Genomic DNA, 60948 nt, shown 5'->3' with positions numbered 1-60948 from the left:
TCTTCCTCTCTCCCCACCCCTGCCCACATATTCTAACCTCTCCTCTGTTTTGAAAAAGAACAACAAAAATACAGTTAACGATCAAGGTCATGGGATGTTTGTTTCGCACACCTGCCGTTTGATACGCTGTTTGTTAGTGGTTCTCACAGATGTAAATACTCTTGTTTGTTAATTATAAATATATGCAAATGCTCAGCTGTCGATCTGTTCCTGTTGTTCATTCAGTATGCGATATGGCTGGTGATGGAAAGTTTTCGCTTTTTTTAAACATTTGTGTCAAGTCTACATTTAACAACTGATGAGGGCCGCACAGCGTCAGGTACCGCAATGTCATTTTGATGAAAGAACCGCATCACCGTGTCAACCGCCGCTGTCGCTTCACTGTACATGGATGCCCTTAACCAGACAAATCTTTGACTAAATTTTTATATCAACATGTGACTGTAATTATAAAACTTTATTCTGCGTGGTTTTTAATGAAAGTTTCTCAACAAAATGATTTTCAAAGCTGTGCTGCGAAACAGCAGGGGAGACAACCCTTCCTCTCGAAGACATCTGTGAAGAAGGTTGTCTCCCTTATGCCCGTCGCCTTCTGCACAGAACCTTGCGTGAGCTCACGCAGCAAACATTCGCCTGACCTAGTCGTGCTGTGACGTCACATCCTGTGTGTGTGTTGAAACATTTTCCAGTGGCGTAAAGTGTTTCATTTTGTGTTTACATGGGAGACGATCCCCAGATTTTTAAAAAAAATCGTTTCGTGCATTTGGTGCTTATCTCCCTTTTCGAACCCCGTCATAACAAGGTGATTTCCATCTGATATCGAGCTTCCCAGTCGTTTCCGGTAATTGTCAAATGCTTAAGCATGTGGTGGTCATTTAAAAACGAAGTTATAAAATGGAATCTTTTCCTAAAGTTCAGATTGCAGCCAAGTGAGTCAGGCTAAAAATAAAGGGCGGGAACGCACGGTGATGGCAGCCAAACATGTTAATACTACAGCAAGTGTCGGAGAACGTTGAAGTAGTTTCACTTTCTGCTCTCATTGCATGAGTAGCAGGGGCGTTCACTCGTGAACTGTTTCCTGTCTGGTTCTTGTAAACACGAGCATGCAAAGCACAAAAAAAAAACAAAACCACGTGCACAGAAAACCACATGAATACAAGCACGCGCACACACAAACACCTCTCACACCCATGTGGGTCTTACGAACCTGTTAACCCTTGACCTCAACTCACGCCTAGTGACGCCCTGTCAGTCGTGTTGCTGCTACCTACAAATAAGTTGTCAGCACGTGATCTCCCCAGCAAGGTCACCGAGTACAGTCGATGCGAGGGCGCCGAGTATCAGAGCTGAACTTGTAGAAACAACTAGCTAAAGAATTAAGCAAACAATAAATGATTTTCTAACGTATTGATTTTTTATTTTTTTGTTCAAAGCCGGCTTACACCACAGAGGCAAAGAGTGCAAAAGAAAAACAAAAAAGCTCATGAACATCGGCCATCTTAACTGAACTCTTTGCAACAAAAGTTCGATCCATATAAAGCAACGTAGGATGTGGATAAGGATTTGAAAAGAGGAGACATCCGTGTATTATGGATGAGTACATGAGACTGTTGTCACAAGCTCTGCACACAGACGGGATGTACCCATGCACCACCCTACCACTCATTCAATCGTGCTCTCCGACTCAAACATCATCGTATGCATCTTGATGGACAGTCTGTACATGAGAAAACATCTGCACATAGAGAAATATTAAGACGAAATATAAATCAGCTACAGTACACGTTCTTGCTCGCGAAGTCTTGATATCTATCCACACAAACCCACGCATATACACTCAAACACTTTTCCACTCATTTTTTTTTTCTCTCTCTCTCTCTCACCCACAGTTTTCATAGTCTTGTCATGGGTTTCAACTTCTCTCTCTCTCATTTTTTTCTTTCTTAATAATTTACACTACTATTAATACAGTTTGCCCACAAAACAACAAATCAAGCCACGTTTGTCATTATCCCGTCGATGAAAGCGTGAAATGCTAAAATAGAAAACGATGCAGACAAGTCTGATGCACGACTATACAGACGTACAGGTCTTGGACAACGTGTCATCTGATGGCCACACTATACAGGGAGAAACAAAGTAATGTTGTTTCTTCGCTCACAACGTTCACCGAGTGCAGACTTAATCGTTAAATTTTCACCGAGATGAGATTTTTTTAACATCTATCCCAGCTTTACTACTTCTTACACCAATATATCAAATTCTGTCAACAAGCTTAAGGCATGCCCTATGATAGACGTGTCTTGTTTTTGAGGGACAACCTTTGCACTCTAGACATGGTAACTCATCTATTACATAATAAGCAAACACTTTCATGTTTAAAAGAAAATCTCCAAGTTTTCAAAGCCCAGTGGGTGACAAGTCGTCAGTTCGCAAATGTTTTATAGTTTTATCTGATTTCAAACTCTTGACGTTGCTAGCAAACAGTTTGTACAATTATTACTGTTTTACATGTATGCGACCGGCCGAGGACTTCACCTCAACACACAGAAAGTTTTTTTAAGAAAAACATGCATGGTAGCACTTGTATCACAATGTCGCGCGCACACACACACACGCACGTACCCGCACACATACTCTCCTAATGCGCTTGACTGCCTAGTGGGTATGCTTCAGTGAACACCCACCCGTCGTTGCTCTGTGTTTTCCAAGTTCCTTAGCTAAGGGCAGACGTCACTGACATGGCCGAGTTTTCAATACGTCACACACCGCGCACTGTTTTGGCAAACTGGTAACTGGACGCTCACCCATCACGTGACAGAAGCTCTCCCAGCCTCCTCTGCGTGTGGGCGTCGCCATCACTCGCAAGCAACTCTTGTCACTTCAGTAAACTTTATATCGCTCACACTATGCAGGTCATCTTTTTTGAAAGTTCTGCTTCAGCCCTCAGGTGACTCGTCATCTATTTAAGTTTCTCCTAAAGAGTCTTCCGGTTTCGTCAGGATGAAGTTCAGTTCCATTCTGCTTGCTTCTGATGTGCCCGTCTGCACGTCAGCAGGTAATAAACAATCTGACACATCAGGTGTTAAACAGGGGGCGGAAGTTTCGCTTCACTAACTTCGCCCATTTTAACGAGTCTTGCAATTCTGGCTCTAACGGCCCAGACCCCACCCAAACAAAATTAAACCGGATGAAAATACTTACACATGTACAATAATGTGTATTGAGCGACATTTGGTGGTGATGTGAGAAACTGTGAGGAGGATGAGCATCTATACAGTTTACGACTGGAACTGTGTGAACATTTGGTCTACAGGCAAGAAAACTATATTTAGACCCACCAGTGCTTGTACTCGTGCAGGAAGTCATCAGTCATTTTATACGTGGATCGGTTTACGCAAAAGATCTCCGAAAAGGGACTCAATCAATCAGCTTCCACTAGTAAAATAAATACATCTTCGGCGTCAGCGCTTGTAACACAAAATAAAGTTCAGTGTGTGTTGGGGGGAAGAGAGGGGGAGGTCTTTTAAAAAATCCAAGCTCTGCGCTTTAGATTGCACCGTTCTTGCAGAGTTCTAACACCATCCCTAGAGAATGAAACCGGAAAAAGCGCAGCACGTGCACCAGACGCACCCACAAGCAATCTCTGCAGCCCGTTAGTGACGTCACAGGGCATCAAAAGTTAAGAGAAACTTCTGTCCGTGTCGCGCGATGCTGTCTTTCACGGTTCACGTGTCTTCAAACTCTTTGCTGCTGCTGCTGCTGCTGCTGCTGTATGTGCCCAGAGAAGACGTCTGCCTCAGACGTTGTGGCTGCACTATACAACCTGCTGCGGCAGGCAGCTGTTTAACGGCTGCAGATGCTCGTTGCATTCCGCCTGCAAGAACTTGACCACGTCGTGACGTCCTGTGTTACGCAGCGCCTTCAAGAAAGCCCCGATCGTGGCGCCCTCTAGACGACTCCAGTCGTGGATTACGTGACGGAAGGGGGCGCCTGGGTCGCGACTGCCACGTGACTCAAAGCTGCTGATCTTGCCGCTGTTGTAACCTGCAAAACAAAGCAGTGTGAAGTGTGAATTGTGATTGGCTGAGTAATTAGCGGTAATTACACTCAACGTGGACACGAACAGCTCAGTCTGTACTTTAATTCCGCTTTCAACCATGCAAGCTGAATTGTTATGTCTATCTAAATAATTACTATTTCCAATAAGCCAAAATTTCTAGTCGCCAGCATATCAACCGGAACTACTTTGCAGACAAACAAAATAAACCACTAGAATAACATGGAGGCGACTGGCTTAACATCCTAGCATTTCCGTCTCCACTGCTCTCAACTCCAATGACCGTTGCTAGTTTTATCTATCGTTTGCCTTCGAGAATTTTGGATAACAAAAACCTAATGTACGAAGCTTTGCCCAGGAAATATTAAGACCTAATTTTCACGTGCTGCGTTTTTTTAAAAAGTTTGTTTTACTGTCAGTATGTTGAACTTTTTTTTTCGTTTGCATGGCTGCTCTATTTTCTGCTTTTTTCCTCCGCAGGTTTTCAAACGTTTTTGTGTGAGTTGAGTGAATGTTAGTTTTTTCCTGTTTTTCCAAAGTATGCGTGCAGAAAATTTTTAAACAGTGTTCCAAAAATCTTAGAACTCTACTTTTTTATGAACTCGTATGAAAGCTTAAAAATAAACTCTGGTACAGGTGAGTGGGTATGAGATCGCCATACTCCATGTCTGGAGGTTTGTCCAAAAAAAAAAAAAAACGATTTACTGGCTGTTGTGACGTGGAAGTGATTCGGGATTCACAGAGTAGTTGGGCACAGAGTCTTGGGTGACGAGACCAATCCTCCAAGTCGGGTTCGCACGCATAACGGCTGGCGGCATGAAACGCGAAAGATTAACTTCAAGTGATGAAACGGAACAGACATAAAAAGGCCATTAGGAGTCGATTTGCAGAGCTGAGCAAGTTTTGCAGGCGGATGTACAGAAGAGCGCAAGAGAAGGTAGAAAAAGCGGATGCGAAACGCCTGGCACTCGAATGTACTTTTGTACCATCTACTACTCACAGAAGGAAACACCCAACCACACACATGCACGCATGAGAGAGCATGCATGCACGCACGCACACGGCATCACGGGCAAGTCTGTAAAGTCCATTCAGCTTCTTCATCACGTGATCCTTGGCGCCACGAAGAAAGTTGCTTTGGCGTGAACATGGTGTGTATGGTTTCTGTTGGTTAGACAAGTTGCTCCACACGATGGGGTGGTGTAGGAGGTGAGTGGGTGGGACTGAGCTACCCCGGGAATTCATGTTTTAGGGCGAAACCCACCCAGCCGACAACAGTCAAATCAAACTGCGCAAAGTTCTCACCTCTAGAATAATATGGATTATGAAAAAAACATCTGGAGTGATTGCCGCTCACTTAACCTCAAATGCTTGAAATATTACTGACCAATCAAAAAACATGAATTCACTTGCTGCACGATTTGAACAACAGCCGCTGCTGTCGCACACTGAATCGTCCATCTAAATATTTAAGACACTTTCGACATTTTCTGCGAGAACAATTACTAAATTTCAAAAGAAAAGCTTAATAATTAAACAAAGGTCGGATTACCGAAACTTTAGCGTCAAATGTATCAAAAAGGCATCAAGTCAGAGAAAGCAGTAATAGAAGCTGTGCCACACGAAACCGAATACGCAAACTTCTTTTAATTCTTTGTTTGCCAACGAAAACTGAACACATGCGTGTAAGAATAACAGACAGCATAGCGGAAATACAAATACTTAAAAAATGTAGACTTGTTTTTATGCCAGGTAGACCTGCCCTGAAATTTAACTTAAACGCTCAAAGTTTAACCAAGAAAAATAAACAGGAACTGATCAAATGAGAAAAGCTTCCGTGTTGCAACTGTTTTATGAGACTGTTATCCCTCTAGCAACATGCAGCTGGCACATACGGCTGACACACGTATATATATATCACACACATATCACACACACGAACACACACACATATATCACATACATATCACACACACACATACACGAACACACATGCACTGTACTGACCCAACTCGCGTGCGAGGCTTTTCCAGTCGCTGTCGCCCCTGCACCCGGCCAGGTACGTCTTCTCCAACTCCTTCTTCTTTGCCTGGGGCACGTCCCGCAACCGCATATTGCTTGTCATCGGCACTGTGACAGAGTTATCTCGCACTGCACTTCACTTCCTTTGGGCTTCACAAGCCATCGTCATTAACCAGTCACCAAAATAAAATTACAAAAATATAGATATACTATGCCGAGTGTGTATGCACGACGATCCTCATCAACTTTTCCTAAGATCGATCAACTTTAAACTCTCCTGACCGTTTGTTTGTTTGTTTGTCTGTTTTGGTTGGGTCGTTTGTGAGGGAGGTGCTAAAAACCTCAATTTTATTCGACACAGGTTTTGTCAGTAAAGGCAGTGTCTCTCTTCTCTCTCTCACTGCTTTACCTTCCTCAACCCTCGGTGGATTCACTTGCCCATTCCCGACAACTGTGTTGAATACGTGAAAAGTTCGCTGTGCCACAGGGGTTTTGAAGTTTTGAACTGCCTGACCTTTGGGTTCTGATCCCAGTTCTCCTACCTCTGGGTTATCCGTTTTGGCATCTAATGTCATCTGTCATTTAGGATTCGTACACAGGAAAACGTTCTACAATGTGTGAAATTAAATGTGTGAGTAATGTTGTTTATATAGTAGATTTATAGGTGTGTTTATTTGATGTACGCCTACTGTTAATTTACCTCCGCTTACGTCACCAATTAAAGGGTCTGCATTGTGCAATACCATCGTGAGTGAGTTAAGTAAAGGCTGGCTAAATAAGGAGAACGTTTGACGAAGCCTTCACTAAACGTCTGCATATGACCATCAGGGAACCACTTTGCCAGACCTCAGCAAACGTTCGTCTGTATTTGTTTAGTTAATGGGCTTTCATGCTGATAAGCTCACCGGCGTGGACGCTCTTTTTCTGGTGGTGGTGATGGTGGTGATGGTGGTCGCTCTCCACGTAAATGCCGCTGTCCGCGCACGACGCCTTGGAGTACTCCACGTCTTCATGGGGCTCGCGCGCCATCCGCTTGTCGCGCATGCGCCGATAATGCACGAGCGCCACGTAGGCCAGAAGACCCACCACCACCGCCCCTAGCGCCGCGCAATACAACGGGATGACGTCAATGCCCCCGTCGTCGTCGTCGTCGTGATGGGCCGGGGGCTGGTTATCTCCGTCATCGTCCTCGCCGCCGTGCCCTGGGTAGAAGCGGTCCAGCCCTTGGTACTCCTTGCCGTCGATGTCATAGCGATAAGTGGGTGGGATGTCCATGTCTAGAGATGAAAACAAATATTGGCGATAATAATTATCATGTATTGCAGGTGCTTTCTATATATATATACACACACAGGTAGCTCGCGTTTCATTCTCAAAGTATTGTTTAATAACAACCAGCCGTGAACCCACGACATTGGACTTTGATGATGACAAGCATGTAACAATTTCCGCCATCGGACCGCCTACAGAGACAGGCGGACTGATTGAATGCAGACATCCAGCTGCACGAGCAGAACTAGAGAGCTCGCGAAGGTAAAGTTAAAATACCACAGCAAAGATGAAAGACCTCAGTAAAGCTCCATTCGGGAGCAGTTCCGGCCAGCAGACAAAAGGACTGTCATTACCAGTCATTGTTAACTGCATCTCCGGCTTCACAAAACTATCGGGCGAAACATCGCATGAGTCAGCGCGCCGCGGTAATTCCAAGTCCTTTCATGTCTTTGTCATCTTCACCTAGGTCATTAGCGTGGAACCGATCGTTCGGTGTCGATTCAGTGGCTTCAGATTTGTTTGCCAAAACCCTCTGGTCACGCTGCATTAAATCTTCATGATGCAAACGACTGAGCATGTCACGTGTGCACAACATTTCCTTTCAAACAGTTCCTGCGATAACTTGCTTTTTTCTTCAGTCCGTCTTTCCGTCGAAAGGTTCTCGTGTGTTTGTTTGTGGCTTTGCTTGGTCACTCATTCGTTCTTTCGTTCGATCATCCGTACAGCCAGTCTAACAGTCAAATCGAGCAATAGGTGGCCAGACATTAATCAGTATATAAAGTTTTAGAATGATTTTTCATGTACACGCAATTTATAAAAGGTGAGATTGTAGAAATATGGATTTAGTTGCTTTTTGTCTCAGAAGATCAAAAGAGGGCAACGGCCTTTCTGAACACAAATGACCACATCTTCAGGTAGATAAAAACGGTTCTAAACAGAGAGCACGCTCATTACTTGTGTTTGCTTGCATCTAAGTCTTTTTACATTATTCAACTAGCCACGTGCTCGCATCTCAGAGAAAACATAATTACCAGGAAATCTGTCAGTAAACACTCACTCATCTCGATCGCTCTATTCCACATTTTCACGTTTTGTCAATCTTTGCAGGCAATCTCTGGAAAGTACAATCACATATTTCGCTAAATATTTTTTTTTCTTATCATCATCAAACACGTGCAGCAGTCTTTTGAAATGATTCTGGCTGGGGGAGAGAGGGAGAAAGACCATCCAAGCCCTTCCCCCCTCAAACCCCCACATCCCCATCTGAATGCTTGATGATGAGCCACGTTTACCGTTGAACTTTTTTGATAGCCATAATTTGCCAAAAGCAAATAATTAACGTAACGAGAAAAAAACGCAGAAAAACACAAGCAAAAGGAGACTATAAAGCAACTCTTCCCGTACCCACCCAGCAAAAAAGTCGGAGGCATAACATTGGGGCGACCTCGCGCCGCGGCCAACTCCACTTCAACGCGTGCATTTCACAGGCTGCCGCACGTTTGATCTTCGCGTCGGCATAACCGCCGGTGCCCCTGGCGCAGCCACAGTTATCGTTCATAGATGTAATGTGGCCGAAAATGGAGGTGCCGAGCGCCCAGGCTTAATGACGCGGGCGTAATTAATAGGGAGGCCTGGAATGAGAATACGACCTGCTTATACTCCTTGCTCCATGCTGGTGAGCAGGCTGGTCGTGGGGTGCATGCATGTAGGTAGGTAGACGTACACGTGTACATATATGCACAAACTCTTACAAGAGTAAGACACTCCATCTGCATGGGAAAAGTCGCCATTTATGACTTTAGTAAGAAATTACATCAAAAAAAAAAAGAGAGAGAAAATAAATCTTTGGCCACAAAGTGATTCAACGGCGTTGCACTCACTGACTGTTCCGCGGGTCAGCATCACGAATGTAGGCCGCGGGACAGATTTAGAAACGCAGACAGTGATAAAAGCGAAATAGCAGTTATCCTGGTTTAAACCAAAGATAAAAGACAAAGTTTCATCGAGCTGGAAGCCGTTTGAAACAGCCCTATAGGATGTTCCGACCCTACTCCATCTTGTTGTCAGGGTTTTTTCATTGAGGCGGAATAAATCAAAGAAATACTACTTCTATATTCAGTGTCCACTGCGCGTGCGTGCATGTGTGTGTTTGTGAGAGAGAGATGCCGTGAAAAATAAAGAATGGTATCACTGGAACATCTGGAGATAAAGCCAAAAACTGGCCCACTTTTTTGTCAGCAATGAAACTGAAATGAGCCAGAAGAGAAGGGACATGTGTATGGCCAAACAATTGGCAAGGGGAGACGATCGCCAACGCTGTTCTCCGAGGAGCCGTCAGTATAAATCGCAGGAGAAAAAGGGGAGAGAACTTGTAAAGATGTTTTACAAAGACCTGCAGACAAATCAATGGATTTCTTGCGATTTATTCGGCACACTTCAGTCGATATTAGCCTAAAAATTGTGGTGGAGTGGAAAGTGGGGATCGTTCGGATGAAGGGAATAAAAACGGGAAGTTTGACAGGTGGGGAAGTGGTTGGTGAGGTGGGCGGGATGAGTGAGGGAAGGGGTGTGCTGAGACAAAGACATGTTCCCAGTGTTCGATACCCTTGTGATTTAGACAAATGGATGGAGTAGTACGAGGTTTTTCAGTGCAGATGGATGATGGGGAGGATTTAAGTGCAAAAGATTTCGTGTCGAAACATCGAGACACGAATAAACGGGGATGAACGATTCATGTAGGTCCGGTGAACTGTGTTGGTCAAAGCTAGAAAAATGACTTGACCACCGCATGGTCCTCCTTAATGTGTGTTGTTGTTGTTGTTGTTGTCATGTCTGTGACGTCAGTTTGGTGTATCTCTGAAAAATTTAGTTTGTTGGTGTCTCCGTGACAGTTAGTCTGATGAGCGGCTAAAATGTACTTTGTTGATGAGCCGCCTCAGGTTTTTGTGAGTTTAGTGTGATGTACCTCCTTCAAACAGTTTTGCATAAAAGCTCTTTGATAATTTTTTACACTTCAGTAAAACTCTTTTTCCTCTGTTATTATCATCGCCCGTTATCTAGGATACACATTCAACTGGTCTGATATTTACTATGCCCTTGATGTGAAGAATTAGTTGTTATTAATACTAATAATTATTAATAATTTGATATTATTAATAATAATAACTGGCGTTAACACTGTTGTCCTTTACAAATGACGGGAGGCTACCGCGGCTACAACAAACCAAGGGAGGCTACGCACTGGTACTGACGTCACAACCCTGATTCCCTAGCCTGCTAGGGGAGACCATGCACCATGCGCTGGTGTTAAATGCAAAACCCAGAGGCAATAAAGCAGGGCAAGAAGCAACATTGCGCAGGTAAAAAGCTACCTGCATTAGAATCCCTTTGATCTCTCCGCACGGCACGGAAGCAACACACTCGCCTTGCCCCTGTGGAAATCCTCATTTGCATAATGGTTACGGTGCCAGGACGCAAGTTCGCCGGGTCGAGCAGTTGGCTGATGGGGTTCGTTGTACTGCAGACTTCGTAAACTGTTAGGTTGTGATCCTGGTCTTGTTATTCCAAGCTTTTAAATATCATTGTATTACAAACTTGTGGGTTACGATTTTTTATTTTTTTTATTTATTTATTTTTTTTTTTTTTGAAAGGGGGGAACTACTATTTATTTGAAGGAAAATAATCCTTAACAGATTCTAAAACTGAACACTTGAAATATCTAATTACATCTCACTTACTACATGTGACGTATCTTCGTTAAAGTCGAGAGAGAATTTGAATTTGCACGCTTGAGTAGATTCGGTATGAACTTTGAACCTAATGGCAAATTTCTAGTAAAGTTTCTATGAAAACGTTGCCCTCCGTGCGAGGGTTTTTGTGGGGTGGGTGGGTGTGTGGGGTGGATAGGTGGAGGAGTGGGATTGGCGATTAATACGCGGTGGAGAGGGCCTGCCTGCACGTGTGCTGTTGGCGCAGCAGTCGATGACTTTCACAGCTCCCCCCAGTGGACTCGTCACCTTTGCGGCTTTCCTGCCGCGTGCAAAATATATCGCACTTATTTCAAAACTGGTTGGAGGAGAGGGTGGGGAGGAGATATAAAAATCGCTACCCTTTCATCCTGACTGCCGGAGAGCTGTTGTAACCGCTATTCTTTTCCGCTTTGCTACGCCTGCTGATACAACAAAAAAAAAGGGGGGGATGTTATAGTGACTGTTCTTTACATCCCTTTTCCCCACTCCTTCTCATCCTCCTTTAAGTCTACTCGGCTGTTTTTTAAATATTTTTTATATATTTTTTTCACATAATACATAAAACTTCTCCCTCCCAAGCTTTTCGGAACGTACACTTTGTTAGTATTTTTCCCAGTCTCTATCATTATCACACTCCCAACAATCCTCCGCCTGCCGTTCGCCCCGATCCTACACAGCATTTATTTTTCTTTTTGCGTTATCACTGGAGGTAATGCCGTCTCTACAGTCGTCACCAGATTCTAGTTGTGCATGTGGTCCGCTTGTGGGACCTTTGCCCTGAACACACGCACTCCTTTTGTCGGCTCTTCCTACTTGCAAAACATTTGTGACACTAAACATGAGCAGAACAATCACACAAACCTGTGTGCATATAGGATTTCAACTGAAGATACACAAACTGCGGACATTCTACCCGTTTAAGTTCGTTTATTAAAAATCTCGATTACTGCAACGGAGGAAACCGTCATTTCATTCGCAAACTTCAAAACAGGGGACGGGTGGATTTTTTGTGGCAGTTCTATGGATTGTTTCGTTTCAGAATATTCACTGTTCTCTTAAAAAAATATTTCACAAAAAGGAGTAATCGTTTGTTGGGGTCAGAGGTGAACAATAAACAGACACGACTTGTTAGTGCAAATGTTAAGTTTGCGACGCGATAAAGTTGTCTTCATGATTTATGGAAGCGAAGTGATGTCGAGAGCTTTACTTGATACAAAGGGAGAACAAGAAATACATCCAATACAAAATTATAGAAAGTACAAATGGAACATACAAATTTTTTAGTTTTTTTTTTTTTTTTTTTGAAATCTAGATATGATATTGTCCTCAATCACTGCAAAATGGCAACACCAAAGATATGTAACACACACAGACCTGAGCGCCAGAGAGAGAGAAAAAAAACCGAGAAGCGTTTTGGGTTTTTATTTTTTGGGTTTTTTTTTTTTGTTGGCGGGAGGAAAGGTTCCTTTCAGCGAAATGATCCTCACTAAGTTTGAACGACATTCGGCCTTGATCGTCAAACGGTCGAGTCACGGTTGCAAAGGCTAGCTTGCGCTCGCTCAGCCCTTTGAAGGCAGCGAGCCTTTGATGAGGACGCAATCGCAGGGCGCGCTCGCCGCCAGGCGGCGCCTTAGTCATCATGGGAGAGCCGGGGGCTTGCCTGCAGCCCTGAGCAAACGCCGCCACGCCATGCTTTAATGTTGCCACTGCAGCTTCCCCATCTCCGCAGCCTCCCACCGCTGCTTCACAGCTGCGCATCACAGCTGACCATCGTGCGCAGACTGCTTCCGGTGGAAGCCATCCTTCAAAGGGACATGCTGTGGGCAACCGAGAGCCAGGAGCAAACGCGGAGTAAGTGGAAATAATCAGATTGATTCGTTTTTAACTTGTTTAAGAAAGAAAAAGAAAAAATATCAACGAAAAGTGTTCATAAATCGCCGAGGACACCCAGCCAAGCTAGCAACGGCAGAAGGAATCCTCGCTGATCATTAACTCTAATGATCTATTCATAAATGAATCTTGTTCTTCAGGCATTCCCGCTTTGAGCCACGCTGGAACCGCCAGCAGCACTTAAAAGAACTCTCCACGCTCTGTCGCTTCAGTGACGGTGGGTGACCACGCCCCTTTCTCTGGCAGCCGCTTGCGACCGAACGAAGATTTCAATTAGAAGCGTGAAGTCCAATCAAAGGGCGGATCGCTTTGATCGTCTGAGCTTGGAAAATTGGAGCGTTTAGCCGGGCGCGAATTGCCTTTGGCCCCTGCCGCAGCCCTTTCAAGCTGGACGGATCGTTATTGTTTCAAAAGTGGCGTAATTACAAGGAGGGACCACGCCTCAGCGACTGGCTGACCACCAGCAGAATGTTAATCGCGCGCGCGCACACAAGTTTTCTGACAAAAGCTCGTTCTGTGACGGAGCAGCTCGGATCCATCACACCCGAAGCAGAGAATGGTTCCAAGATATTTTTTTAAAATTTTTTTTTTATAAAAGTTTGAAGATGCGAGATTCAAGAAGAGAGATGAATGACATTACCAAGAAGTAGTTAAAAAAAAAAGGATGCGCGAGACTAGAGCAAAGAGGGATGGCAGAACGATCAAGGGACGAGAAATGAGCGGTACAGCAGAAGAGATTAATGACACGTTCTTGGATAACAAGAAGGTCGGCAGACACGACAGTCGCAAGATCATTTTCCGAGGTGTCTTTTTGAGGGAGAGAAAAAAAAACAGGTAGAAGCGATGTGTGAACAGACGGTGCAGTGATAAATGCAACCCAGCAAGAACCAGCGCCATGTCAGGGTGTGACGTCACGACTAAGCTAAGCGTTTGGGATTCTGGGTATACTGTGGACTAACGGCGTACTAACTGCAGTCAGCGGGTTAGGGTTCAAATCTCGCCTCGGGACACTATATTTATATATGACACATGTCCGAATGGCTGGGTGTTGAGATTTTTTCCGGGTACTCCGCTTTCCTCCACTCCATAGTGCGAAATCACCGCAAGGTTTGAAGCACTTTCCTGCTAAATAAACCAACTGTACTGGCTAAGGCGTGTGGCTAAGGGTGTTTGAAAGTGTGAGGATGAGGGCGTTCTTTACACATCAATAATAGCTTTCTCCTCGTTTCGTTTTAACGGAATCAGCATGGGTTCCTTGTGAAGTGCTGCTCTGTTTACTGTCGTCGCGCCGGGAAATAGGTGTGTCAAACTTCTATGTTTTAAAAGGAATTCTTTCAAGTTCTTCGCCTCCTTCCCTCACCCACACACACACACACTCCCCACCTCTCGTGTGCACGACTTCGTCGAGGTTCATTAAATGACGTCAAAGCATGCCTCTATCAGACTTCGTTAGGTTGGATGGTCTGTTGGCAATCTTGGCTGGAACGCCTCCAATCTTCAGCCGTTGTACACTGTACACGTGTACACGTATAGGATGCTTGCTTAGCGGTCGCGCCGGAACAGCAGGTGGGAAGTTGCGAAGGTGGGAGCTGGTGGGGGAAAGGTTGAGGAGATTCGTGTGAAACGAGGATGATGACTATTAGAGCGAAAGTGTGACGAGGAAGGGTGTACGGAGACGCAACAGTGGACTATTGAGTGCGCGTTTCAAGCCACGACCCCAAGGGACTTGTGTTTTCAAAATTCAAAACAAAATTGAAGAATCACTATCTTTAGGATAACAAGACTCCTATATACCTTACTCGGTATTTCCATCCTTCCCAAAACCATCAAAGCTCCTCCTGGACTCCCTTGTCAAATCCCCTCTAATAACTTCACCTCTAATCCCCTCCCCGGCAACCAATCTCCACTCCCCCTTTACGCCCAAATTTCAAAAAAACCCCTCTCCGCCCTCACAGCCCCTGCAGGTTTGTAGGGCCTCTTTCCTCCGCGGCAAACACGGGGCAGAAGGTTCCTGCGGCCAGCGACAGGAACACGTCACCGCGTGCACGTCACGAGCGCCAAACAGATGTGATGTCCTGATGGAAGGAAGGCGCTTTTATTCTTCCGTCATCCACAGTATGATCTCCTCTAGTCTTGACCTTTGTCCGTATTGAGACCTCTTCAAAAAGGTGTTAACTCCACCTTTCTCCCCACTTCAAGCCCTTAATTTTCCCGAACTTTGTTTTTCAGGTCCAAAACAGAGAAGTGTCGGTATGTTTTCGCTTTCCTTCACTCCATCACCACCAACCCCAGAACTATCTCTACCAACGAAGTCTTCTACGTTTACTAAAATCAGCAACCTAGGTAAAGGCCAAAGACCGGATGGCCTGTAGCAAACTGCGAAGTGATTGGTCAGACAGCCTAGCACGTGACAAAGTTTAGGAAGCAAGCCAAAAGTTTCTAGACTGGAAATCGTTGGGCAAGGGTGATACTGAGAAGTTAGAGATCCGACTTACCCGACGATCTTACGAGTGGTTATTGATGATTATTGATTATGAATGAATACCTGGCAAAGGTGTAGCAACAAGGGGCAGAAAGTTACCGCAGAAAGCTTTTAACATAAACAGCAACTGGCATTCAGGTCCAGCCTGCAAAAAATGCGCCAGGTGACCTATGATGGCCCCTACTCCCCCTTCTGGGGGACGGAGATTGTTAATTTTTTTAATTTGATTTTTTCATTCGAAAAGCGCGTAATAGCGCGAAAAGTTGCTCTGATTGGAATTCACATTAAGAATTTACTGTAACATGCTACACAAAGTGTAACAATATTCAGGTTGCTACAACATGGATTTCGTGGGCGGGGCGCACATCAAACCCCGCGCTGACTGGTCACCAACAGTTTGATTGACAGGTTCCATCCGAAACAGCAAGAAAGTCTGGCAGGAGGCGGCTTCTGGCAAAATTTTCTCATCGTCTCGCGCTCTTGGGAGTATTTGTCTGCAAAGGTCACTCGGCCACAACATCTGCAACAGAGGTCAGGAAGGCAGTCGGACGTTTACATTTTACGTTCTCGTTGCCGACGAGACTTCCGCCGCTGACATCGTCATTACGAGGACTTGACGTGAACGCAGGTAATCAACGACGCGCACACCGCCGTCTACTCACGAGACCGGGTGGCCCTCCACCCCAGTAACCATCTCCAGCCAGCACGCCACTGGAATCGCCATAAAGAAGCGGGCTTTGTGTGAGCTCATAAAACCCTGCCTGGGATGTGACTGCAGTGGGAGTCGGGCTGACATCACCGGCAGCGCTAACAAGCCCGTTATCAAACAAGTCATCTCCGGCAACCGTTAGACCTCCTCCATTCTTAGCAGGTCTGTTCGCACGAGTGTGTGACGATTTCGCATCGAGGGTTTAGAAATAGCTCTTAAGATGAAAGAGCTGATGGGGGAAACAATTTTAAAAATAGAATCTATAGTAGCAACATCCATTTCATGCGTTTTCATTTGAATGTAGTGGGTGTGTTAGCGTGTGTGATTCACTCAAGCACACACACACAAGACAGGACGAACATCTGTAGACTAGTAGAGAGTTTCGGAGTACGGGCATCTTCGGGTGCGCAAAATGATGGTGAGCTATGATTTAACTTGCAATAGTCATGAAAAGACATCCAGATTATTAGAAGCATATTCAAGATGTCTGACAATGACGCCGACGATTTAAAATAATCCCTTGATAGCTTATTAAGATATTTTCTTTTATTTTAGTGCATTTTATTAATTCTTTAAAAACTGAGCAACGCATCTTTTTTTTTTTTTTTTTTTTTTTTTTTTTGCAGTGGGTATTATAATGGAAACAAATATACCAGTAACAAAACCTAAAGTAAAACTTTCAGTTATAGCTGCCTCATATTAAAGGCAAACTCTCCACTGATATTTATATATACACAAATATACGCACACTTCCTAAGGCAGATGGTGTCCTGGGTGGCGGTGCAGGTCTGCAGCATCCGCTGGCCCTCGCCGCAGACGGTGCAGCGGCGACACGAAGCCGTGGCGTTGAGGACGTCAGAGTACGTGCCGTTGAGGCACTTGCGGCAAACGGTGTTGGTGCTGCTGCCGCAGGCCGTGCTGGCGCCCCAACCCGCCGGACACAGGTCACACAGCACGCACTGGCCTGTCTCCTCCGACCGGAAAAAGCCCTCCTCGCATGCGCACACGACGTCGTGTGTGGCGTTGCAGGCGGTCACCATGCGTGCGTTCTTGGGGCACGTGCTGCACGTGCGGCACGCCTCCTGGTGGCTGGCGTTGGGCGAAAAGGTTACGCCGCTGACGCATGGCCAGCAACCAGGAGGGGCCGCAACCGCGTCCGGCCTGAGGGTCGTGCTGCTGTCCCTTGGTAATGACGACGACGAGGTGGCTGCTGGCCTGGAGTCCTCGCTTGCGAAGTTTTCGTCATCTTTGTCATCAGGGTCGGAGTCGTAGTCCAAGGGGACAGCGCAAGGCTCCAGGCTCCGGTGCCCCACGGGCACACGGGGCAGCACCTGGCAATCTGTTCTGACCACACGTGGGTGTCCGGACAGACAGTAGACGTCGGGAGGGACAGGTGAGGCCTCCTGTCTGCTGCCTCGCCGGAAGTGCCTTGAAAACCCTGCAAAGACCATCAGCATAGTGGAGTCTTAGTGCTGGAAATTCTTATGAATGTTCCTGATTGTTGTTTGCTCTCCTACACAACATTACTACAACAACGTCAAGAAGATCTCCGAAAGTTGTCCTCCAATAGCACATTTTATTAAACTAGATAAACGCACTGACATGCTCATGTACCATGGTCTAATCTCGACGAATATATAACATTGTAATCGTTAAACATTTTTTAACAATCACTTTCTATGATCTTAGTTTGCGCGACCTCAAGACAGATATCATTATAAAATTTAGGTGCAGGTCGTGAGGATTGGTAGGGTCTGAAGCTAGCCCTTGCCAGTGTGATATCTGTCTTAGTGATACGACAAGTAGTATTTCCATGGATGCAAATAGCTACTATGAAGAAGAGTGAATTAGCATGTCAACAATTACTGCGAATAATCAGCGCCAACGGCCAACTGCAGCTGCACGTACATCTGTAAGTTTGTACCAATCTGTACCTACATATATATAGCTGTACCTATATAAATATATAGCTGTACCTACATATATATATATACCGATGTTCCTACATATATACAGCTATATACACACAGCTGTACCTACATATATACAACTGTTCTTTAATCTATAGATTTGTACAGCTCTTCCCCGCTACCTACTGGTAGTTCTGTACCACCACTACAACTGTGGCCACGTCTGTATTCTGCAACTGTTCATGTGGCAATCTTTGGGAGGTTTTGTGTAGGTTGGGGAAGGGAATATTTTTTTAATTCTAGTTATTTTGTGCTGTAGACCGTACAGCACGGCACAAGTGATCGCGAGCCGTTCAAGACAGATCAAAGCGGCGAAGTACTCGGAGAAGTCGCCTACCCTTTGCTCGCCATTCACGGCAGGCACGCCTCGCCATTAAGAGAGCATTAAATTCTGAATGGTACCTAGTCGCCTTGTTGATGTATCGCAAAGTTGCCGGTCATCAAAAGTAGATGCCTAGAGAAGAGAGGAAGACCCAGGTGAGAGAGAGAGAAGGAAAGTACTGCTACATGGTGGTGAGCGTGGATAGGGTGGATAGGGGAGAACGCAAAGAGGGGATTGAGGGGCACGGGAATAGGACTAATGCCTTTACAAGGAATTCTTTTGTGGAACATTATGTACATGAAACTGAGCCAACGGCGGGAACGGGTGGGTTGGAGAGAAGCACATCAGCGAGTAGAGAGGGACAGAAAGGAACACAGGAACATGAAGCGGGACAGATAGGAATGTAAAAGAGAATAGAGGCATAGGAACATGATATAGTGGGGAATATAAAGAGAATACAGGGACATAGGAATATAGCAAGGACAGAGAGATATACGGACACAGTAACATAAAGGTATATAGGAACAGAGAACAAATAAAACTTAGGAACAGATAGCGGGAGACACGAGAGAGGAAAGTAGGAACACGAGGGAAACATGGGAACGGGATATAGATGGTCATGGAACGACAAAGAACGTGCGACAAGGAAAACATGAGCACATAGGAACAAATGGAACACAGAAAGTGAGAAGAGGGAAAAAAGGTGAACATCAGAAGTCTGTGCCCTAGGTTTCTCATCCATAAAAGACACAGGGTGTTAAGCTGTTACCTCCTGAACCCTGAAGTCAAATGTCAAAGTTCACAACATTCACCCACCCGATACAATATTGAACTTTGACGTAGAGTACCGTCATTTTGTTTTGACGTCACCTTATTTTCACGTCACAACACGACATTTGTAAAGCGCGTTGAGTTTGTCCAACAGGGGAGGTAAGGCGCTATACACGCAAACTTTTATTATTGTTATTGTTACTGGCGGGAGGGAGAGAGGTATTAGTGTTTTCCGCCGAGCCAGCAAACTATGGCTATATCATGGCAAGCCAGCCAACCTGTAAGCAGATGCCACATACAGAAAAAAAAAAAAAAAAACAGCGTGCCGTGACGAGAACTGAACCCACGACAGTCAATCCTCACTGTATCAGTGACACACCAGACCGCCCCAACACACACATACGAACAAGCCCACCCGCCACAAACCCACCGACGATGTTGATGGGCACGCATACCGTCGTGAGGACGCCGCCCACACGTAGCGGGACCAGGATGCGGGTGGGGGTGAGTGTTGCTGGGGGAGGTAAGGGGATGTGAGACTGTATCCCTCCATAAAGCTTTTCAATTCTCCGGGGATTTTCCTTGGAAACCCACCTGCTCGGATTTCAAAGGCTCGCACCGCGTGCTCCAGAGACTTAGCACATTCACGGGAAACATCTTCGCAAACAGTTTTTGAAGCACGGCTTTGGTCATCAAACAGAGAAATCACAGCCTGCAGCTGACGAGCGCACGGCGACATGCAGCTGTCGACATTACAGCCATACTGTGTTTTAACGACACAACACCACAAAATTGCATTGAAAAACATTATTTCAGAGACTACTGGAGACATTTACTGGATTCATAAAGCTGTCTTCACCAAAGATAATATCAGGGATTTTTTACCGCTGCCACTTAGCATCCATGAGACACAATAATGTATTTTTGTAATGTAGTTAGCAACTGAGAAAGATAAAGTAGAATTTCGAAAATATTGTAGATAGTAAGTGGAGCAATGTAGCTACTGATATTTACTTTTATACTAACTAAATCAACAGTATAATCGTGTGTTATGAAGTAGTATCATGGGATTTTTCTTATGTGGAATATTTTCAGTCTCGTGAATATTATGATGTATCTCCGGGATAATGAACTATATCGGGGATATTGCAGTATTTAATATCTCACGGATACTATCTCTGGGATGTTATGCTGTACTTCGTACTTCAGTGATAATAGAATGTCTCGCGGATATTATAACATATTTAATATCACAGAATACTCTCATGCAGTATCTCTGGCATGTTAAAATGTATCTTGTATATCGGAAATAGTATAACTTGTGGACATCATAACATAATGTAATGCAGTATCTCTGAGATCTTAAAAGGACTTTGTATCACAAGGGTAGTATAATGTCTAGAAGAGAATGTAGCTAGTACGTTGGTCACTTCTCGTGAAAGCGTTGTTGTTGTTGTTGTTGTTGTTGTTGTTGTTGTTGTTGTTGTTGTTGTTGTTGTTGTTGTTGTTAGTCTAGTACATTTTTAGCTGTACATTTTTATGAAAACGTATATAATGGAAAATTATTTTTGCAAGAACTTTTTTTTCTTCTTTTTTGTTTTTTTTTTGTTGTTTTTTTTGTTTTTTGTTGTTGTTTTTTGTTTTTGTTGTTTTTTGTTTTTTTGGACACAAGATCAGATAAGGTGATGCTCACGGCCGATACTGAATAATGTAAGTACGTTGACAAGCTCAGGAACCTGCAGCGATCTTGCTTGCTGATATGGGAAGCAGTCGGCGCTACTGATTTCATTCAGCAATAAATGTCGGCTGGGAATGGCAGGATAAAGAAATAAAGAACTGAATAAATAAAAATAAAAAAAAAACTAACAACATACAGCAGGGTTAAAACGCTCAGTTTGTTCTTAATCTTGGAGTATCTCGCATGTGATTGCAGACACAACCATGTAAACCATGTAAACCACAGAGAAGCAAGTTCCAGCCCTACATTAAAGTTCTTGCCTACCTCGAGCATAACATTGGGAACGAGCGACCAGGAAGCTGAGTTGACTCACAATGGTCAAGGAACATGAGTAGATCGACACCTATCTCCTCGTTTTAAAATCAAAGAACTAGAGTCTTTCAAGAGAGATAGCAATGCTGACAGTTTCTAAAACAAAAAAGTGACAATATTCGAAAATACAGTGGCATTCAATCCTGATAGTCCGACCTTAGCAGTGAAAGTCTAAATATTTAGTGATGAAGCTGTTTGACTGTTCACAACCCACTCCAGTAGCCTCACCTCAACGAACCATGAGTCTACGACAAGAACTGACCAGTTGACCACAAATTGTCGCTCATCCACCCATCACATTGTGCACTAAGCCCTGATACACCAAACTGCATTTACTGACACTGTGGCCGGGTATGTTCATTAGGAACTCAAACAAGCAGATAAAACCCTGACGAAGCTGGAAATGCCAGGTAAAAAGAAAAATTACCCACCCGAAATTTACTGTAAGTTCGCACGCAGGTTCACTACCAGGCCGATACTCGATTTATGCGTATACGATCAGAGGTTGTTTTTGTTTTGTTTTAAATATTACCTCGCCTACTACACCACTGCCTACACCTAACACACACCTGATGCTATTCACTGTCACCTGTTCTCTTCCTCTCTCTCATACACACTGTCACTCATTCCCCTTTCACCTTCGCACTCACTACAATCCTTTTACATCCTCATTCTAACTAACCCATTATATTTTTTCTTTCTTCGGTCTTTTTCTCTTTTTTGCTATATTTGTTCAACTAAAAGAAATAGAGTTAAATGCCTGGTAGTGCACGAACGAGGTTTCATCACAATGGCGATGGGGAGAAGTGGGGGTGGGGGAGTATTTATCTCACTTCTTTCCAGTCTGAAGATCAAGCACAACAATGAAACTCGATGCTGTCTGCGACTGTCACGACTGCACCCACTTAGCTGGCAAGCAGCTTCCATGGCGAGAGACGGGGGAGCGAGTGGCCGCCTGCCCACAGGGCTCTAACGTTCAAACACCGGCAGATCGTTTTAACGTTTGTGTCATCTTTCTCTCGGTGCGTGGGAAAACGCTTTGAATGCGTTTTCAAAAGTAAATCTGCAGAGGTCTTAAAGCGAGGCCCGGGACAGGCCGGGGCGGCCAAAGGATTGTAGACCACGTAGGAAGCAAGTGAGTCTCGGCGAGCCCTGACCTAATACGTCAATATTTGATGGAGAGTGCGACGCTCCTCATCGTCGCCACTGCAATCCTTTTCATTTGAGGACCAGGATTAGTGGCCGAATCTTCGGCTGGGAATCGTGTATAGCAACCGTCTAAAAGACTTTCCTCTCTTTGCTCATCCTCATCCCGCTTTTCTTCTCCTTCTACTTGGGGAAAGGATGGGGTAAGGTCTTCGTGCTAACCGTGTATGTCTTCTTGTAATTTCATTCCATTCTGGGTTTTCTGCCTTCCCTTGCACGTACACGTACAAAATATACACTTGTCAGTCATATCTGAACCTATAAACATTCAAGAAATACTTGACAAGACGTTAACTAAAAGATAAAACACTTCAAGGTTCAACAAACCACAGACGGCCCTCGCTGAATGTTCATTCCTCGAAACTATAAAGACACTTGCTGAAAGTAGAGGCTACTTCCGAGGACGGTAACGATACAGATGACAGATCTGAGGTGAATATCGTTCGTAACGATGTTGTTGACAAACTTTCAAACATGTCGACTTCGAGGTAAAGAGGTGGCTGGTGAAAGTCCAGTACATCCACATTACTTTGTTTTTACAGCCCCGTCTTCTCCAAAACATCAGCGGAGTTTGCCGATTAATAACATCCTTATGTGTCATCATATCCTTTCCTGCTGCAAGTCAACATGTGGCCACGTGGTGATAGACCCTAAGTGGTTCAAACCCTACACCGTGACAAAAACAATGTCCAGCCTCCCTTTTGCTTTAACTTAAACGAAGAAACAACAATGAAATTATAAACATCCTCAGACTCGTCATTAGAGTAGAAGATCAGTACTGAAAAAGATGCTGCGCATGCTCCTCCCAACAAGTCACCTCCCACTCGTGGTGTGGGAGGGTAACCGCGGACCTTCTCTCTTCAAAAGCACTTGGCGCATGCCCCGTGAGGTCGTGACCTTCTGACTATTCACGACGATGTGTCGGAGGGCGAGAGAAGTCTACGGAGCAAGAGTTTGGAGAAGTGGATTTGCCTTTGGTTCATCTGTGGACAACTTTCAGTTCAGTTTCCGTTTTGTGAAAAATGCGAGCGAGTCGGCAAGAGAGCTAATTGACGGAAAATACTGTAATTAGCTTCCGAGACTTACGCAGGGAAGAAAAATTAAAGATCGTAACATATTTCCGGGACCTCATTCCCAGTTGCCTTTAAAGTTACCTGTCTTTTTCTGTCTCTTTCTCTCTCCCCTCTTTCCACCGTATATAATAATTTTCATGCGTTATTGTGCTTGTAGGCACCTTTTGTCCTGAATTAATTATTAATTTCCTAGAACTGAATTTGTTTTTGTTCATATCTTATTTAATGCAATTATGAAACTATGATTCAATCTGTCACTATCAGTCACTAAATCCCCACTCTACCTGTCCAATGACACATGTTGATACATCAACATAATCACAAAAATCATTCTCAGCCTGACGAATCACGTGACTTGTTTAGGGCATCGTCTAGACGCCACCTTGTGCGGAGTGCTGAGGTCAGGTCAGGGTTAAACCTACAGCAGCCCACGCAGAGGACAGACACCCCGGTGGGGCTCGGGTACAGGGGGTGTGTGCGCGGGGCTTAGCACCCAGACGGGGTCTCGGGGTACCCGTGGGTGTTTGCAGTACCTCAGGACCCCAAACAGTTGTGACTGACTTCGCTAACGGCCACCCCGCACTGTCTCAGATACAGCCGCAAACCGACCAGTTGCCCCACACGACACTTACTTCAAAATAATGTTTGCACTTTTAAAATGTAGAGTGGATCAAGGCTATTAATGTAATAATAAACCTCAGATTTTTTTCTGTACTCTTTTAATTACTTTTTTTCAGGCGACTCCATCTATGGCTCCACACACACTCCAATGAATGAGAGTCGTGTCTGCGGTTATATTTTTCCCCTCACTTCTGTCATTCACCTGTTCTGCGTGCTCAAACATCCTGACAAACTTCGTCCTCGTAACCCAAACCTAAATCCCAATCCCTACGCACTTATCAGGCTAACAAGTCTCCACACACACACCCTTTCCTAACCCCAAATAATCAAACCAAAAGTACATTAGAAACAAAATATCCTTTGAATCAGCAACCTTCTCACAAAACGTTAGCTTCCCCCACAGCGAGAAAAGAACTCACAACATGAGGTTGTGCACTTTTATTGCAAACTTCGCACGATGACATTAAATCTGATATGTGTGTCCCCTCCATCCAGTCCTCCTACTCCCAGACTATTGCTACCTGTCGACATTCTCCACTGGCGTGATTCTACCTCGAAATTTTTTAGTGGAACTACCCGGAGACTATGAGGGAACATTCTAACAAACAATACATTGCTGTTCTATGACATTTTAACAGTTAGCTGCCCCCTGGTCAAAGGTCATGTCATCTCCAAGCATTTCTCTGACAGTACGAGTACCGTATAGAGTGAAGGTAGTAATGCTGATAGTGGTGGCTGTTCAATCTCATACATATTCTCATGGCGGGTGTCTTTAGATAACAGTTTGATACTCCAGTCTGTCTTCCTTCTGTTTTCTCACGGTGGGTCTTACGGCCCTAGGGCACGATCACAATCTGATGAACACTGTCGGTGGTTAATGCATCATCATCAGTCCAGACAAGATTACAGAAACTCAGGGTGACTTGGACTATTCGATTGTTGGAGGGGAAAAGAGAGAGTAAAAGCAGAAAAAGATGGAGGAAGAAGGATTTGTGTATTCCAGTTCATGACTGATAATGTTTGGACACAGGACCAGATAAACAGTTTTATTTTGACGCTTCCATCCTGTACGACCTACTGGCTAATAAATAATCTCAATCTGAAGACTGTGTCAGGTTTTTTTGGTTCCCGTGATGTATACACATCGCACCTCTACCCTGCCCCGTTCTCTTACCATGAAATAAACAATTCTTTACTCTCTTGAAAACACTTATTCTTGAACTGTTTACCTTAACTCCACTTCCCCGACAAACAAGAAAAGCGAGGGATGACAGAAAAAATGTTGGAGGATATAAAATTTGGACATTCTTGGGGCGTGGGGTGGACCTCGAAAAACGATTTCGGGGTAGGAGGTGGAATGTCAACGTTCGTAATGACTACAACAAAATAAGAACTCAGGGAATAAATATGGATCAGTATTATTTATGTGGGGTGTGCCACATTCAAAGTTTGCAGCACAATGTAGACCCCAGTTCAAACCAATCTCAGAATGAGGATCGTGTATTCTGTTTGGCCATGGAATTGTGACGAGATGAAGGTGGGTCACAATTTAAAAATAAAATCATTTTACCAGAAAGCTTGTTTCTAGTGGAAAAACCAACCACAGAAAGTAGCTTTCAGGTAAACAGGAACCAATTAACTGATGACAGTAATCACAAAACAATAAGAATAATTTCAAATCAAGTGGCCATGTGCTAAATTGTATTGCACATATTCTTACTGTGGTATTGACGGTTAAGAGTCTGCTTACCATTACTATAAACGTCTAAACTCTATGTTTCGCATGCTCGTGGAATGTTACAAGCGAATGTTACAAGGTAGGCGGTCCGGTGGTGCAACGGTTAGCACCTGTCACCGATACAGTAAAGTTGACTGTTTTGGGTTCAGATCTCGTCTTGGGCACGATGTTCTTTTCCTGTATATGGCATCTGTTTACACGGCTGTTGCCTTGCCGTGATGTAGTTGTGGGTCGGCATAAAACACCAAATCACTGAGAGGTGGCGACTACAGTGGAGTAAAACAAATTAAAAGATGATTACCTCCTTCAACTACTCTTTATCTATTGCCTATATTGTCAACAATCATGACCGCAGCCAATCTCCATTCCTCTACCATAAAAGCATGACTTCCACTGCAAGACCCATCCACCACTTTCCGTGTCGAAAAAAACTAATACTTTGAGAATATACTTCATTCAGTACTATAGCATGAGCACATTTTTTTGCCAGCATTACTATCTAGGTTTTGCGTTTGTATACGGCAAGGTGTTGATGCTGCTGTTGAGCCACCCTGCTAGGGTCTGTCCACTTGTTTCATTAGCAACACCCTCGCCATCCAGTCCCACACTTATCAACGCAGACCACCGCACAATGACAACACATTCGTTGAAGTACTTATTTGCCAGGGTCCCTACAGGCTGGAAAACCGTCGCTCGAACTGGGTCGTCAGAAGCCTCTCGAAAGACCCCGGCAAGACGGCGATAAAAAAAAAGCAAAATAGTCGTCTGCAAAGTTTACAGCCTGCGAAAATGCTTCGCAGACGCCGCTCCGTGGAGCTTTTGAATTTGCCTTTTACATGGGCCCATGCGGTTTCCTCGCCGGCTGCAAAGTAGGTAGGCAAGGGGAGCTCTTTTGTCCCTCCTTGTTGCAGCCCACAAAGGAACCGCGGCGTTTGTATCAAACGGACTATTAAAACGATAAACAAACCCCGCCGACTTCAATGAGAGGCTGCCGCGAGCCGCGTCTTACACGTGGAGGCACCGGGATGAATTGCACGGCGTGTTTGCCCCACAGGAAAAAAAAAAAAGAAAAAAACCCAACGCCAGACGAAGAAATAAAAAATATTTTATAATCCCAGTAAAAAGGCGAGGGGAGGGGACATTGTTTAACTGTGGGGTGGGTTGGTACCCGGCCTGCACTTGGGCGCTAGTTGTGTAAGAAAGGAAAATGCAAGCTGGAAGTGGTGGGATTTGAAATATCTACCCGCCCTCAACCCTCCACCCACAGGTCTTTTTTTTTTAAAGTCGAAGGTCAATCCCTTGTTCGCAACTTGAAAAGTGCTGCTGTCGGTTATTTTTTTCTTTTATCATTTTTTGTTTTTTGGAAGAAGTCTCGATCAAACCCTTGTATGAGCAAGGGTAAGCTTTGAAATGTGGATATCGAGTGAAGGGGATCGTCGATGCAGAGTAGTTATCATACCCACATCCCCGTCTGTATGTGTGCTTCTCAGTCAGCTTGTCTCAACCCAACGATAAGTGCTCGGTCACAACAATTTTAGTGGCATCACTAGTAGTTGCTAATATCACAGATTTTTTTCCAAAAAGACTGACAATGAGGGATCTCTCTCTCTCTCTGATTCCTCCCAGTGACAGCTGTTTTTGAAACTGAGACGCACCACTGTTTAGTTTAAAAAGTTTGTTATTGAGTTTGTCACTTAAACAAATTTGCTCCCTCTTCAATATTTTGCAGACGCTAAATCCCATATTTACTGTCTACAAACCAAAATTACTAAATATTTCAAGTAGCTCGCATGTTCTCGGTTATCCCACGTCCTTCACCAATATCTGCATATCTCACACTCGTTTATATGTCGACCTTTATTGGAGTTAATAAACTTTTAATGTTTGCAACTTAATGTAAAATTTAGCAATAACATACTTCCTCGTAGTTAACATGCCATCAAATTGCTATAATTTCCAAAATATTTCCAATTTTAAATCTTTTTCAATAAACATTCTTCCCTACAATAAAAAGAGAACTGCTGACAGCTGTGAGACGATGAGGCAGCATATGAATAAAGAAACCAAAGATACACATTCCTGTCAACAACAATCTTTACACATTAAGAACCTTATAACCTTTCACCTCGTCTTCCGGAGAACTGCTTTCGTTAACCTCCAATGAGAAATCAAAATGGCACGGATACATATCATACAACATGCAAACAAAATAAATAAATAAATAAAGACCACGTGCACATGCATAATTTAGCGGCTGTCCTGCTTCTTTCACTTTGTGTCGCATGCCAAACAAACATTAAACCGCGCGCGCGTTATCCAAACAGAATCGTTAGCAGCTGTCGACGTTGTCTCCCCTTTTCAAAGCTCATGTCGTCGACGACGAAATGCTGCACCTCCCATCCTTCATCCGACCTGCCGGCCTACCCCTCTCCCTCCCCACCCCCCACTCACACCCTTTACCTGCTTCACCCCACCCCCACCTCCTTTATCGAGAAAACATCTTTATAGGTTTCCTTGTTTGATGAAGCGACCTATCCTTCCCTCAGGATAAGGGCTGATCGTCCGGCAGATAACTCCTTCTCGAAGCAAGTAACACACAACAAACGACAACATTGCAAGACCTGCTGCTTTTTTTTTTCTTCTTCTTCCTTTCTTTCTTTTCTTTGCTAGAGGGCGCTTGGGTGCAAACTCACGCCAGCCACTTTGAACCCGTCACAACAAGGCATGTTCCTTTGTGTCCTCAGTTTGCTGCTTATGTTTATCAAGCTTCTGTTCATTTGATGTTAAACCATTCCGTAAACAATTGTTCTATTTTGGTATTGTTATTTAATTGAATACGTCACAGTAAGAAAGGAGGGAATTGCGATGAGAAACGACTGTGAGGATGGATGGGGATCGGTGAAAGGGGGATGTGGATGGAAAGAATGGCCAAACGCAAGAGAAGTGTTGCCTTTACAGCACAACACAGCCCCACACCGTAAGACGGGCGTGGAGACCGTGATGTGTACGTCTGAAGCACGTAGTCCGCTACAACACGTCACTGCCACGCTCAAACGTTTCTTCTTTGTCCATGGCGGTTATTATTATGGATATTATTATTAACAAATGTAGCGAAAGTTTTGTCCTTATTGTAAAATCGGGTTTTGTCTATTGGAAGTCCAAGAAACACGTGATCTAGCGATGATGCGAATACACGTGATTGCACGTACGATGAACCTACAAGTGAGGGACACGCATGAAATTACCTAGAATGCTCTAGTTCTCCTTAACCATGCAAACACGCAGAATGGATCATGCAAAACACATTCTTAGAGAAGTAAGAGACGACCCCTGGCCGGCCCACCCTCGGCGATCGAGCGCGTCGCGAAGTCTTCGGATGATGAGAAGGAAGGTGTACTCTGGAAGGAGGCTCCAGGATTCGCCTCTCGAAGTCGACAGCGCTGGCAACAAACGACACCGGTGTTTATCAGACAGGAATTCAAATAGCCCGGTGAGAGGACAGGCAGATGGATGATGGCACAGACAGCAAAGCTGCCGCTCGCCGCCAAGGGCAGACGGCCGACAACAGGGAGGCAAAGAAGAAGCGGGGTGGAATGGTAGGTGGGGAGGAGGGAGAGGATTTGATGTTAAAGGGGGGGATAGAGGGTTCGCGTGTGCACGCGCACGCAAGCGGATGGCGAAACACAAACACACCCGGCAATGAGTTTTATTTATTGTCATGCTTGCGTTCCGCTACGAAAGGTTGTAAATTTGCGTGCATGCTCGGCAATCTCTCTCATGTACAGTATGCAAGGCCCCGTCAAGCTTTTTTTTTGTACTTTGTCTTTCCCCACTCTCGTTCCCCCCATCCTCTCCACCCTCCCCCACTCAGTGTAGATGAGTGCTTCCAGTTGTTAAAAGCTCACTTGCCTTCCGTGTGTGCGGTCTAGACTGATGAGTAAGCGGCGTAGTCTGCGATTCCAAGAATCCTGTCAGCTTTAGTCAACTGCTATGTCACAGGATTAAAAGCATCGTTAATCTATTAATGATCTGGCCAACCGACTATCTTGGGGAGCCAAAGGATAGAGAATGGAGAAGACGGGTGCGTTTGTCAAGATTTAAGATTCTTTATTACTCTGTCACCCTCTATTGGGTATTGAAAATATTGACATACATTCTTCATCAGACCGATTGCACAAACACATCGACGTGTTCCTTCTGCGACAAAAACCTAAAGCCATTCTTGAAAATACACGAATGAAGCGGAAAGGAAAAAACCCGAAAGATCCGATAGTAAAAAGAAAAGAGTCACATCAGATGACGACGACGGCCATGATGATGAAGACAACGATATTATAGACATCAAAGGAGTGAAAATTTCTAATAACCCCACCTAACACTTAATAAATAAACTGAAGAGCCGTGGTTATCCTTTTAGTTGCCAACAAGCCCGGTAGGGGGCGCTCTAACAGCTCCGGTGCGCTACGATACGATCTGTACCTCTGTAACGCCCAATAAGGGCACAACGGACAAACGCCCTCCGGCACTTGGCCGACTGATGGAGTCCTTTTTTTAAGAGTACAGACGCAAGAGTGAGCGAAGGACAGCATCTGAATATGACTGCAGTGTGTGGGAGAATCGTCGTCTCATGTTTTATATTGCGCATGAAAGTCATGTTTATGCAATGTGATTTTTAATCACTACGCCTGATCGCATCTATTTTTTTCCTCGCTTGAACTTTATACATTTTCACCACGCACGCACGTCCACGCACATACACACACCCCTTCCATAAATGAATTATTCATGGTGACATGAAGGTTTTTAGATGAAGTTGTTCACTAACTGTTTACCCACAAGACAAAGCTCCGCCATTGCTTCTCTACCTTGCCACCCAGACAAAAATAAATAAAAATAAAGGCCTTAACGATAGCAGACATCTTCAATTTTATCAAATTTTAAACGAATTTCGAGATCAGCAGCAGTCGTTGGCAGCCTCTCTTTCCTGGCGGACGGCGAGAGCGCACGGTACCCGAGGTAGGCACAGACCGTTTATCTTGCACTCAGTCGCTGGTGGCCTGAAGACCTGCCTGGCGTGGTTCAAAGAGGGTGGTGTAAACTCACTTCAATTAAAATCTCGCAGGTCAGTTATCAAACTACTTTTTAAGATGATCATATAATTTGCAAGACGGCAGTTTCTCTGTTCTTCACGTTATAATAAGACCACTACACACCAATAAATCTTTCCTTAAAAATTAAGATTGAAGGAGGACAGGTCATCCCCCTTTATGGAACTTTAAATTAAGGGTACCTGGTACGATGACTCATTAAACCATGGCATGCAGGGTAAACAGTTGGCCAAGAAGTTGAACCCATGTCCACGTTTCAAGTCTCAAAAGTATGGGTTGTGTCAGTTCGTTCCCGAGTGATTTTCTATCATGTTCGCCGTCATGTATTTTCAGCAGCGAATAGTTTACAGAAAAAAAGCTGGCCTTCGCCCGCAGCGATTCTGGAGAGGACCACTCAACATGAGTACACTCGTGCACCTGCGGAATTTCAATATGAGTTGAGATGTACGATGTGCCGGGAGGGGTTTGAACGGCCGCACCTTAGATCACACACTCCAGTAAGTCACTTCGCCATCCAGGTTGTCCCTCAACAGCTGGTAAGTCAAAGGCCCCCGTGAGATGCACAGCAACAAATAAATTTTCCACCGCCACACGCTCAGATATAAACATTTGCAGGATATACTGCCGGTTGAAATCAGCCTCTTTCAAAAGAAAAGACCGAAAAGCATTGAAAGTTGGTTGTCCACAGAGTGAGAAAAACTCGTGAATCTTGTCAGTCAAAGATGTGAGTAACTACTGGGTGGAACTGAGTGAAACGCGGATGTGGAGGAGAATGGCGAGGACAGCTGCTTGCAAAGCTTCGTGTGTCGACATCCCGCCCTACCTTGTGATGGGTAATCCCGACTTAATCTTGAGATTATGTTATTAGCGTTTTATACTCGAGTAGCTGGGGTTGTATTATCAGAACTCTAATCCAGTCTCGTAAACAGGTGTCTCATATAGAGAAATGAATTGTGCCAGAGGAGAGATCTGAACCCTTCATCCTAAATCTTCATAGTCTTGGTGACAAGCACGTCACCTGGACCTGGACGCTCAATCTTGTCTATCAGTAATCTTTAATACTCTCTCGATGGAAACTCCATACCTGACTTTGCTACCTGCCTCCTGATCCAATACACACCTGGGATTCGCACCATCAAGGAAGCTCATTCCTGGCTAAATCGAATTACGGTTCGTCGACATGAGGCTTGAGAGAGTCATGTCAAGTTTTATTTATTTCTCTGTACTTACTTGCCCAGGTCACGATCCTATTGGCACCTACCAGTATTACTGCTGACACGGGACACTCTAAATGCCCTTGTTCGAGGTTTGAACCCAAACAACTTAGGTTCTCGTGCGGTTATTAACTTTGCGAAAGATTTTTTGACGTCCATATACAATCGTGTTCACGAAGATAGAAAATGTATTGGTGGACAAAGCTGTCGTCAAGTTTCTCGTTACTGCCATCTAAACTGAATATTTAAATGTCATCGAAGGACGTCCAAAAACGACAACTGAGGGTGTAGCTCGTCGAAGTCTGACATCTGTGGCGCCACTGACTGACGTACACTGGAAGGTAGTAATTATGATGGGATAGAATAACGTGACGATCAGTAAACAAACAGCGTAAACAAAAGTAAAGACGAGAAAAACAACACAAAAGTTCTCTGGGTCAAGCATGACAACCATCTCCACCGACGGATATTTAATGTCGTGCTGCACGTGCTACACTCGAGCCCTCGCAGGCATCAAATCACATTCGAGGCTCGGTTGTGGAAGCTGCGAAGTCATTATTGTGGTCTGTCAACCTCGTGAGATGACTTCACCTTCCAGGGTAAAACTTGCCTCTGTGAAATCACCTTTATTTCTCCGCAAAGTGGTCGCACGGTTCCACCGAGCTCCACGTGCAGGCAGACGGTGGCGCCATCGCCAGGCGACGTGAACGACGTAACTACGTCTCGACCTCCACATCTGGTCAGCGGAAGTTTCGTACTTCGGGGTGCGGGAGGGAAAGGGAGGGAAGGGGTTTCGTTCCTTGCTCCGTTGGTGATTACGCGGCGAGACCAGGATAGATTTCACATCCGGCTGATGATATCTTAACGTGGCTTTGATCTTCTGATGACTTAATTTCCGGTGCACTTTTTTTTATTTCCATTGTGATTTCCTTTACCCTACCTACCCTACCTCAGCCCCTACAGTCGCTTTTTTGCACCCAGTCAAATGTTTAAAAAACCTAGTGAAGTATGCGCGGTATTTACAGACACACATCATGTATAAATGACTTACAGTCATCGACACGTATAACAACGCGTACAGGTATATGTACACACAAGCGAACGCACGGTGAATGGCTAACAAACTGAACTACAAAGATCTGGGTGAGGCAGCTGAAAGACTAGCAAACACACCCACCCCCAACCTAACACGTGTACAAAGAGAGAAAGCAAAGGAAAGTAAAGTGACATAAGTTTTCCCGAGGAGACTAACCCCAGGCTTACCTTTTCAAGGGAAGTAAAATTGCACCCGATCAAAGAGAATTAAGGTGATAATAGTCTTACCTTGTAAGTGTCAGAGGTGTGTGTGTACGTGTAAAGCTAGAACTTGCAAAGAGAGAAGCCAACCGCATATCACCTGTCAGGAAGGAAAGTCTTCACTAAGCTTGACTTACCTGCACAAAGAGCAAGATCAAAGCGGCCGCTGACATGACGACAACCGGCTTGAGTAGAGCCTTCCAGGTGCAAACAGGTGACAAATCACACCACGGAGGTTGGTGTCCTCTTTAGTCTCGTGTAGCTCTCACACGGGTAGCCAAGGTTGGGAAAAAAAGAATATATTTATTCTCAAACCCACCTCTGCTGCTGCTCGTGTTCCCCGGGTAGTTCAAGGTTTATTTTCTCGTCCAACAGTTCACGAGTCTCACAAACTTTCAAAGTATGTAAGTATCCTGTCTGCTGCTCTCAAACTGCGCTGAGGTGTTAATGAAAGAAGATTCAATGAACTGTTACTACATTCTCTGCCGCTGTGAATCCTCGCCAGGAGCTTTACCGTTAAGTGAAAACACACACAGCAGGTAGTTGTCCGGTAAGTTCCAACCACTTAAACAGTGAACGAGTAGAAACGGGTGGCTCAGCAGCCGCGTACCCTCGTCAAGACAAAGCTCTCGCTGCACTGCGCGCCAGTCGCAATCACACCCCGATCATCAAAGACACCGGCTGCCTGTGACGTCGCGCAGCACGAGAGCCTCGCTCTGTGACGTACACTCCACGTGGGTGGGTGAGTTTGTGGTGGAGTTGGACTGGGGGGGGGGGATGTTTCTCGAGAGTCGACGAGCGCGGAATCAGCTGACAGGCGCGACTCACCAAAGCAGGGTGAGAGGTATGTCAGAAGCAGATAACTCCAACACCAAGTCGTGCGGCGACGAGTTGTTCTGTGTACGTGCGTGTTGTTTGTTTACCGACTCTCCAAACACCCTGTGAGAAACAACAAAACTCAGTCTCCACAAAAACAAGTCCTCGAGTGGTCCAATCAACTAATCCCAGCACAATTTTAACACAATCTGACTTCTTTTTTTCCTGCTGTCATTTATACCCTTCCGACCGCCTCCATGCGGCGAAGTTGTTTGAAACTGACATGAAACAAACACAGCGCCGCACACTTCTTTCCACGCGTGTCTCTTGCATGCGTCTGTCCGAGCATGCACGTGCACACGTGTGTGTGTACGTACACCTGTGAGTAGGAGTACGTGTTTGCGCGTCTCGGCCAACGGCGCAGCAGGTTTGAAGCGGGCGGAGGCGCGCGTGCTGCGTGCGGCAGAAGCAGCAGGGAGTGTGGAGGCCAGCGGGACGCTCAGGCGGCGTGTCAGTATCAGGGGAGTGACTGCCGTGAGTGACAGCATGAATGACGTACGGCCTGCAACAGACAAGCTGTGCGCGCGCAGCCGGGGAACGAGCCTGCAACACGCGCGTGTGTGTGCGTTTTTACCCGTTTTCAGCGTGTGTTTGCCTTTCCGTGAAGCCTTCCCCATCTTTCTCTCTCTCTCACACACACACTCACGCGGTGATAAACCATGCATGCGTACAGAGATAAACAGACAAGACCCTCCAAGCAGATGCTTTCTTGCCGTGTCGTCATCCACATACTCTACCATTTCCTCGTTTCTTTACACTCTGTTAAGTCCGGCTTTGTGCCAGCTTAAGCTTCTTTTATTCTTCTGCGATCATCTTGCATTCAAGGCTTGTTTCTCTTTTTTTTTTTTTTTTTTTTTGATAAACAACACCTGGTGAGCTCGAAACATGTTTTGCAGCAAAGGTCTCGGCGGCATTTACGATCGCTATCCGAGCCACGTCATAATTAAGTTACCTGAGGACGAGAAGTGTCGTTGGCAGGTGTTCGGTGAGCGGAATATTTCATGCGAATCGCTTGTGAGGTCTATGTGAGCACTTTTAAAGCGGTCGGTCTGTCGATGGCCGGTTTTGCGACCTGTTCTGAACTTCCAGGACAGGTTGGTGATGTCACACGAGTAGCACTGACCACCAAGTAAACTTCCAGTAGCACGACTTTCATTTTGTCTGCCATAGAGACTCTTTTGTGCCTGTTATATAAAATATTTTAAACTCTGCTCTCTCTTCAAAAAAGAAATTTAAAGTATTTAAAATAAGTTGATTTTTTTTTTCCACATGGAAATTTCGATAAGAGTAGTCGGATGAAAGAGAAAAGATTATCAAAGAAGCTTTTAGGAAACAGAGGACCAATTATACGAGGAACACACACGAGAAAAGTGCTAAACGACATCGAGAAATGGTTTATAGTTTCATACTTGTTGACATGAGTATACAGACACACTGACGACGGAGACAGGCAGACTCACTGACAAGCGCGCGTGCACACAGACACGTGCAGAGACTCGTGGTGAATAGAGGCAGTGTGTACCTGTAGAGTAATAGATATGTGGATAAGAGATGATAGGGAGCGAGAGAGCGGTCGAGAAGGTAGAAGAAAACAGGAAAAACAATCTCAATAACTTGGATGGCGTCGGCAAGCTCGTAACGTCACGCCTGAGCGCCTCCGGGAGCGACGAGGGAGAGAGCGAGAGCAGCAAAGCTCTGTTTATTTTCTTGCATATAAACACGGCGACAAGCTTGCCACTTTATAACTGGCATCGCTGGGTCTCGCTTTCCCTTGTCCTCCACCCTCACTCCCCCTACCAACAACCTTCTCTCACTTTTTTTGGTTGGGGGTCGCCTAACTGCTTCTCCCCCCAGCGTCGAGTTTTACGATCCTGGCTTTCGTGTGTATACACCAAGGCCTAAGGCGTAGTGTGTGTGTGTTCGTGTGTGTGTGTGAGTGTTTTTTTTTTTTCTAGACACATTGGAGCCCATTTACCCGAGCAAGCACGTAGATTAAAATCAGTCCTAATGGTGGTCGTATGAGTGAGAGAGAGACTTGAAGCTTGATAATTGTAATGTCAGTCACTTGGTCTTATGACATGGGGGGGGGATACTTGAGCATAATATTAACAAAGCACAATACAGAAACCAACCTATAAGAATGAACATTTTCCTTCCATTTGAACTCAAGAATACATCTGTGATCATCAGGTACCAAAACTTTTTGTCCAATCATCTTGGATTTATACACTAAGTGGTGCTACACTGATCTCTCAGAATGCATGTATTTAAGTGTAGTAAGTGTATGTAAATTTAAGTGTAGTCCTGTGTAGTACTATAATTCCAAGTTTGTGTTTAAATCTATCAGCTTTTTGTTTAAGCACATTTTGCTGATTTTGCAGTCCAACAACAGTTTCAGAAACCAATGCAAAAAGATTTCCACAGTTTTGAATCACAGCTAGATGTCATGCTTTCTTCTTTATTATATTTTCGATAATATTTTTTGCCAATTCATTGATAAAAGCGGGCGACATCAAAGTGCTGAATCAATTTCCTTGCTAAACTACTTTTCTCCAACAGGAGATTGAATAGTTGAGAAGTATTGTATCATTATTGTATAATTTTGTTTCCACCAGCATATTTGCCTTTTTTGTCTGCTTCATGTAATTTATAATTTCCTGTATCTGTTATTATTGAATATGGAGGTTTATCACCATTCTTTTCATCTCCCATGAGAAAGAGAGAGAGGGGAGAAAGAAAGAGAGAAGAGGCGAGACTGCTAGAGATGTACAGATATACATGGCCTGAAAGTCGGCCGTCTTCTCGCCCCTCGTCATCAGTAGTCTGGACAGCCGAGCTGCTACCGCCACCTAGGAGAGGGGTGCAGACATCGCGATGTTGACATGGCGCCACCCGCAGGCAGGCTTTTGATGCTGCTGCTGCTGATAAGATTTAGATGTCCTTCAGCTTGCAACCAACTTTCAGATGCATTTGACGGTCCACTGCCGACACAGTCAGTGGCTACAGACTGGCTGTGCTTTCTTCTGTAATTTCTTTTTTTTTTTTTTTAATACACAGAAAATAATTTCCCATTTTCAGTTCTTATAAAATGATTGCACAGAAGGAGTGGAAATAGCCGGCAGCTGTAGACGAAAACTAAAAAGAAAACGTCAATAGGTAACGATCCCAATCATCTCGTGAACTCTGACCTCGCCAACGTGGCAGTGTCTGAGTCCAATCTTTTGCACCTTTTCTTGCGGACTTTACCACCACTTCTTCCTTTACATTCGTAAGCCAAACTACCGCCAACAGTCAAATAATGAGACATCGTTTTTATCGCTGATATTATCTGAAAGGTCTTTCATCACCAGTCGTGTGTAGAAGTGCATGGTACGGAATACGTTTTAATTGCCTTTCATTCCACTTCTCAAAAGGTTGCACAAAGGTTGAAAAGTTGGTCAGACCCCAACACCATCAGCCTTCACATAATTTTGTTTTCTTAGGACAAGAGTGGTTGTGAGATTCAACAATATTAACTCTGTAATGATGTTTTCATCGAAGAAAAAAAGATGCACAAAGTGTTGATCATGTCTTTAGATGCCATGATATTGTTTTTGTTCTGGTAGTAGTGGCTGTGATGGTGTTGCTGGCGGCAACAACTTCAATTCCAGTAAATGTCCCGAGGGACAGGGAGGACATAAAGTGGAAGAGAGAGAAAAAGGAGTGGCTGAGTATAAAAAAAAGGCAAAGAAAGCTGCTTCTTCCAATCACAAAGTGTGACAAAGACTCGTTTTTGCTAACGTTCTTCAACATTTTTACATCATGGCAAAAACAGAGTGTATGAAATGACTTCTTTGTACACCGGCATGAAAGATGGCTAGTGTTGCGAAACGTGTGGAGCCGACTGCTGGCGAGCACTTCAAACGCCAGTCGCTCGATCTTTCAAGGGCCAACGTTTTTAGTGGGCCCATCAGACCGCTCTCTCGTGCTGCCTCGCCACCAATTAGCAGCGATAAAATCGTGCCTATCTGTCCCTCCCTCTCGCAAACCTCCACCATCCTTCAACCCTCTTTTTCTCTCCTCTTTCATGTGCGCGACTCATAGCAGCACAAAATGTAGATGATTCGATAGCGAGCTTTGTCGATGAAGCTAAAATAGGCCGGCAGGGCAACTTTTTTTCCTCCTCCTCTCTTCCTCTCCTCCTTTTTTTTTTTTTTTTTGTCATGCATGCTTCTACAGCTTAGAAAAAAAAGGTGAATGCAGACGAAGCACAAACACCAGTGAACAACAAACTTGACTGGAGGTTTGTATGTCGAAGTACATGCCTTGGCGGCGGGCGACTCGTAAGTCTGTGGGCTGTAAACACCAGACATCAAAGGGCGCAGCGGGACCGCGGTTTGTGTGGGTCTAATTACTCAAAACGCAGTTTGTATACTTTGGCCCAGTAACTGGCTGTCTCATCAAACTGTCACGGGAAACATGCACAAGGACAAAAAGGAGAAACAAATTTTTAGAAGTCGGAGTGGCGAGGGCAGTTAATGCAGTCGCTAAAGTGAGAGAGAGAAGGCTCGATAGTATGTGTGTTGTATACAGTGTGGTGGTATTATGGTGTGCTATATAGTGTGGTGGTGTGTATAGTGTGTTATATACAGTGTGGTAGCATACATAGTGTGTATATAATGTGCTGGTGTATATAATGTGGTATATCGCATGGTGGTGTGTATATTGTAAGGGTTGGCGTACAGTGAAAGGACACATCAGTTCCTCATTTTTCATTTTCTCCTCCTTATCTTTCTCTCGTGTTCCACCATATCGTCTTCTTTCTCCTTTTTTTTATCTTCCCTTCTCCTTTTTTCTTCCTTTTACCCCCTTCTTTCTCCTTCTTCTTTTTTCATTTCCACATCCTTAATATTCCTCCACAGGCTTTTCATTTTTCATCCTTGTTTTCTTGATTTCTTGACTTCCTTCTATCGCTGCCAGAAAACAACAAATTTTCTCGTTTATTACACATCTTTATTCATTCGATTCCCTTTTTCCTTTCCATATTTTACATTTTTGTCCTCGCTTCATCAGCTCTCTCTTTCTATCCCTCTCTCTTTCTATCGTTTTACATCCCTCTATATTCATGATTCCATGTTTCTCGCTAACACTTAGGGAGAAGAGAGGAGCAGAGGAAGAAAAAGGAGCGAGCTATAAATCATAGATTACATAGGATGCAGATCAGAGCGCCAAATTACTTCTTTTTATTCTTTTTCCACAAGAAACTGAAAGTCATTAGACCTCGATATTAAAAACGATCAGGCATTGCCGACTTCACCATTGATTATACAATAACATTTAAAAAAAACACATACAAACTCGGCTTTTTAGCTATGCTATAGATGTTTCCATGCAATCACCACCCACAGGCTGGTATAGTTTGAAATGATCGGTACACACTCTGTCCATTGATAGACAATACTTAGTTTAGAGAGAATACAGTTTGAATTATGTTCCAATATCAACCGCTAAAAGTGATTTATTATAAGAGTCTTGCTATTAGGACATCACATGAGAGGTTTGAATGACATCAGAAGAGGGTTACAATTTAGAAAATAGATGATAATAAAAAGCTATCGGCTCTGAAAGACTACAGCGATCTGTTACAGCAGACATGCCATTACTGCGGTAATTAAATTATCTAGTTTTTCTCAGTCATAAGTTCCGTTTGACCTTTCAGAAAAGTCTTTAAATGGGTAACAAGAAAAATATTCACCTCTTTGCAGACCCTCACACCTTTTAGGCACCACCCCACCCTCACCCCGATGAACAACTAATTCAAACTCTCACTAAAATAACTCAGGTGTGAAAATACCCGCGTTTTGCACGACCTGGTGAGTTAAGCTTTCATCATGAATATTTTTTAAACAGAAACATACCCCTAATCTTTCATCACCAAAATATAATAGCTTTTTATTTATTACTTTACTTTTTCCAGACCCGTGACCGATCCGTGGACCATGGAGGCTGCCTGCACGGGGAGGAAGTCCCTGCCTGGCCACCCACGGAGGAGGTTTTCACAACGAAGTCGCTTGCCACCCGGCAGGTCCAATCGATGGTGCTGGACCGCGGGGACAGCTAATCGCGTCTGAACCACGGGCTATCGGCGGATATCTGGCTTTCAGACCGATTGTTGCAGTGGTGGGAGGGGGAAGCTGATGCATGCCATGTGTCTGGAAGCTGCTGCCAGTGTGGGGAGTGATGATTTATGTGTCAAAACCGCCGCCTTTCCTTCCAGCCCATCAGCCCACCAACAAAGCGCCGGCCGCCTTTGAAGCTATTTAATGCGGAGAGTCGTAATCCGTCGTGTGGTCGTTATAGAGATTGCGTTGTTTCTTTCTTCAAAGTTGTTGTGCCGCTTTTTTTTTATTTATTTATTTTTTCTTTCTCTTTCTCTTTTCGTAAACCCAATCTGCATAATCTGGTGGTGATTAAGTCAGTATCGATGCCAACCATTGCAGCATGATGATGATGATGATGATGATGAACAATCTTCAGAAGTTTTCATTAATAATGTCAATAAACTTGTCCTTCGATTGGTAAACAAGAAACTCTTTCTCTCGTCTGTGTATTTACCCACCAAAAAAAAAAACAAAAAACAAAAAAAAAAACAAGACAGTTTTGTTCCAGTGTTTAGTGGAAAAATAGTTCAACCGTCACTGCTCACCTCTCCCTCATTAGTCATAATGGGTGTGAGGCGGCCAATATCTTGGTGGGGAAGAGACCACGTGTAACACGATCAAAGCCGGACAACACTCAGTTTGGCAGCTCGAGGCCATCAGGCACTGGCTGGCATCAACACTCGTAAAACTCACCCAACTAGGAATATTCGCGCATGCACGCACACCAGACACACACGCCGACAGGCAGCAAGGCGACGAGGCTGACAGGCGTACAGACAGACGAAGGGAGACTATTAAATAAAACTATTAAATTATTAATTTTTGATTTTTCACTTTCGCGCTACTCGAGTACTGATCATTCATAATCGATGAATCCATAACAATCCATTAAACTGATCATACATATTTATGTCCTTCGCTGCATGCTGTATAGTCTCTTCTCTTTTTTTTTTTCCTACACTTTTTTCTTGTTTTCGTTCATTCATTTTTATCACTTATTATAAAAGCTGTCTCTTGCTCTTTGACTCCACCCCCCTCCTTGATGATGTCTTAAGCCGTAAGAAAGAAGGATGAATATAAGGGGAAAAAATGTAAGAAAAAGAAGGATAAACGAAATAAAAACAATAATAAAAACAAAAAAGATAAAATGGCTGAACAATGAATGAAACGAATAAAGAATTTTTTTAAAAAAGAATTCGGTATTTAGTAACAAACGTATGTGACAGTACTTAACAGGATGTAGCTCTCTCGTCTGTTCCCTCCTTTAGTCTAATTTATGAGGGAGGACAAATTACATTAACCGCACTGAAGGACTCCGTTGCACAGAGTGCAGAGACTTGGCTTGCAAACTTGAAGGAGGGCTGGAGGGACGGATGGGAGGACGGCTGAGGGCTCGCCGGCAGCGCGCGGTGCTCAGGCTCGCTACGTCATAAATCACGCGCAAACCGAAGGGACGGTCTGGCTTTATGAATGGGTATGATGATGATATTTTCGATAAAAGTGGTTTTTTATGACTCGGTATCGGCGGCATATTAATTCCAGGAACGGAAATTTTAATTCTCTCTGTTAGCTTAGCAAGCAGTCGGCTTTTATTAGACAAAACTATTTCAGGTCGCGCCTGTACAAACGCAGAGCTGAAGAAAGAAAGAAGAAAGAAAAAAAAAAGAGTGCGGAGTTTAAGGGGTGGGGGTTGAAGGGGAGAGAATTAATGAAATGGTTTTCTGCTTTCTGCAATCACCTTACATCAACAATTCACCATAGGTTCAGTGCTAATATTAATCACAGCGCTCAAGGGGTCTCTATAATGAAGAAATTGTCATTTTTTTGTCAAGTTGAAAAATGTTAATAAGGAATAATGCAAACATAGAATTTGATTAAAGCAATGCCGCCTTATGGCCCAAGAGACAAAAATGTTTTATGTTTTGGTAGCTAATCACAGACAATATTGAGTCTCTCTCTCGCGCGCCCTCCTCCTTCCTCCTCCCATCTCACCACCTCTTCTTTGTCTTTGTCAGTCTTTATTTGTGTGTGTGTCTTTTTCTTCAGTCCTTTCCTAAAGTGAGTGGATATTTTTTGTTTGTTTTGTTTTGTTTTTTTTTTTGTTTTGTTTTTTGTTTGTTTGTTTTGTTTGTTTTTTTGGGTTTTTTTTTTTTATTCATAGTCTCTTTGTCTCTCTGTATGCTTGAATATCTTAATTTCTCACGCTCTCCTCAGAGTCTGTCATGTTTAGGGTTAGGGTGCAAACAACGAAGTAAAAGGAAGTGTGGAGGATTTTTTCAAAAAAAGGGGGCTTGACACACCTGCACATAGTAACACAGACACACCTGTACAAAGACACGTGCATGTAGTCACGTATGTCGACAAACAAAAATCACAAATACACATCGTAAAAAAGCTCGTGCAGGTGGCACACTCACTGTTATACTGTGTATATATTCCACACAGTCCTAGCTTTCCCATTGTATGACACACATACCCACACACTTTCTCTGATCATAACCCACACACACACACACATCATAACACACACACGTACACGCGTGCACGCCCACCACACGGCTTGCCGCCCTCCCTAGCCGCTCCCCAGTAGCGGAGTAGCATTACATCTGAAGATCAAAGCAACACAGGAAAGTGTTCCTTCTCAGTCTTTAATTTCCTTGTGATTTAAAGTCCGCAGTTTACGACCTCGCCAGGCAATGGCGTGAAAGAAAAGGCTGGAAGTAAAAGCGAAGTGGAAGGACTGCAAGCTCAATGGCGGCTCTCTGTGTTCCAGCGCCGGTGGTTCGCGCCTGGCACCGCCCTCCTCCTTCTGGAGGATAATGAAGGTAGGCAGGAGTAGCCGGCTTTATGGTATCATTTTGCCTATCTCCTCATTTTACAGTTTGCTGGGGTCGATAGGGGCCTCCAGCCAATAAAGTTGCCGGGGTCCCTAAAGAAAGGGTCTTGCTGCATCCACGCGGGGACAAAAGCTATCCCATCAGCCTCAGCAGGTACCGGGCATTGTCCTCATCAAGCCTTACCCACCCAACCGTTACTTTCTGAAAGTCTGCCACCAGTCTCCGGATGTACTAATGACAGGAACCTTACACAAACTGCGGGGCTGCTGGGAAGTGAAATTAATTTATATTTCTCTTTCGCCAGATCTTGTCCAAACGGAAGGGCTGTTCGGACCCGATTACCCGATATCTCATTTGCACCGAAGTGATTTACAGACCTGCAGGACTGTTTGGAATTTAGATTACTCTGAATTTCGGTTATGCAATTACGTCACGGCTTTGTTTAAGTTGTTATTGTTTTGTCTTTGTTTGTATTGTCGACATTTTCATCTTTGTCATCGTCAGGGCAGTTTTCACAGACCAGTTCAGTGTCGTTTTCTTTTTTTCTTTTATTTCTTTTATTTTTTTGTTACTTTTTTGTTTTGTTTTTTCTTTTTGTTTTTTCTTTTTTTGTTGTTGTTGTTGTTTTTTTGTTTGTTTGTTTTTGTTTTTTGTTTTTTTTTTTGTGTGGTTTTTTTTTCTTTTGTTATCCCGTTCTGTCCTTTCTCACGCTATAATCTTATCTTTATTAGATACTTGAATAAGACCCTTGTTTAAGGCCCCTTTAACTGAACAAATGTCTAATGTTGGACAAAGTTTGGCAAAGTTCTGATGTTAAACAGCCACGTGTCGTCGAATGTTTGACCACGTGTGATGACAAATGACCAGCTTTATGAATCCCAGTGTGGCAAAGCTGTGTGTGAAAGTTTCAGAAACTAATTAATTTAGGGGTGAACACTTGGGACTTATGAACCTTGGTCAACATGTTAAGTCGAAACCAGGACATTATATTTCTGAATACAATGGGATTTGCGGTAGCTAGAAGGATTGATGTTTCTGCGCTTTCCAGTTAAGAACCTTTATTAGTTAAAGCAAAGTTTCCTTTATTTATACGTGTTTTAGTTTTAGTTTTTATTTTCCTAGTTTCAACTCAGTTTTAGAAAAAGACTTTATGTGTAGGTTCATCTTTGACTAGGTTCATCTCTTCATTTGTTGATTTCAGTTTTTATTTGTCTGTCAACCAATGCACACTTTTACAAATATTTTTTTCTGCCTCTCTTCTGTTTTATCGTTGTTTATTGTTGACGCCTTTACATGTGCGATCAGTTTTATCTCTCTCTCCCCTCTAGGATTCTATTACATCCACATCCTCTTCACAACCCATCTGGCCAAACAAACTGCTTCGGGTTTATTGCAGAAGATGTATATATATATATTTTTTTTTAGAGGGAAAATAGGTCAGAATAGAAGACGAGTCTCAGCTGCTTGTCCCTATTTCTCTCCCCTCCCAAAAAGGCTGTTTTCATCTCTGCGGGTAGTTTCCTCTTGATAGCTTGTGGCTTTTCGATCGTCAGTCAATGATTATAGCCTCATCTCTGGGTCCAGTAACACAGAGACGTCCCATGCGTCCAGCGTCGTACGTCATCAGCTCGCCCTCGTCTCGTGCTGCACGTGCTCCTCGCCACCTCAATGGACGTGTGGTGATGTGCAATGTGCTGGAATGTGACGTCACGCACCGTCCTGTGCAGTGTGGCGTCACGTGGCTGACCAGGACGATCTTGCGGAGCTGTGACGTGTTGCTGACTCTGGTGACGTGACTACAAAACTAAACAAAAAAGTGAAATATTCTCCATGCTGCAGAATACGTTTTCTTCTCAAGATTAGTTCCTGGCATGATGCAGTCCTGAGAAATAACTCTGTACCAGAATGTTCTCATTATCGACACACTGATCACAAGAAGTCAACAAGAGAAATCTTCTCTGTGTAAAAAAAAAAAAAAAAAAGACAACACAAATGAAGAGACATTGTCTTTGAAAGTGTAACAGGTTTGTAGCGATGCCACAAGAAAGGGCACCGAGGAGAAAAAATGCATCCAAGCCCTTTAGACCGGGCTGTGGGTCTTTACGATGACCGTACACCAGCGCCATGTCAGGTTCCGGGAGTAGGAAGCTTAAGAATGAAGCTAAAAGTGAAAAGAACGAAAAAAAATATGAGAAAGAAAGTCAAATGGATGGATTTACCAGAACCTACCCATTGAAAGCTTACAGCAACAAAATCTCAGCAATGCAATTTGTCTTGTCTTTGCAGTCAGGAGGAATGGGTCATGGCGAGAAAAGTCAGCTACTACTACACTTGTAACCCGACTGATCATGTAAATATAGTGTCAACATTTTTTTTTTACCTGGAATGCGATTCATTGCTTTCAAGTTTAATGTCCTGTACACGCCTGACGTCATCTGTGGATGTATACTGATCCGCCTTTAGTCGTTATGGCCGATCACAGTCCGGCCAGTTTAACAACAGAATTCAGAAAGTTTGCGATCACAGTTCAGACAGTTTTTGATCATACTTCAGTCCGTTTGCGATCGCAAGGTCTGTTCACCACGATCTCTGGTTGTCTCGTTTCCCTCTCACAAGGAGAGAGGATGACTGCGGTTCTGTTTCGAATGGTTGCTCAGAAGGGAGCCGTGGTGCGGATATAAATATTCCACGAGCCAGGCCTACGGCAGGCACAGAATATGTGGAATATACATCTCACACAGCAAGAAACAAAAGTTATGTTTGTTCGTGGCTGGAGAACAGATTAGTGGAGAAAAAAAAAATACTTACAGCGTTTACAAGTTATTGTTTACTCACACTTTCCACCATATTTGAGCAAAGCATTCTGGGAAAAGAGTCACCCGACGAATGGTCAAACTGTGTAACTGTGTACCATGTGACACATCGATAAATTAGTTGGTCAGAGGTTTAGTAGATAAACTTTTATTTATTGGACTGAACAAAGCTCGGTGTAGGACACGACCTTCATACATCTACAACCTGCAGTTTACACATTCCACATACGCAAAAGGCCCCAACCAATGGGAAAGCTGGGAATGTGTGTTAATTAGATATAATTATCACTGATGACATCACCTTGACTTATTTTTGTAATTGTTGACAGATCCTTTACGGTTTAGGCCCTCGTCCAAATTTTAAACTCGTGTTAAACTGTCCTGTTGCCATCAACAGTGAAGACAATTCTGTCCCGCAGGTGACGATGACCTCATCAAAGATTAATTTTTTAATGTTGTGTCGATAACAACCGGTTAATTAAGTACACAGAAACAGCAATTATTTATTTATCCGCTAAAACCTGCTCGTATTGTGGATGCTGTAGCAGATTGAAGCAGACGGACAATCATAGCCACCGACTATCCCCGTGCAATATCCACCCGGCAGTTGACGGCGCAACATTTGCCATAAGCCGAGGATTGCACACATCACTGTTAACCAAGATCCCCGACTAAGTCCCTCTCTAACGTTCCCTTGTCATGTCACCGGATATTGGCAACAAAACGGGTGGCAGGACGTGACTACCGCCGACCCCGCCCCGGCGCAACCACCCGCCCAACTTCTCTTCACCACTCCGCGAAAAAGCAAATCGCGGGGAGAAGATTTGTAGGTTTTACTATTTGGCTTTGTCCACTCTGGCAATATTACCTGGGCCAGGTGGGAAACAGCTTGAGTGAAGGAGGGTAGGGGGGCAGGCGGCTCGCGATGAAACAGGGATCACAGGAGCCGGGCCTTTGAGTCGAGATTGATTTCGCCGGCTGTCCTGAGTCAGGTTGCGCCATACGCGTCGGCACGGAGTGCAAACAGAGGAGGAGAGGACTGCCTCCACCGTCTGTAGCGAGGGCCAGGAGCGTAGGGAGGATAAAATATGAAAGAGTAGACAGTTTTTATCATATTTCTGGAACTGTCTACATTTTTTTATGTAGAGTGAGGTGTGTGTTGGAGGGGATACAGAAGACGGGTGTATGTGTGTTTGTATGTTCGCAGGGAATTATTCTTGTTATGATGGCCTCACGAATATGTCTCATACAGGTGCAAAAGCAGCACACCTCTGTTACTTAAACTAGAAAACAAAAGTGCACTTTATTCTCCTGGAAAGAAAATCTGCACCCGGTACAACTGGGAAAGAAAGTTGACTCCCTGCAGCTGGCAAGTCAGCGCTGGGGTACAAGTGGAGACAGAAGGGTCTTTGATGTGTGTCCATGACTTACTGGAGAGAGTCGCTACTAAGTTGTGCAGGTGCAAAAAAGAACCTGTCTCCTAAGCAGATACAATGAAAACCTATATTTTGGACAACTAGAGATAAACGTTCGTACCCTTGACACCTAAGAACACCCTGAGAACACATGTTATACAGTGAAGCTCCAAATTGTTTGTAAAGGAAATTACTAGCTGCCTCCTTTTTCCTGTCGCTCCAAGTAATTGTTTACCTTTGAGTCCTCCTTCAAGGGAAAAAACCCACACATCATAGCCATCATCATCATTATCACCATGTTATTTTTTTCTTCCCATAAGAGGATATGTGCACAACAGTAAGACAAAACATGACACCAGTGGGACAGGTGCAAGACAGCTTACATCACACCACGTGATACAAAAAAAAAAAAAAATGAGGCACAGGACTACACGATAACAAACAAAATAGAATCTAGCTCTGTTGTAAACCAGCATCAAGCCAGCTTGACACATCACGGTTCAAATGGTAGAGTAATAAAAACATAGAGATGAGAGCAATTAAAGTAGTAGATACCTGTATGAAACTGACCCATAACTCTAGACCACCACACCTGTAAGAATCTGCACTAAAGCAGAGTTCTACCGGGTACTAGACACCTGTCATAAAAACACCAAGAAAGAGCCAACAGACACGTGTAAGAATCTGCACCAGACCAGGGCTCCACGGCCTAGAAACCTGCGATGGTGGACAGTGGAACCGTCGGGACCGTCGGCTGACCGGCCAAGAAAAATAAAGGGAAACAATCGGTATAGCCAGGCAACCGGAAGTGCAGCAGCAGGCTCCTCTTCCGATCCTCTACATACGATAACAAACTGATGTAAATATAGAACAGACCTTGACGATGATGTCGAGAATGGTTCATTAAGTACTTTTTATCTAACCCCACCCCTCACCCTTTCCACATTTTTTTGTTTCCTTTCGTGTCCATGTTATCTTGGCTGCACGCCCGCTAATATTTATAAGGAGCTACCTACATGGCGCGTGCGCCGAAGCATCCTTACCTTGAGTTGCAGAGAAGCAGGCGAAAGTGAGTAGCGAGGGCGCTGCACTCATCTTCCATTAACGACTTGATTAGATACGTGTGTTCCTGCCGCGGGAACACCGGCAGACAAACATCCACGATGAATTAATTTAGCGTGTACCTGGCGCCGACATCAACACACCGTGTACACCTGCTCCAAACTGCTGCAACTTCCTTAAACGTCTCGCCTTCACGAGGCCAGGATGGTAGGGTGGGGTAGGTCGGGTAGGTGGGTGCGGAAACGTGCCTGCAGCTTTCCCTCGCGCAGTGGACTGTCTCCAGTCTCATCGGGTGGATGGCAGGTCAAAACACTACCCGGAACCAATTGTAGAGGATCAGAGCCCAGTTTTCATAGAACAGTGAGACTAAAAAAAATTTTCTTACATATACCGACTCCTTAAATATTATTTCTTCAGTCTATTCGAGAACGGCCCCTCGAACATCCATATTGTCCAGAGCGCACAGAGGTCAGATCCGTTAATTCCTAAACCTTAGTCGCGACGGTCGACTGACAAACGCTCAGCTCTTGCTGTGGATGTAATATTGTCTACATTATGTGTTCAGATTCCAGCATACCCTCACAGATTTCAAGAACGAAAACAAGATGACGACGGAGTATTTACTTTTGGTTATCAGTAGTCTGTGTGTGTGGGACTGGGGGAGGGACGGGGAGGTAACCTGTCATTGCGTGCTAGGGGTCTGAGGTTCGCTGGGACCTGTGACCTGAAAAGCTCCCCCAAATCCCACCCACTGAGCAGATGGATATACCTGACTCATCCGAAAAGGTAAAAGGGAGCTGATTCAAACAAGTTGCGTTGGAAACACAGGTCTGTAGGCCGCCATGATGTGTTGTCCAACGAAGTCACTGAACCGTGACAGGCGTGAGTCTACTCTCAGTCTCCTCTTCAAAACTGAATGACCTTTGTTTGGCGTCACTTGCATTGAGATCGGTTGTATTGAATATAAAACAAAATTGCTGTCAATATATCAAGACAGGTTTGTTTACACCCCTCTCGTAAGCTCGGCCTTTCCAAAGATTTCAAGATTTCAGTATCTCTCGCAGACTGCAAGCTACAAATAAGTTGGTCAGTCAGCAAACCTGCTGACACCACTCCAACATTGTTAGATAGGTCCAACTATTTTTAAAGTCAGTTTTGGTTGTTTTTTTTAAGAATATGTAAACATGGTGACTTTCATTAATCGGTCCGCCTAAGACATACCGTAAAATAACGCGACTGTAAAAAAATAATTGTGATCGGATCTGTTTGAAGACGCTAGTATCTATCATTTAAAATCAACTTATATTATCCCCTGAAGACAACAAAAATACAAAAATCATCTCTAGTGGGCCTGTAAGGCAGACACAGACATGTCTTGAAAGAACTGTTTATTCGTTTTTAGGGGCGGATCTCCTGAGCCAGTTTTTAAATAAATGGTTCGGTAGAAGTTAGGGTGTTAAAAACATGCCTGGTCCGATTGACAACATGTACTACAAAATACACTAGACACACGGCCTCCTCCTCTTTCTCTTTTTTCCAGTTTAGTTTTGTCTCTTTCTTTCTCATTTGATTTTTGTCACGAAGACCAGGCCGCCACAACCTTTGTGTATGTGTGTTGGGTAATGTTCGCGTGGGTGCGTGTTCATGTGAGTTTTGGGTGACATTATGTGCAAACTGTTTGTCTGTGAGTGAACAATTATATTCTCCTGGCTGTGTATTCACACGAGTTAACCACCACAATGCCACAAACACCGACAGCCCAACACACGTTCCAACAGTCGGGCACAGATGTCCCCCTCCCTACAAACCCCAGTCTAAGGACTCATCACCACAGGGCGAGGGCAGCCCCAGTGCTCGCTCTCTCTGTAAAAGTCGTGTTCACAGGTATAAACACCAGTGTTGCAAGCAATAAAATGCGTCGCTAACCTTCCCTTTGCTCCTTTGAAGGTTTCTGCTGGAGAAATTGCGTTTAAATTGGCGAAGAAAAAGGCAAGCGATGTAGATGAGCAAGGGTTTATATCCCAGAAAGGTTTTATCTCTGTCATCTGCCTTTTTTATCGGAAACTTTAGAAGTTGTGGGAAGGTGGGGGGAGGGCTATAAAATTCTACTTTATGTCCCTGCTGTGAGACACGTGCGATGCGACAAAACCCGCATAATCCACCAGGGGCCGAACTGACTTCAAACTGGCCCCAACGGGGTCTGATTTTTACGACCATACTTTTTCCTCTGGGGTTTTCTTGCGAATAAAACAATCTTTTGATGAAAAGAGCAATTTCTTTCTTTTCCTATTCTCCCCTCTATTCCTTTCTTCTAGCAGGAGGGCGGGAATATCTTACAGCCTGCACACGAGGCATGACAAGTGTAGCATTTCTTCTTCTTTTTGGCCAAGTAGTTCTTCATGTGCACCCGGCGTCTCGAATGTTACATCGGCGTAACATGTTACACAGTAACGATCCACCCGACTGCCCTGGCTGACACCCGAGATCCATAACCTGGAGATGACCTTACAGGAGTTATTTGACACAAGATTCCACTCCATCCACTGTCCTGTATAAAGTATCTAGAAAGGTGCGAACCAGGTAACCTGTCGACAGGTCGCATGCCACACTAGGGTACACACTACGTGCTACCCGTTAACAGCTACCCCAAGGCAGTGAGGAAGAAATGCTCGTGTGCTGAAACATAAAAATGTGAGATCGGTAGGGAAGATATGATACCATGCACTTTGCACTTTTGCACTACGGAGTCTCGGGGTGGGCTTTGAGGTAGGAAGTGTGAACAGGTGGGTCAGTCGTCACCCGCGGGTGGATCTGAAGACGTCTGTAAGTGTGTGACACCGATTCTTTTTCTTTATCAACAAACGTAAACTGCAAAAGACATATTCTGGTCTCACAAAAACCGAGATTCTTATGAGGCGTAGTTACCAAGAGTTTACTAATTATCAAATCCTTAGAACGGTGAATGCAACTGCACTTCTCAAAGAAAAAAGTTACTTGAATAGCACAGCTCTCGTAAATATGCGCGTGAGACCGAGAGAGATTGCACCAGCCTCCAGTTGGAAGATTTGGCCATGGCAGTTTAAATTTAATTTAATTTTTCATCTATCCGTCTATTCATAAATCTGGCGTTCCTCCGTCCATCCGTACGTTCGTCCACTCATTCGCTCATCCATCCGCAGTCCGTTTTTCTTTCTGTCTTTAAACAAACAAATTTTGAAAATGACTTTATCAAATGGGATAATATTTGCGTGTATATAAATTTAGTCCATGCAAACCATTCACCCAACTTTTATACCTTCTTTGATCTGGTCGGCATTCCTCTGCATTCCTCCAGACATCTGTGAAACATAGAGAATCAAACGCCCTGCCATATGTGGGTGCTTGCTCTTTGGCTGCTCGATTAAAACTTCTGTCTCCCCTTTCCTCTTTTTTTCAGGTCTACAGCATCTTCACAGAGACATTCCCTCCAAAAGCACCTCTTCCAACAGACAAAAAATGGCCACCCATCGTCAATATATTTTTTCCCAGTGTAAGCAAGCTTTCATATCGTAACCGTTGCCGTATTTCCATGGCTTGCAGGGCAGTTTTGAATTAATGCTTGACACGCTGCTCTTACAGAAGGGAACAAGAAGACAGATGATACCCACTTCCAGTCATTAAAACCTCAAAATTTAGAATTCAGGCGTCGCATCTGCTGCTTGCAGCGCCATCAACGCCCCAGACACGTGATATAAATCCGTTATGATGCGGAGAGCTGGGGGATGGAGTTTCCGTCCCGTCTGCAGCCTCAAACGGTCTGGTCTGGGACTGGCGAGAAAAAAGAAAAAGTCTCCCGCAGAGAGGGCAGAAGCTTGCTGGTCGTTGAAGAGTCTTGCGATGAAATAAAAAATAGGTTTCCTCCCAGCTCAGGGCACGGAGTCCGCCTCTGCTTGTTGAAGAATCTGTTATCGGATGGTTGCTGAGCGAGTTCGAAACCTTCAGACCTCTAAAGAAACAGAAATGTCTACTCCTAGTGGTCTGACGACACCAGCATGTAATCTTAAAGTAAATGGGTTTACTTCATTTACAATACCAATTCCCATACTCGAAGAGAAAATGTATATTTGATAGGACGTTTGTTTGTTTGTTTGTTTGTTACATATTGTTGATCCATAATTCTCTTTCTTTGAAGTTTCGTGCAAACTGTCAATTATTAGGGTATATTTTCATCCTGTAACAAAATCTGTTTTGTAACCACGAAAAAAGAGAAGTAAGTTTTTAGGGACGGGGAAGGGGTTGGAGGGAGGACAGCGTGGCTTAGTGAGGGGGAAGAAGGGGAAGGGATGGGTGAGGAAACTGAAGCACTGTGTTTACACAACAACACTCTTTGACGGTCGCGAAACTTCGGAGACCCTCCGACATGAGCAGACGATAGCACAGGAGGACAGCAATCTGGAGTCGGTGATCTACGTCTCCGATTACATCCCTTACATAAGTTACATCCCTTACATAGGTTACATCACTTATTCAACTGATTCCCGCCGTGAGATGAAGATGCAACGATTGAGGTGGACGTGGAGGGACTAGGCATGTGTTCATGAACTCATTTCTTCCTTCTCCCTCCCAGTGGACTCCATCCTGAGGCCAGCAACAGGAGAGATAAGGCAGAAAGCTGCTGAGGATAGAGAAGAAACTTCTCATCGCCCCACCGTTCGAAGGTTCCCTTAATTATCCCAGGCGCAGTGGCACGTGAAATTTTAAATACCTAATCATATTTTCTTACCGTTCTTTTATTCTCAGCCCCATGGCTAATCGGTTAACGGTAGAACGTTAAAGAATGGAAGAGACTCATCAACGGACGCAAGCTGCAAGTCAGACTTCAAACGGAAAGAAAAGAAGAAAAAATTGAAAAGATAAAATAAAAACCGAAAGCAAACGGCCCTGTAAACGTCTGCGATGAGGCGATAACGCATCCGTGCAACCGACCGTGGATGTACTTAAAAATGCACCTGTGCATCGGATACACTTACTCTTTCTTAAACCCTTGATTAACTCTCAGTTTCACTCACATTAAAAAATCCAGGACGCGAAAGAAAATAATTTTTTTAGATTATTTTCATAAGAAGGGAGGTAGGCGCATCAAAGATATTAAACTTTAAAGACTAGTTTGCCAGGGAGGGAAAAAAACGAGGGTTAGGGTATGAATTCGTGAGGGATGACGCAGAGGAGGGGGTGGGGCTGGAAGCACACAAGGAAGAAGAAAAAAAAAAAAGAGAGGAACAGGAGAAGGTGGCGCTGTGAGAGATGGTAAGATGCAGGCCATTATGCCCTTTTATTTCCTGAAGTTTCCAAGAGCAGGGTAGGAAAAGACAAACACATCCGCGCGAATGACGACGTTTCGGCAACAGAAGACCAGTTTAATGTGTAACCGGGGCCCCGCGAGGACGCTGGCAGTGGGGCCCAAAGGGGCTGAGAGAGCTCCCAGATGCTTGTCGGCGGCCAGTTGCTAGACAAGCTGGGCTTTGTGAGGGAGCCTGCTGCAGCGCCAAGAGAAACACACGAGATCGTCTGCGAGTCTTTTGATGTTAGCACTCACCGCCAACCGCCACGAGACGAGTCCGTGAGAGAAGCTGGAGCTGGGGTAGGGGGAGAATGTCGGGTAGTTTTGGTGGGTGGAGGTAGGGGAGGGACTCGTATCCTGTTCTGACGCCATCTTCCTGCCATGATCAAATCACACCAGAAGGGAGACGGTCATTCTCGGTTCCCTCCACGACCCACGATTCCCTTTCAACAGTTGTGTTCGGGGATTCGGGGAATCTCTCGGTTACAGCAGACGACTCCGATGGTGTGGGAGCCAGAGGGATGGCTGCGATCAAAGATTTGGTTGATGTCCGACCCTAGGGAGGCTTCATCTCCTCCACACAGGGACTTGATGTCGCAGGCATAAACAGATTAACGGGAGTTCTTGAAAGACTAGAGCAACATTAGCAGCAAATAATGACCGGTGGTAATTCAGGGTGGATGGGTGAATGAGTACAGAGTTCTTTGGCATTTCATGTTGTTCGTGTTTCTTTGTGTGTGAAAGCACAAGTCGTATCATTATTTTTTTTGCGAGGTGAAATGTCCAGTAAGGATTGGGTCTGAAGGAAAAGTTACCCGGAACGAACAGAAATCCGCTGTTAATATTTTAAACGAAGGATCAGCTTGATTTTTTTTTTTTTTTCTTTAAGTGATCTGGGGTTAGGAGAGGCTGGGTAGACACTTGTTTTCTGGCACCTCACAGGAAGAATCTTTGAAAGCGAGGGAAGACAATGCTTCGCAAATATCCCCCCGAGAAAACACTCATAGCAGCTAAAAGCTCATTAATAATAAAACACAAACATGTAAATTAGTACCTGGCTGTAAGAGGAAGCTATGCAGGTGGTGTGTCAACTGTCAATAATGGCGTCTGGTTTCAACAGAAGTGAGGCGGTTGCGTCGCGCAACGGTTAGCGCCTGTCGTCAATACAGCAGTGGGTTCAAATCTCGCCTCGGGCACGCTGTTCTTTCTCTGCATGTGGCATCTGTTTACGGGGCTGGCTGCTTTGCCATTGTATTGCGTTAGTAACTCTTTGATAGAAAACACTATTTTCTCTCTCTCTCTGAACAGTATTTAAAATACGTAGTTTTTTGAAAAAATATATCTTTCATATACGTAACTTTGAAAGAAAATAATAGTCATTAACACTGAAGTGCACTTTATAATATTAAAGCAAGCCATTCATTCCTCCTGGGTTTTTACGAACTTTGTTTTTATGAATTTTTTATGGAAAATCAGTTACCCAGACAAACTCTTTTTTTTCTTCTCTCCCTCCATACCAGTTTTCTCCTGTTTGTCTGTGGTTGAATGCCACCAATATGCAACACTCTTTGTCACTTCAAAGGGAAATAATGTTGGACAGCCGATGGAAAGAAAGGAAGGAAAAAAGAGTTCAAAGACAGATTTGCAATGCTGAAAGGCTAGTGCAAAGAGGGAGAGACCAAAAACCGATGGTATCTGTTTGATGACTCGACACATACCCAATGCGTATGTTGCCACCCAACAGCTAGTGCTGGCCAACACTCGAACAATGCCACCCTTTGAAAGCCACCCCGCGCTCTGTCGGAGTCTTGCTGTGCTCAGAGGTGGACCGATCCAAATTGGTTCGGTAGTCCATCGATTGATTGCATTTGCGGAGCATACAAAGAACCTTTCTTTACTAATGGGGAGGTGGGGAGGGTGTCGGGGCTGGGGAGGAGTTGCATAATGTCTTTAGAACGTGGCTCACGTTTCAGTTTGTTGCCTTCCTCGTTCTGTCTTTCTCTCTCTCTCGCAGGTCCAGGCATCGAGGCTATTTGTGTGCAGCAGTCGTAGGGAAGGTCTGATGGACCGTGTGTCGCCCACCTGAGAAGGTTCCCCCGTGAACAGAATGTCCACGTCTTCACGTTAGTCCCCCAACTAGTCGTACCAAGGATGTACCTCACAAAATACCTGGATATGCCTTTTCCACTGTTCTTTGTAGATATCGTGTGTGTGTGTGTGTCAGGGACATAGGTCATATCCTAACATTTTCATAAAGGTGGTACAAATTGTAAACAACATTGAGACTTCCATATTCCAAATAGAGAGCTCTTGGTTTGGGCATTAATTTGTGATTAGTCTTTTTTTTTTCTTTCTGTTGCTGCTTAGCAACAAGATACCATCTCCCCGACAATAACAGAAACGAATTGTTTACAAGTTCCAAGCCAGACCATACAGGTCAAGTCTCTACACGCAATCAGACGGTGGAGGACTTTGAACTTCTCTCGTTCCTGTCAGACGGCTGACAAGGCAGTGGTTGACATGCCCCCCGCCTTTCTGACAGTCACCATATGGCAAGGGTGGGGAGCTGGGAGGGGAGAAGGGTGTGGGAGGAAAGATGGCCTTTTATTATTTTTTTTTAAACCGGCTGTTGCCTATCTACGGCTTTGATCTTTGTCACGGTGAGGATCACAGGGTTGGGAGCAGATGCCGCGAGTTCACACGTGTCTGTGAGGCGTGTGTCGCCAACACACACATTGACACTGTCTACCACACCTGATGTCGCCCACAAACAAAATCTCATCAAACTGTGGACTTCGTGTGGTTTTTCCCATTTAAAAATCACGTCTTCTCAACCGACCCCGTGTCTCTAAATTTTGCTCAGAAAATAAAAGGTTCACGAAAAATTGTTAGATGAGAAATATCTATCTGGCCTCTTTTCAGTCAAGAAAAAGCGTGTATACCGAGGTTGGTAGATTCCTAGACACGGGAGAAATGGATAAACTGGGGGAGAGGGTGATGTTCAGAAAAAACTGCTGACGTCATCACATTTTCTGTAGAGAGGAGACGGTTGGGGATGTCAGAGATAAAGCTCACACTTGATGGCAAGATGGCAAATCTCGGCAAATAACGCTCAAGAATGAAATATTGCCATGAATTTTTCAGCCTCCCGTGCGCAAGACAGAAAAGCAGCCTCGTGCTACGTTCCCTGCCTCGGTAAATGTGAATAAACCATCCACCCTCGCATTCTTTAAATTTAATTTTGTTGTTGGTTTTCTTTTTGGCGGCAGGACGTGTGATCTTGATCTTTTATCTGCATATGCGGGATCATAAATTGCTGTCTGTAAATCTTTGATCTCCTATCATTCTGCCGAGGAGATAAATAATTCTGACTGTAATAAATACAATCAGGCACAAGAAACATATCGAGTCCCTCCCATGCAAACCATTTCTCTCACTACTCCGCCATGAAAGGGGATGGGCGAGAGAGAAAATGGCTGGTCGAGTTCATTTCATCGATTCCAGCAGGATCCAATATTCGGATATTTTTTTCTAAATTATTGTATCGTGTGTACTTCGTTGTCACTTGAATTGTATATGTCCACAGAAGTAAACAAAACATATTGATGTGTGTTTGTGTATGTATCAACTTTATAAACCCAGTCTTGATGTTTAAACTTTGCCGTATTCCCAAAGAAAAGAAATAAACCAGATTGAAATTCCCAGTGCTCTATAAACTCGACTCAAAGAAATAAACCTTATATAAAGAGTTAAGAAGCATAGGAAGTCTGACCAAGTTTACCTGGCGAAGGGTCAATAAATAAACCAAGCGTGACAAAGCCCGTGTTAACAAAATAAACCGCACGAAACAAGAGGAAATAAGGATTATTAACGAAAGAACTCGACCGAGAAAATCCATCCTGGCTGGTAGTGAATTTTTTTTTCTGGTGGTGATGGTGACCTGCTGACTGGCAGAAGGGGTTTGGAACCAACAGGGAGGGTCGGCGTCTCGCCGTTCCAGTCTGCTGACGACGAAGGAACAGCTCCTCATCCTTGTTTTCGGAAATCGCCAAAGACATGTGGATGGCCACAATCCCTCAATTTGTCGAGCTATACAGCTGTGTGTGTGTTCAGGGGGAGAGGGTGGCAACAAGCTCCTATCAACCAAGAAAAAGTTTATTGATGCGTTTTTGTTGTGGGTTTTTTTCTGGTTGTGAGAGATGGGGGATATCGGGTGCGGGAGGGTTCAAATGAGCGTCCTGAGCTCTGTGACCCAAGCTTTATTTTATTTATTATTTTTTTTCTGAGGGGCTGTCTTTGTTCGCAGATTTGATGTTGCTTCAATGTTAACTCGTGTCCCTTTGTCAAAGCAGCTGACTAGAGCAGTGGTTCTCAAAGTTTTTCGGACCGCGGACCACTTTACTTAAGTAAAAGCTAGGCGGACCACCAAGGCCTAGGTAAAAAAATACGGCGGACCACCAAGGCCTAAAAATCAGTCTGTACTATGAATTTCAAATTTAAATTGCCGCGTTTGTTTCATTACAATTCAAAACTAAATGTCCTTTTGTAAAAGTAGTATAGTAATAAGTTGACATAAAACTAAGTATACCTCGTTATTTGTAATTAAAATGTTAATGAGAGGAATGCATCACTTTAAACATCACTTTGCTGTCAGCCGCGGACCACCTGACTTATGCCCGCGGACCACTAGTGGTCCACGGACCACACTTTGAGAACCACTGGACTAGAGGAAGCTGAATACACGATACAACTCCTCCCCTCCTCCCGTCTTGTCGTTTTATGGCTCTGCACGCCGCCACATCAAAAAGCACGCCCCTCGGAGTAGAAAACTTGGGGGACACCCTACCACCGCCATCTTTACACCCCTCCTTTACTCCCCCTACACACACACGCACGCACACGCATACGCACACACGCATCCACAAGAGTTCTCTTTCGTGTGATGCGTGTCAGCTTACCCATGACTTTCAGGTGTTGTACTTTTTTTTTAGAGGTCTGTCTCCTCTTCCATCAAGGATATCTACAACAGCAGCAGGTGAGTTGGATTACAAGTGGTGTGAGGTTAATGTCATCTTTTTAAATGAAAGGTCGGAAACGTGTACATGTACATGTTCCTTTGAACTTAACGAGAGATATCGTTTGTGCAATCCGGGTGGATGACCTTCCATTCTTGATATCCAAGCCTCCAGTCATCTCGCTGAACAGATTTATGTCTGAGGTTTAAAAATTATGCCTGTATTATGTGCAATGAAGGTATTTCGTTAGTTATTCAGCGCATGCGCAGTACGAGTCGTCGGTGGTTTTCAACGGAAGCTGGGGTCAGTTTGTTGGACGCGAGTGCCTTTACCGAGACACACGAAAGTAAAGTGGTGTGTGGAAAAGATCACTGGTATATTATAAACTGTCTCAAAGGCAAATTTATAAAATGCAGGAGAAAACTTATTAATCTGCTTTCCTGATAATAAATGGCTAAAAACTCGAAACACTCAGTGATATGCGGTAGCCATTTCGTATCAAAATTATAGATAAATGATGCGTGTTTAATTAGCTTGATCTCCATTTTAAGCTAGTTACAATTATTAAATTAAGATTATTGCTGTCCATGTTAAAATATGCTATTAAAGCGTAAATAAGCTATTTAATATACATCTACGGGTCAAATGAGTGATAACGGCTTTCATTCTCTCACACATCTCAACCCTTCTTGTCCAGTTTCTCGGGAAGAAAAGTGTTGACGAAAGTAGCAACCGATAATTCTTCTCTCGGCCAGCACGTGGTTAAAGGTGGAAGAGAGTGACATAGAAATACCAGGAATACGAAGGACAGTCTTCGACAGGGTGTCGTGCCTGGTCACATGACCAAAGACCAGTTACGTCGCCTGAGGATTGAAAAAAAAAATCTACTTTCAACTTCCAGGCTGCATTATACCAATGGAGGAAACAAACTGTGTTAAAAGTCGTGTGGTAAAGCTTTACACTGACTTCATTAATGAGGGTCTTCAAGTCTGCTTCCATGGAGGCCATCTTTCGCAGCTTTACAGTCCAACAGCGCACACCCGCCACATATTAGGTCCGGCATTTAAAGTTACAACGACAATGACAGTAATAGTGTTAGTGAGAGTAACAATGGCAGTGACAGTGGCCATGACAATGACAGTAACTGGCGCAAGTCAATGTCCTGGTAAGAGTCTTAATGACAATGAAAATATTCACTTGTCACGTATCTCTGTCATATTCAATGTTGCAACGACAATGACAAAATCCATTGCCAATCCACCTTTGTCACACTAGTAAATGCTGCAAGTGTTGTACAGACAGATGTTGTACAGGCAATTATTGTAAAGGCACGGCGATCAACCTCCAACTCCACCTTTTCAAACCCTGAGGTAAGCAATCTAGTGAGTAGTTTGGCAGTGGGGTCAGGGTGGTTGGAGGGACAAAATAGTGAGACTGAGCAAGTACTACAACCAGCAAGAATGTTGCGTGGACACAGACCCCCCCCACCTCTCTCCTCTCCCTACTCAGGACGAGATCACTGTCCCCACCCACCCACTCCCCTTTCCCAACCCTCTTCCTCATCTCCGCTCTTCTCGCGAGCACCTCAGCCATTTGATGGCTCTTCCATCGCGTTCCAAAACGTTAACTGCGCACTCAACCGACGCTCCATAAAACTGTTGTTTTGATCATGGGCCTGTTAGACTCGTTTCTCTCCCCTTGATAGCGGCCAAAGACTTAAGTTCTGACGGAGATAGAGTCGGTCAAAAGAAAGAAAGGATGGAAAGCGCGGAGGATGCTGGAGAGTCGAGGGTATGGGGGTGGTACAGGAGTGAAGGAGGACGTCCCTTTTTTTTTCTGCATGCCTTCATCATTTTATTTTTCTCCACATCTAAAGCTCACTTCAAAACTTCTTTTCTCCCATCCCATTGGACAAAT

General features: G+C 44.3%; 1 protein-coding gene across 1 annotated transcript; it reads right to left on the bottom strand.

The window, feature by feature from the left end:
• Positions 1 to 1392: 1392 nt before the first annotated feature.
• LOC112561184 (tumor necrosis factor receptor superfamily member 16-like) lies at positions 1393 to 35214 on the bottom strand. Its single transcript, XM_025233542.1, has 5 exons — positions 33691 to 35214; positions 16933 to 17622; positions 6988 to 7359; positions 6068 to 6190; positions 1393 to 4047 (listed from the first exon to the last, which is right to left on the bottom strand). Exons 2-5 carry the CDS (start codon positions 17222 to 17224, stop codon positions 3818 to 3820), a joined length of 1017 nt encoding a protein of 338 aa, XP_025089327.1. The 5' UTR covers positions 17225 to 17622; positions 33691 to 35214; the 3' UTR covers positions 1393 to 3817.
• Between the last annotated feature and the right edge of the window lie 25734 nt (positions 35215 to 60948).

The sequence above is a fragment of the Pomacea canaliculata genome, linkage group LG1 (assembly GCF_003073045.1).
Source record: "Pomacea canaliculata isolate SZHN2017 linkage group LG1, ASM307304v1, whole genome shotgun sequence".
Classification (NCBI taxonomy): Eukaryota; Metazoa; Mollusca; class Gastropoda; order Architaenioglossa; family Ampullariidae; genus Pomacea; species Pomacea canaliculata.
The sequence above is the reverse complement of the archived record's forward strand: the minus strand, read 5'-3'. Positions and strand labels throughout refer to the sequence as shown.

Excerpts from the sequence above, each read along its gene's own strand:
- LOC112561184 (XM_025233542.1), bottom strand. The coding sequence starts at position 17,224 with ATGGTGACCGCCTGCAACGCCACACACGACGTCGTGTGCGCATGCGAG. Across the intron at positions 6,191-6,987 it reads GAAAAAGAGCGTCCACGCCG|TGCCGATGACAAGCAATATG; the intron begins GTGAGCTTATCA and ends ACTCTGTCACAG. Across the intron at positions 4,048-6,067 it reads AAGCCTCGCACGCGAGTTGG|GTTACAACAGCGGCAAGATC; the intron begins GTCAGTACAGTG and ends TTTGTTTTGCAG.